General features: G+C 45.7%; 2 protein-coding genes and 1 pseudogene across 8 annotated transcripts; all 3 read left to right on the top strand.

Moving 5' to 3' along the window:
- Positions 1-7,220: 7,220 nt before the first annotated feature.
- Positions 7,221-23,185, top strand: LOC138419640 (putative killer cell immunoglobulin-like receptor like protein KIR3DP1; annotated as a pseudogene).
- An 8,836-nt stretch (positions 23,186-32,021) lies between these two features.
- LOC138419309 (putative killer cell immunoglobulin-like receptor like protein KIR3DP1) lies at positions 32,022-39,687 on the top strand. Of its 3 annotated transcripts, XM_069552030.1 has the most exons (8): positions 32,022-32,104; positions 32,245-32,280; positions 33,417-33,683; positions 34,576-34,875; positions 35,956-36,255; positions 37,224-37,274; positions 38,009-38,126; positions 39,003-39,687. In XM_069552030.1, exons 1-8 carry the CDS (start codon positions 32,071-32,073, stop codon positions 39,049-39,051), a joined length of 1,155 nt encoding a protein of 384 aa, XP_069408131.1. In that variant the 5' UTR covers positions 32,022-32,070; the 3' UTR covers positions 39,052-39,687. The 3 variants fall into 3 exon arrangements, with proteins under 3 accessions (XP_069408131.1, XP_069408130.1, XP_069408129.1); XM_069552029.2 differs by having other exon boundaries at positions 32,058-32,280; positions 39,164-39,687; XM_069552028.2 differs by having other exon boundaries at positions 32,058-32,280.
- Positions 39,688-47,755: 8,068 nt separating this feature from the next.
- Positions 47,756-55,280, top strand: LOC138419304 (putative killer cell immunoglobulin-like receptor like protein KIR3DP1). 5 transcript variants are annotated; one of them, XR_011248932.2, is made up of 9 exons: positions 47,756-47,869; positions 48,010-48,045; positions 49,191-49,457; positions 50,373-50,672; positions 51,758-52,057; positions 53,016-53,066; positions 53,804-53,926; positions 54,523-54,705; positions 54,816-55,280. XR_011248932.2 is itself a non-coding variant. In XM_069552023.2 (9 exons), the coding sequence occupies exons 1-9, from the start codon at positions 47,836-47,838 to the stop codon at positions 54,969-54,971; spliced, it is 1,320 nt and encodes a 439-aa protein (XP_069408124.1). In that variant the 5' UTR covers positions 47,788-47,835; the 3' UTR covers positions 54,972-55,280. The 5 variants fall into 5 exon arrangements, 3 of the variants coding, with proteins under 3 accessions (XP_069408123.1, XP_069408122.1, XP_069408124.1); XM_069552023.2 differs by having other exon boundaries at positions 47,788-47,869; positions 54,653-54,705; XR_011248931.2 differs by having other exon boundaries at positions 47,758-48,045.
- Positions 55,281-58,412: the final 3,132 nt, after the last annotated feature.

Below are 58,412 nucleotides of genomic sequence, written 5' to 3'. Positions count from 1 at the left end.
TCTCCAGTTCACCCTCCACTTTTCATCTTTCTAACTCACATTTCAGAATCTGCTTTCTGTCCCCAATCCTTCCATGGTGCCCACATCTTCAGGGCAAACTCCAAACTCTTCTATCTGAATTCAGTCCTGTTCATGGTCCTCCAGAGTTGACCCCTCCCCCCCCCAACCTCAGCTCTTACCTTTTCTTCCCTCCAAATGATACTGGTGCAATTACACCACACACACACACACACACACACACACAGAAAGTGGACCATTTAACACTTCTGTGCTCTCTCATATCAGCTCTTCTGAGAACACTCAGACTCAACAAGTTCCTTTTGTACTCCCAATCAAAAGTAGACACAAAGGTAGACACTACCATTTACATCACTTGTTAATGGGTTTTTGCCTTATTAAGGGGCAATTTTCATAAGAAAAATCGACATAAATCATTTAGAATGCTGGTTGACAGGCCCATATCAGAATAATTGAAGGTCAAAATTATTTATTTTTAATTAAAAAAATTAAATTTATACTCTCATTTCCCTTTTCTCTACAGCAGCTAATACAATATGACCTTCATGAAGTTTTCTTATCATACAGTCTCTTGCTTCTATATTCCATTTTTTCTTAAAAATAAAATCATCACCCTTGAACAGTGGACAGCACTGTACATGACCACCATCCACTCCCCCTGCCCCCTCAGTAAGACCCTGTGTCCAGGGTTCTGTGGAATGTTCTTTTCTCTCTAGAATGTACCCGCTCCCACCCATGGCTCTCCACCTCCTCAAGCAGCTGTTCCCTCAAGTAGAGTGTAGACATTGTTGTCGTTGTTTGGTCACTAAGTCATGTGTGACTTTTGCAACCCCATGGACTGCAGCATGCCAGGCTTCTCTGTCCTTCACTATCTCCCAGAGTTTGCCCAAAGTCAAGTCCATTGAGTCTTGATGTCACCCAACCATCTCATCCTCTGTCACCCTCTTCTCTTGCCCTCAATCTTTCCCAGCATCAGGGTCTTTTCCAATAGTCAGTTCTTTGCATCATGTGGTCAAATTATTGCAGCTTCAGCTTTAGCATCAGTCCTACCAATGAATATTCTCAGGGTTGATTTCCTTTAGGATTGATCTGGTTGATCTCCTTGCTGTCCATGAGGTTCTCAAAAGTCTTCCCCAGCATTACAGTCTAAAAATGTGTTCTTCAGTACTCAGCCTTCTTTATGTCCAACTCTCACGTCCATATATCCCCACTAGAAAAACCATAGCTTTGACTATAAGGACCTTTGTTGGCACAGCACTTTCTAATACAGAGTCTAGGTTTGTCACAGTTTTTCCTTCAAGGAGAAGGGCCTTTTAATTTCATGGCTGCTGTCCCTGTCCTCGGTAATTTTGGAGCCCAAGAAAAGAAAATCTGTCACTGTTTACATGTTGTCCCTAATATTTTTTTTTCTTTTTTTGCCATGAAATGCTTGGACCAGAGTTCAGGAGCTTCAATTTTTAAAATGTTTATAGTGTAGACATGAAACCTAGTTATTTTCTTGTTTCTTCTTTTAAAAAAATAATTTATTTTTAGCATTTGATGCCCACATTCTGCAGAATCTTAGTTCTTCAAGCACCTACAGTGGATGGGTTTACCTGGGTCATGGTGTATTTCTGCTGTGTGGCATCAATGCCTGGTACAGAGTAGGTGCTCTGCAATAACTTATGAACTGACCGAAGACGAGAAGTAAATTCCATTTATGGGGGGGGGGGGTGGGACTGGGAAAATAAAGTTCTGAGTTCTATTGGAGCCAAACTGTCCCGGACTGACTCAGGACGAGAACCTGGGCCCCACCCTCTAGAGCAGGCAGTCAGACTGGGCAGAAAGAGAAAGAGCTGACACCTCAGGTCTGGGCTGAGATGCCTCCTGAGCTCTGCCTGGAGACACCCAGGCTGGGTCCACAGAGGAGCCGCTCCCTGCTGTGAGTCCACGGCCGTGGGAACCCGGAGGGGTGGCGGCAGCCCCCCAGGGACCGCATCCTGTTTGTCCTCTAGGGCCCCGTGGGCTCCTCATCTGTACAGGGCGGGGGCGGGGGCGGCTGGGTGCTCAGAGCTGCAGACATGCCTTCCATCCTCTCTGAGCTTCTCCTCCTCGGCCAGATGTGCAGGGGAGGGAGGGGACCCCAGGAGGGCACAGGATGCCCACCCCACCACCAGTTCATGGGAACCTCAGTGCTCGGGCACCTGGAGGGGCCAGGAATTCTGATGGGGTGAGAATCAGCCCAAGCTTTCAGTGGCATATATCTCGCTTTCAGGTCAGAGTCTGGGCCAGAGAACCCCAAACCCTGCTGGTGAGTCATCCCAGGGCTCCTGGGTCCCCATGTCTCACTTCAGTCCCAGGAAATGGGTGAGGGAGGAGCTGGGGGCACTGGGATTCTAGAGTGATGCTGGTGAAACCTGGAAGGGCTCCTGAGATGAGCTGGGGAATGAGGGGTGGGGAAGTCCTAGGACTCAGCCTCTGACTTTCTTCCAGGGACCTTCCACAAACCCACCATCTGGGCTGAGACTCTTTCGGGCAGCTCAGGGTGCCATGTGAGTACACTGCATGCAGAGATGGAATGTGAGAGTGAGCACACAGACCATCAGGGAGGATGCTGCAGCTGGCCTCCACTATTTGAAGAAAGGAATGACAATGCATTCCAGTATTCTTGCCTGGAAAATCCCATGGACATTGGAGCCTGCCAGCCTACAGTCCATAGGGTTGCAAAGAGTCGGACATGACTGAGTGACTTCATTTTCTTTCACTTTCTTTTAAAATTTATTTCTTTTACTGGTTCCATTTTTTAATCTCATAATATTTATATTTTATTGAAGTGTGGTTGACTTACAATGTTTCAAGTGCACAGCAAGGTGATTTTCAGTTATACAAATATGCATACATTATTTTTCAGATTATTTTCCATTTTAGGTTATTACAAGATATTGACTATCACTCCCCATGATATACAGTAAATCTTTGTTGCTTGTTGCTTATGTATTTTAAAAATATTGGCAATCTAGCATTGTATTCACACTTCTATTTTTAAATTGATGGTATATTCCATGTCAGTGTCATGCTACACTGAGAGTGAAAGCATGATGTCGAACTCCCACCATGTGTGTTAAAAGTAAATGGAAAACAGTGGCAATGTTAATCCTGGGAAGAAATATTGAATTGCATTATGTTACTGGTGGGCATTCCTGGTGACTCAGAGGATAAAGAATCTGCCTGCAACGAAGGAAGATCTCCTGGAGAAGGAAATGGCAACCCACCCCAGCATGCTTGCCTGGAGAACCCCCATGGTCAGAGGAGCCTGGCGGGTCGCAGCCCGTGGGATCACAAAGAGTCAGACACGACTGAGGGCCTAAACTATTCTCAAGGCTCTGAACTTGAAAGGTATAACACTTTCCCATTCCTACAGAGATAAAAAGTGGCAGAACAGACAGAACCTTTTGTCTTGTCAGGTACTTAAAGGGACTTTATGATCAGACTTGCATGAACAGCTTCGAGAACAAAGGATTCCAGGATTTAAAGATTTCCCAGTGGAGGGGATGTAAGTATAGCTATGGCTGATCCACGCTGATGTATAGCAGAAACTAACAATATTATTCAGTTCAGTTCAGTCACGCAGTTGTGTCCAACACTTTTTGACCCCATGAATTGCAGCAGGCCAGGCCCCCATGTCCATCACCAAGGAATATTACTCAGCCATTAAAAAGAATACAGTTGAATCAGTTCTAATGAGATGGATGAAACTGGAGCCTAGTATACAGAGTGAAGTAAGTCAGAAAGAAAAACACCAATACACTGTACTAACACACAAATATGGAATTTAGAACGATGGTAATGATGACCCTATATGTGAGACAGCAAAAGAGACACAGATGTAAAGAACAGTCTTTTGGACTCTGTGGGAGAGGGCGAGGGTGGGATGATCTGAGAGGGTATTGAAACGTGTATTATCATACGTGCAGCAGATCACCAGTTCTGATTCGATGCATGAGACAGGGTGCTCAGGGCTGGTGCCCTGGGATGACTCTGGGGGATGGGATGGGGAGGGAGGTGAGAGGAGGGTTCTGGATGGGGAATACATGTGGGCCCATGGCTGATTCATGTCGATTTTTGGCAAAAACCACCACAATATTGTAAAGTAATTAGCCTCCAATGCAGAGTTCCTAAGAATAGCAAAGAGAGATAAGAAAGCCTTCCTCAGCAATCAGTGCAAAGAAATAGAGGAAAACAACAGAATGGGGAAGACTAGAGATCTCTCCAAGAAAATTAGAGATACCAAGGGAATATTTCATGCAAAGATGGGCTCGATAAAGGACAGAAATGGTATGGACCTAACAGAAGCAGAAGATATTAAGAAGAGGTGGCAAGAATACACAGAAGAACTGTACAAATAAAGACCTTCACGACCCAGAAAATCATGCTGGTGTGATCACTCATACTCACCTAGAGCCAGACATGCTGGAATGTGAAGTCAAGTGGCCTTAGAAAGCATCACTACGAACAAAGCTAGTGGAGGTGATGGAATTCCAGTTGAGCTATTTCAAATCCTAAAAGATGACACTGTGAAAGTGCTGCACTCAATATGCCAGCAAATCTGGAAAACTCAGCAGTGGCCACAGGACTGGAAAAGGTCAGTTTTCATTACACTCCCAAAGAAAGACAATGCCAAAGAATCCTCAAACTACCACACAATTGAACTCATCTCACACGCTGGTAAATTAGTGCTCAAAATTCTCCAAGCCAGGCTTCAGCAATGCGTGAACTGTGAACTTCCTGATGTTCAAGCTGGTTTTAGAAAAGGCAGAGGAACCAGAGATCAAATTGCCAACATCTGCTGGATCATAGAAAAAGCAAGGGACTTCCAGAAAAACATATATTTGTGCTTTATTGACTATGTCAATGCCTTTGACTGTGTGGATCACAATAAACTGTGGAAAATTCTGAAAGAGATGGGAATGTCAGACCTACCTCTTGAGAAACCTGTGTGCAGGTCAGGAAGCAATAGTTAGAACTGGACATGGAACAACAGACTGGTTCCAAATGGGAAAAGGAGTATGTCAAGGCTGTATATTGTCACCCTGCTTATTTAACTTATAGGCAGAGTACATCATGAGAAACACTGGGCTGGAGGAAGCACAAGCTGGAATCAAGATTGCTGGGAGAAATATCAATAACCTGAGATATGCAGATGACACCATCCTTATGGTAGAAAGTGAAGAGGAACTAAAAAGCCTCTTGATGAAAGTGAAAGAGGAGAGTGAAAAAGTTGGCTTAAAGTTCAACATTCAGAAAACGAAGATCATGGCATCCGGTCCCATCACTTCATGGGAAATAGATGGGGAAACAGTGGAAACAGTGTCAGACTTCATTTTGGGGGGCTCCAAAATCACTGCAGATGGTGACAGCAGCCATGTAATTAAAAGACGCGTACTCCTTGGAAGAAAAGTTATGACCAACCTAGATAGTATATTCAAAAGCAGAGACATTACTTTGCCGACTACGGTCGTCTAGTCAAGGATATGGTTTTTCCTGTGGTCATGTATGGATGTGAGAGTTGGACTGTGAAGAAAGCTGAGCGCTGAAGAATTGATGCTTTTGAACTGTGGTGTTGGAGGAGACTCTTGAGAGACCCTTGGACTGCAAGGAGATTCAACCAGTCCATTCTAAAGGAGATCAGTCCTGGGTGTTCACTGGAAGGGCTGATGCTGAAGTTGAAACTCCAATACTTTGGCCACATCATGCGAAGAGTTGACTCATTGGAAAAGACCCTGATGCTGGGAGGGATTGGGGGCAGGAGGAGAAGGGGATGACAGAGGATGAGATGGTTGGATGGCATCGCTGACTCGATGGACGTGACTTTGAGTGAACTCCAGGAGTTGGTGATGGACAGGGAGGCCTGGTGTGCTGCGATTCATGGGTTCACAAAGAGTCGGAAACCACTAAGCCACTAAACTGGACTGAACTGAACCAAAATGCACAAACTGAAACGAGAAAGAATACAGATCTATTCTGAAACATGATATTAGGAAAATAAAAGGAAATTTTAAGCAGGGTGACTGTGCTGTTACTCCATTACATACAAAATAATCAAGAGGAGACCAGATTTATTACTTACAGAGCATCACTAATGTTAATAACACACCCCCAGCAAAATGGTGTGGAATCACTGCCGTTACTGAGGTTCTTTCCTGTCTATGAACAACAGTTGAACTGGATGTATGTCTGCCCTTGGAGTCCTGAAACAGCTGGGCTATTTTGTCCCATTTTGGAGTTGATTGTTCTGGACACCCCTCTCACTCAAGCATTCTGGACTTTGGAAGTCTCTGCCTTACAGTTTTATGTAGTAAGCAAGGTTGTCCACCTTTTCTAGCAAAATAATTTCCTTTCCTCACAAAACCCCCTACAATTATCTTACACACATTATCTTTGTGTACGTCTGTGAGCCTTGGATTGGAAAAGGAGAAAGAGAGAGAGACAGAGAGAGTGTGTGTGTGCAAAGTTTCCACTCATGGTCAGGAAATAGTTTCAGATAAAGAAGAGTCAGGGAAAGACAAACATCACATGATATTGCTTATCCGTGACATCTTAAAAAATGAACTTATTTACAAAACAGACACACAGAGAATGACCTTACAGTTACCGGGAGGGGGGGCAGGGGATGGTGGCTGGGGGGAGGGATAGATTGGCAGCTTGGGTTCGACATATACACACGGCTATATTTAAAATGGATGACCAACAAGGACCTACTGTATAGCATAGGGAACTCTGCTTAATATTCTGTAACTACGTAAGTGGGAAAAGACTTTGAAAAGCAATAGATGCATATATAACTGAATCACCTTGTGGTATACCTGAAACTAACACAGTTAGTTTCTTAATCACATATACACCACTATAGAATTTTTTTTAATTTTCTAAAAGCTTTAATATGCATGTCTCCTCTTATAACAATGAAGAATCAATGTCTCTATTAATGAGTCTTTAATTGGCAACCTGCACTGAGCCTGACATACAAGGTGGGAACATGTAGTTTGTCTTCTGTGAAGAGTTAAGGTGAATGAGATTTATCATGAGCCTGGGAAAAGCATCCTGCATGCTATAACTGAATCACCTGTTCTACTTCCTAAAGGCAGCAAGACCTGCTCAAATCCTCCTATGTTTATAGTGTTTAGGAAAACAAAAAGTGATGCTCGGGTCATGAGGCATGCTCCATGATACAGCTCAGGTCAGACTTCCATCGCTGGCCTGAGAAGAGGCTGGCCATCTTCCCATGTGACATGAACCAGGCTGACTGTACCAACAGCACCACCCGCCTTCCACATCCTGTGACTCAGTCAGCTTTGCTCAGCTCTGCCTCCTGTCTCACAGAAGCAGAGCCACGTGTCCCACACTCCTCAGCCTCCTGAGTCTAGGTGAGTCTGGAAAGACACGATTGGAGAGGGTTATGGTGGAAATCGGGGGGTCCTCGCACCACTGCCCAGGCTCCCTGGATGAGGGTGCAAGGAGCATGGGGTCCATCTGAACAAGCCATCTCTGACGGGGTTTTCCTCCTAGGATTCTGTGTGAGTCTGAGGATCTGGGCAGCTGTGGGTGAGTCCTCCCCATCCCTTATTTCTCTGTTGAGCAGAGCAGTTGGGGCTGAGGCAGAGGATGCTGGGGGTTGGGGTGAGACCCCTGTCAGTACAGTGAGAGCCGCATGCCCTGTGGATCCCAGGTCCTCCTATTGGCCTTGATACTCATCTTCACTCTCTCCAGAGGTTAGCCCAGCTCTGGACTCTGGATCTGAAGGGACATTCCAAATCCTCGAGAAGGGGGCTAGGACCATTGAGTGCCATTTCTATCATGAGAGGGGAGCAGGAGGCTGCACCCCACAGACCCCTCTCCAACAAGGTGGCTTGTGGCATCTCCAACTGTGCCTTAACAACAGGATCTGCAGGAGTGCCTGCTAGACCTGACCCTACAGAAGGGGCTGGCCATCAGGCAGGGCCACCTGGACCTTGTCACAGATTAGATGCAGTTTAGCTAACAAAGGAGCCAGGTTCGAGGTTTACTTCCTTCTTTGCAGGCAAGTGGCTTTTTCACTGCTTAGTTGTGTTAGTGTTAGTCACTCGGTCATCTCCGACTCTCTGGAACCCACGGACTGTAGCTCACCAGGCTCCTCTGTCCTTGGGATTCTCCAGGCAAGAATACTATAGGTGGTTGCCATTGCCTTGCCCAGGTGATCTTGCCAGCTCAGGGATTGTACCCTGTTCTCCATTGCAGGAAGATTCTTTACCATTTTGAGCTACAAGAAATGCAACACAGAAGTCCTTTTACTTCTTTTCCAGGCATCAGTTTTTCTGTGATGTTTTCTTTTGGCTGCATCGTGCAACTTGCGGGATCTTAGTTCCCTCATCAAGGATCAACCCGGGCCCTTGGCAGAGAAAGTGCTGAGTCCTAACCACTGGACCAACAGGGAATCCCCAGTGTTTTGTGTTTTGAGAGAAAGTTTTTCAACATTTTCTCAACCCAAGGAGTGATAAGAATCACTTCTGAGAATCATATGCTTAGAATCTCCATGATGTCCATCCTGGGTTAACTATGTCTCTGTCTGTTCCCAAGTCCCAAGTGCCCTTGAGCATCAGGGTGATGCACTTTAGGGGAGGAGAGTTGGAAGAATTGAAGGGGAACTGCCCATGGGGGCAGTGGGGAGAGGAGACTGTTCCTATTTTCCTCTCAAAGCCTCTGCCTCCTTCTCTGCTAGGTGAATATGACAGGCTCTCTTTGTCAGCCTGGCCAAGACCCATGGTTAACTTAGGACAGACTTTGACTCTTTGGTGTCACTCTGGTCCTCCATTTGAATATTCAGACTGTTCAAAGGAGTTGGGACCAGTTTGCCCGAGCTCCAGGGACATGATTTCAATACCTTCACCCTTGGCCCAGTGACCAGAGAACATGCCCGGTCCTACATGTGTTCTGGATTCTACAGGTCTGTCCCTGTGCAGTCCAATGTCAGTGACCCCCTGCAGATAGTGGTCACAGGTAGAAGAGGTCCAGCCCAGCCCTGGACACCCGTGCCTGCAGGCAGTCCTATCCTAGGTCCACGTGGCAATGCACCCAAAGACGTCCTCAGGATTCCCAGCCAGGACTGAACCATGGAAAGAGAACAGACTCTGAGAGTTTAAACTCAGGATGTTGACTAGAGGGAGGTGTTCCCCCAGCACAGGAAGGAGGAGCCTCCTTAGGCATTAGTTAGACAGGATGAAGCCACTGCCTGCCAGCTGGGAGGCCAAGGCGAGACCCCGATCCAGCACCTGCCACCCATTACGGAGCTGTAATCCCATATGAAGGAGCTGGAGTCTCAGTTAAGACCAAGTCAACCCAAGAATTTCTCCAGAGGCATGAGGTGGGGGTCACAGATGGGAAATGTTCCCTTTCTTCTCCACCTCCTTCCCAATCTCATGCCAGTCATCACCCACGTTTTAGGAGATATGTGTGAAGGGAGCCAGAGTATGAATCCTCAGAACCAACCAGCCCCTGAAATGCATATTAGGGATGGGATGGAGCTGAGAGCATGGCAAACCACTGCAGTGTTCTCACCTAGGAGAATCCCATAGACAGAAGAGCATGGCAAGCTACAGTCCATGGGGCCCCACAGAGTCAGACACAACCGAAGTGATTGAGTATGTATGCATGAAGCTTAGAGCAGACCCAACAGCTAAACAGCTAAGAATAAACACAGAGGAGGCTGGAGGTCTTGAGCAAAGAGAAACAGAAAAGCATGAGCAAGAGCCCGAGAACAAGGCTAAAGAAAATGCAACAGAACAGACAGGAAGGGTAATTGGCTTTGATGGTTCATGGACATTTTTCACACCTTCAGATGTCAAGAATAGCACCGAGGTGGGGTGACTCACTGAAGCTCACAACCCCTTTGCTCCTAGATGTGTTCACAAAACCTGCTATCTCAGCAAACCCAGGCCCACATGTGCGGTCGGGAGAGAATATGACCCTCCACTATCACTCACTGCTGCAGCCTGACAAATTTATCCTGCACAAAAAAAAAAAGCAGCACAGGGCATTTCCAGAGACGCAGAGAGACACTCACTGGTGGGCATGCCCCAGCTGACTTCTCCATTGGCCCCATGACTTTGGCAAGTGTGGGCACCTACAGATGCTATGGCTCTCTAAGACACTCCCCCTATGAGTGGTCAGCCCCCAGCAACCCCATGGACATCGTGATCACAGGTGAGTGTGGCCAGACCAGTCCCTTCTGCTCTCTGTGTCACAGATGGTCTGGTGTCCAGTCCAGCATCAGTACCGGGAGAGAATGACAGGCGTGCAGAGACACTCACAAACTCGGGAGAGGGAACAAAGCAGAGAGAGAGGAGGTGTGAAAGCAGAAGGGAAAAGAGAACAGAGTCCCTGCTGTGTGCTAATGGGAAGACACAGCCGGTGACAGACCGAAGGAGCAAGAATGTGAAAGAACGACCCAAGGAGAAAACTGTACCAGAGCAGGGATGCGGGCAGTTCCCTGCTCAGGCAGCCACTGATGGCTGGTTAAGGGGTTGGTTTCCCGCTTTCATGTCAGAGCTCCCTTCCTCTGTCAGCAGCACACTGTGGTACCAGACGCTCTGCAGTCCAGCCCCTGGGTGATCAAGATGGAGGCTGACACCCTGAAGTTGCTCAGCCTCAGAGTTTAACAGGTCCTTCTGCACAAAGAGGGGGGAGTGGTCCCTCCAACCATCACCGCTAAAGAGTCTCTTCCAGCCCCTGGGGGTGGACAGGGCAGCGCTGAACACGCCCTCAAGAATGAGCTGGTCAAAGATCCTGTAAGATTCTGGCAATTTCCACTCCATAATGTCTGCTTCCGAGTCAATACCATGTTTTCTGATGGTCCCAGCAGTAGCTACTAGGTTCCGTTTTTCACGACAGCCACATATCTCATTGATTTTTAGAGTATATATTTTTCTTATTTATGTTGTTGAAGTCTAGTTGATTTTTGATGTTGCTAATTGCTGCTGTACATTAGAGTGTTTCAGTTGTTCCTATATATATATAAGCAGGGTGAAAAGACAGCCTTCAGAATTGGAGAAAATAATAGCAAATGAAGCAACTGACAAACAACTAATCTCAAAAATATACAAGCAACTCATGCAGCTCAATTCCAGAAAAATAAATGACCCAATCAAAAAATGGGCCAAAGAACTAAATAGACATTTCTCCAAAGAAGACATACGGATGGCTAACAAACACATGAAAAGATGTTCAACATCACTCATTATCAGAGAAATGCAAATCAAGACCACAATGAGGTACCATTTCACACCAGTCAGAATGGCTGTGATCCAAAAGTCTACAAGCAATAAACGCTGGAGAGGGTGTGGAGAAAAGGGAACTCTCTTACACTGTTGGTGGGAATGCAAACTAGTACAGCCACTATGGAGAACAGTGTGGAGATTCCTTAAAAAACTGGGAATAGAACTGCCTTATGACCCAGCAATCCCACTTCTGGGCATACACACCGAGGAAACCAGAATTGAAAGAGACACGTGTACCCCAATGTTCATCGCAGCACTGTTTATAATAGCCAGGACATGGAAGCAACCTAGATGTCCATCAGCAGATGAATGGATAAGAAAGCTGTGATACATACACACAATGGAGTATTACTCAACCATTAAAAAGAATACATTTGAATCAGTTCTAATGAGGTGGATGAAACTGCAGCCGATTATACAGAGTGAAGTAAGCCAGAAAGAAAAACACCAATATGGTATACTGACACATATATACAGAATTTAGAAAGATGGTAACAATAACCCTGTATGCGAGACAGCAAAAGAGACACAGATGTATAGAGCAAACTTTTGGACTTTGTGGGAGAGGGAGAGGGTGGGATGATTTGGGAGAATGGCATTGAAACATGTATAATATCATGTAAGAAACGAATCGCCAGTCTAGGTTCGATGCAGGATACAGGATGCTTGCGGCTGGTGCACTGGGATGACCCAGAGAGATGGTATGGGGAGGGAGGTGGAAGGGGTGTTCAGGATTGGGAACTCATGTACACACGTGGCACATTCATGTTGATGTATGGCAAAATCAATACAGTATTATAAAGTAAAATTTTAAAAAAAATTTTAAACAATCACTGAAATAAATCTAGTTACTGTCTATCACCAAAAAATAAATAAATAAATAAAGGATAATAAGTGACACTCCGTTATTAAAGTTATTTCTGAAGTTTTCCCTGTGCCGCGTATCCCTTGCTGTGGGGCTTTCTCTCCTGGCCGTGGGTGGGCTTCTCACTGCAGTGCCTCTCTTGTTGCCCACTTCAGGCTTAGTCCCCTGTTTAGGACTAGAGTTACTTTGTGCTCTAAGTCAAGGTCTCCTCCTTCCAGGTCTGTCCAAGAAATCCTCTCTCTCAGCGCAGGGGGACCCCATGCTGAGGTCAGGAGAGAACGTGACCTTCCTCTGCAGCTCCGAGCATGTCTTTCAGCAGTTCCATCTGCTCAGGGAGGGGCAGAACTTTCGGCGCCCGCACGCTGGAAGGCAGGGCCCCCATGGAACACTCCAGGCATGTTGGGGTCCTTTAATGGACCAGAACCCGGTGGTCCAGAGTCAACAATAAGAAAGTGAAAGAGAGAGCCAGAGGGAGGGAGAGAGAGAGAGAAAGACACGGGGACCCAAGCTCTGATGGAGCAAAGGTGCTTTAATGATCTTTCTGTGAGTATATAAAGACTGACGTACAAGAAATTTCTTTCGACAATGATAAAGATCAGAAAACCAAACGTATAGCAACCGTTACCAAGGGAACAAGGGATTAGCAATGGTCACAAGGTCTGGAGACAATCCGTATCTCAAGAAAGAGGATCGAGACTGGGCAGTTTTGTCATGGGGAGAACGTTGACTGAAGGAGACCCAGGCCTGTCTCACACAGTGACCTCAGTCCTGAGAGCTGCGTGCAGTTCTACTCGCCTCTGGCAGAAGCTGATAAGGAACAGAGGATTTATGAGAAACAGCACATAGGAGTCCTCCTGTTAAACATTCCCTGACAATTCCCTCTTACTTACTTATAATATTTGTAAAAAGAGTTCTGACCATCAGAGTTTGTTTAGTTTTAACGATCTTTGCCTTAAGGCAATGGTAGGTGACAAATACAATTGTCAAGAGAATCACCAAAATTACAGTTCCAGACCCGATGCTGTGGGGAATGCTTTGAAACCATCCTACTTGGGTCTAGCCCAGATAATTGATCAGCTAGTTGTTCAGCTAAAGTTTCCAAATTAGCGGAAGAGGGCAGACTATGAGAAAAAGTTTCAAAGATTTCTTTTTGTAATAATTGTACATTCAGAGAGGCATTGTCATGTATGTTTTGTAAATGAAATTTGACTTGTTCCCAGTTGTAGGCACTATTATTGAAATGAACAGGAGTAATGCAAAACTGAGTAGAATTCCAATCACATTTTAGCATCACCTGTTTTTGTACATCTATTAATTGATCTCCAACCCATTTGATGGCTTTTTAGTTCCTGTATTTTATCTGGAATATCCTCATCTATCTGAGCCTGAGTGGCCCACATAGTATGAGCATCTTTAGTCCAATTTTGGATAAAATTATGTTTGAATCGAGATTTGTAAAGCAACACCAGTGACAGCAGCAGTGGTGCAAACAGCTATTAATCCCCAAATGCCAAGAATCAGCCATCCAATGAATCATTTATATCACTGGAGCAGTTTAGTAAGTAACCAGGAAGCAAGTCCAGCCATGGGGCCTTCTTCCCAGGGCCACTGGAGATTTATTGGTAACCACAGATTATGTCAAGATCAAAGAATCAAAAGGGAGTCATTTCTCCAGGAAATAGAGGAGTTAAGACAAGTATCTAATTTACAATTTATGCAAGTTACAGAACATAAAGTCTTATTGAATTGTAAATTTCCTATAGCTACAACAAAAGGAAGTGGAACACAGGCTTGTATAAAATATGATTCATTATAGTGAAAGAAATAATTGCTATGGCTACGACTGGTCCCTGTGAAATGTCCAGTCCAAGTCCCAGGTTCCTCAGTCCTTGCAGCAAGTTTCCAGATGTCCCATTGTTCAGGCCCAATCTGTTTATCAAGGATGATTCGAGGACGAGGCAGGGCCATTCCACCGTCAAGCCACCCAAGAAGTCCTCTGTCATGGTAGTGCTCCACTGTGGTGTTAGTAACCTTCTATGCTACTTGAGTAACATAAGCACACAAGTGCTGTTAATACCATCTGAGCAGTTAGATAGCCATATACCAGGGGGTCCCCAATCAACAATTGTATGATTAGCCATAAACATTAATTTTCCTGATTTGGCCTGACATTTGTCCCAACGAACAAGAATATATTTCAAGTTCTTATTAGTAAACCCTCTGCATAGTGTTCTTTGTTCTTTCCTCAACTCTTTCCCTAAAGTTTCAGTAGTATAAACACAGTTCACGGACAAAGAAAGGGCAGTAAATAACCCAAGCAGCGTCCAAAAGTCCTCTTTCAGAGGCAGGACAAAAGCCCATGTTGGTCGACTAACATTAATATATAATTTTGTTGGGCCCATGCATAAAGGAAAGATTTCATAGCCTAGAGAAATGTTAATTAGTTTTCCTTCTTTCTCAGGATGAGAGGGCCCCTCCAAGTTCCAAGGAGGGGGCATATGGGTTGAGTTGTTAGTGGATACGATTGGTCCTATATCTGTCCATTTTATAACCTACAATAAAAAAGGGGGGATTAGATATATAAGCCCAATAAGTGTGATCAATCAAGTCAGCCTGAGCAGGGGCAGCAAAAGAAAGCAAAGCAAGCATAGTGAAAAAAAATATATTTTCAGGATTCCGAGGCATTCCCTGTTGAGAAATCAGATTTTCAGCTTGATTAGCAAGGATTTTTATCTGTCTCCGAGTAGGGAGATCATAAGGTCGGTGACATCGAGTGCGGCATTTTTTGGAAATTTTTGAAGCCGCCATGGCTTGTACTGGAATTTCTTCCTCCTGGGGTTTTTGTTGTTTCATCTCTACTTTGAATGCTGGGGGCCCCCTTAGGTTGAAGAGGAAGCCATGTGAGTTAGTTGGATCTATCTAGAGACATAGGAGTATACCCCTTCCCCTGTAAGATTAGTTTCTTAGATTTCCATTGATTAGTTAACCCCTCTTGATATCAAATAGGCAAAGGAAGGGAGGTGTCTTTAATGTTTCAAAATGTTTTTCTGCTCTTGTCAAAATATCTCCTTGTGGTAAGTTTTAAAATTTTAAAACAAATAAACAATTTGTTTATTTGCTATATTAACAACAGTTTGTTGCTATATTAACAAGAGTCATAGAAAGAAAGGAAAGTGATAATGATGAAAACATTCCTAGGAAATATTTCAGTTAAAGAAAAATCATCTAGAGATCTGTTTGGGGACTGCTACTTGGCTGTGGTTTTGAATTAATGGGTTGATTTCTTCCTCATTCAGTATATACATTTTGCCTGATATGAAAAGAAATGGGATCTGACTGTGTTTTAAGTGGTTTGTGTTATTTGGGGTAAAGGATTAGGAGCAAACACTCAAACATTTTTTCCTAAGTGAAATTATTGAAAAGTTGATGCAGAACAACGCGACAAATGGAACGCTGCTCGTATCCAAATATTTAACCTTGTCCCCGGAAAAGAAACGCAGCCTGGCTGCTGTTGAATCTCTCTGTTCAGTGTGTTAAGGAAGATGATTATACTTTCAAGACAGACCTGAAAAGAAGGTGAATAGTTTGCACTTTTGATACCTTACGAACAAATAACTTATTTGGCAAATGGTGTCTTTTTTATGTTGTTTTAATTTTGTATTGTGAAACAGGCATTGAATTTGATGTTATTTTGTTTTAAGAATCTTACAGACTGGAAACAGAAATAAAGCTATATTAACAGTAGCTATAGGCTTATATTGCATTAGAATCTAGTAAAGTTTGCTCTAGATAAAAGGAAGATAAAAGTGTTCCTGTGTATATCCCCTTATTTAATTTTTTACTTGTAGCTTCAGTGTGTAATGTGTTTGTTTAATTATGTTTTGTGCTTGTGGATAATAAGGAATGTCTGTAATCTGTTTAATAGAGAATGAATGTAAAAATTGTTTGAACTGCTTAGAAATATAGGCTGGCCCATTGTCTGTTTTTATAGAATTAGGTGTTCTCATTATTGCAAAGTAAGTTGATAGGTGCGTTATAACATGTCGTGTAGTTTCACCTCGGAGACGTGTGGCCCATACAAAAGAAGAAGAATTTGTATTGATTGAGAAATGTAAGAAGGAAGAGAAAGAAAGTTCAGGGTAATGAGTTAAATCTATTTGACATAAAGTTCTCTTTCATTTGTCATAAACCATTTTTATATTTTTGTATTCATTTTTTTGCCATTTCTTATACCTTTTTATTAAAAGTATATATTTTACTTTTCTTTAGCAACTGTGAAGTGTCTTGTATATTAGTATTTTATAGGTTGCTGAATATACTTATTATATCATAAGATATATTTATTATATATATAAATATATATTTATATTCATCTTAATAGTTTAAAATCTTTTTAGTTTTTCTGTAAGAGGAAGTTAATGTTCAGTAATTAATGTTTTAAAATCTTATTTTATTTGGAAATGATCTAGCTATTTAATAACCTTTTATTATTTAGTTTAGAAACTAAGTAATAACTCTAGAAATTTAATAACCTTTTATTTTTTAGTTTCTAAACTAAATAAAACTCTAGAAACTTAAGTTACCCCAATCCTAAGAGATTATTTTCAGTTCAGCTCAGTTCAGTCACTCAGACGTGTCCGATTCTTTGCAACCCCATGAATCCCAGCACGCCAGGCCTCCCTGTCCATCACCAACTCCCGGAGTTCACTCAGACTCACGTCCACCCAGTCGGTGATGCCATCCAGCCATCTCATCCTCTGTCGTCCCCTTCTCCTCCTGCCCCCAATCTCTCCCAGCATCAGAGTCTTTTCCAATGAGTCAACTCTTCGCATGAGGTGGCCAAAGTACTGGAGCTTCAGCTTTAGCATCATTCCTTCCAAAGAAATCCCAGGGCTCATCTCCTTCAGAATGGACTGGTTGGATCTCCTTGCGGTCCAAGGGACTCTCAAGAGTCTTCTCCAACACCACAGCTCAAAAGCATCAATTCTTCAGCGCTCAGCCTTCTTCACAGTCCAACTCTCACATCCATACATGACCACTGGAAAAACCATAGCCTTGACTAGGTGGACCTTTGTTGGCAAAGTAATGTCTCTGCTTTTCAATATGCTATCTAGGTTGGTCATAACTTTTCTTCCAAGGAGTAAACATCTTTTAGTTTCATGACTGCAGTCACCATCTGCAGTGATTTTGGAGCCCCAAAAAATAAAGTCTGACACTGTTTCCACTGTTTCTCCATCTATTTCCCATGAAGTGATGGGACCAGATGCCATGATCTTCATTTTCTGAATGTTGAGCTTTAAGCCAACTTTTTCACTCTCCTCTTTCACTTTCATCAAGAGACTTTTTAGTTCCTCTTCACTTTCTGCCATAAGGGTGATGTCATCTGCATATCTGAGGTTATTGATATTTCTCCTGGCAATCTGGATTCCAGCTTGTGCTTCCTCCAACCCAGTGTTTCTCACGATGTACTCCTCATATAAGTTAAATAAGCAGGGTGACAATATACAGCCTTGATTTGGAACCAGTCTGTTGTTCCCTGTCCAGTTCGAACTGTTGCTTCCTGATCAGCAAATAGGTTTCTCAAGAGGCAGATCAGGTGGTCTGGTATTCCCATCTCTTTCAGAATTTTCCACAGTTTATTTTGATCCACACAGTCAAAGGCTTTGGCATAGTCAATAAAGCAGAAATAGATGTTTTTCTGGAACTCTCTTGCTTTTTCCATGATCCAGAGGATGTTGGCCCTTTGATCTCTGGTTCTTCTGCCTTTTCTAAAACCAGCTTGAACATCAGGGAGTTCACGGATCACATATTGCTGAAGCCTGGCTTGGAGAATTTTGAGCATTAGTTTACTAGTATGTGAGATGAGTGCAATTGTACAGTAGTTTGAGCATTTTTTGGCATTGCCTTTCTTTGGGATTGGAATGAAAACTGACCTTTTCCAGTCCCGTGGCCACTGCTGAGTTTTCCAAATTTGCTGGCATATTGAGTGCAGCGCTTTCACAGCATCATCTTTCAGGATTTGAAATAGCTCTACTGGAATTCCATCACCTACACTAGCTTTGTTCATAGTGATGCTTCCTAAAGCCCACTTGACTTCACATTCCAGGATGTCTGGCTCTAGGTAAGTGTGAGTGATCATACCATTGTGATTATCTTGGTCTTGAAGATCTTTTTTGTACAGTTCTTCTGTGTATTCTTGCCATCTCTTCTTAATATCTTCTGGTTCTATTAGGTCCATACCATTTCTGTCCTTTATCGAGCCCATCTTTGCATGAAATGCTCCCTTGGTATCTCTAATTTTCTTGAAGAGATCTCTAGTCTTTCCCATTCTGTTATTTTCCTCTATTTCTTTGCATTGATCGCTGAGGAAGGCTTTCTTATCTCTTCTTGCTATTCTTTGGAACTCTGCATTCAGATGCTTATATCTTTCCTTTTGTCCTTTGCTTTTCGCTTCTCTTCTTTTCACAGCTATTTGTAAGGCCTCCCCAGACAGCCATTTCGCCTTTTTGCATTTCTTTTCCATGGGAATGGTCTTGATCCCTGTCTCCTGTACAATGTCACAAAATTATGCCAAATTTCTAAATCAAAACTGCATTTATAAGGGAACCAAGGATTACATTTAACCAGTGTTTGAAAGTAAGCCTCTATTCATTGGTGCAAAACCAAAAGTCCCTGAGCTTTAAACAAATGGTGAAGTAAAATAGAGAAATGATGGGGCTTTCTAGCCGTCTGACCCGTGTCTTAGCACTTACCGACCTCCATAGGCCCTGACCTCAATAAGCCTGGAGTCACTCTGTCCGAAATGCCACGAATACCAGTGTCTGTGTTCTGGGCACCACTTGTTGGGGTCCTTTAATGAACCAAAACCTGGTGGTCTGGAGTTGACAATAAGAAACTGAAAGAGAGAACTGGAGGGAGGGAGGGAGAGAGAGAGAGAGAGAGAGAGAATGAAAGAAAGACAGACAGACAAGGGGACCCAAGCTCTGATGGAGCAAAGGTGCTTTAATGATCTTTCTGTGAGTATATAAAGGCTGATGTACAAGAAATTTCTTTTGACAGTGGCAAAAATCAGAAAACCAAACTACAGAAACCATTACCAAGGGAACAAGGGATTAATAATGGTCACAAGATCAGGAGACAATCCGTATCTCAAGAAAGAGGATTGAGACTGGGCAGTTTTGTCATAAGGGGAATGTTTACTGAAGGAGACCCAGGCCTGTCTCACACAGTGACCTCAGTCCTGAGAGCTGCGTGCAGTTCTACTCGCCTCTGGCAGAAGCTGATAAGGAACAGAGGATTTATGAGAAACAGCAAGTAGGAGTCCTCCCATTAAACATTCCCTGACGCAGGCAGAGTTCCCTCTGGGTCCTGGGACCCCAGCCCACAGTGGGGTCTACAGGTGCCACGGCTCCTTCACTCGCTCTCCCTACTCCTGGTCACACTCCAGAGACCCACTGTTTCTGTCTGTCGCAGGTGAGGAACCTCTTCCTGGCCCATGCTTTCTTGTTGCTGTCCAGTTGCTAGGCTGTGTCCAATTCTTAGCGACCTGTGGACTGCAGCATGACAGGTTCCTCTGTCCTTCACCATCTCCCCTTCACGGATCACAGCCTTGTCCTGGTGAAGGTGCTTGCATAACTCAATGAAGCTGTAAGCCATGTTGTGCAGGGCTACCCAAGACTGATGGGTTATAATGAAGAGTTTTGACAAAAGGTAGTCCCGTAGGAGGAAATGGCAACCCACTCCACTGTTCTTGCCTGGAGAACCCATGAAGAGTCCCATGGTTCACAATGCACTAAATCACATTACATTGGCCAAGAAGTCCATTTGGCTTTTTCCATAACATCTTACTCTATCACTGGCCTCTAGCTCAGGGGCCCTGTACAGGTTTCAAGGGAACCACAGGGCTTCTGAAGAAATGGAGGCAATAAGCATCAAAGAGGAAGAAAAATGATAGATAGCATTTCAACCCTCTTCCACCTCCTGTATGGATGGTCCACATCAGAGTCCTGTCTATCCAGGCAATAAAGAAAAGGGTCAGGGTATACCCAGGAGGAGGAGAGGCTGGGCTGATTTGGGAAGATCAGAGATTGCATTGGCCCCTTGCTCTTAGTGTTTTCCCAGTAGCACCTCTGACACACAGGTGATATCCCAATTAAGGAGCACAGACACTCGTTCCTGGAGCAGAATGTCTCTTGTTTGCAGCTGTCTTTCTCAGGCATATCCTTCCCACCTCCTTCCAACATCCCTTCTCCAGGATGGAGATTCCACTCAGGGCATTCACAAGAGGGGCCCAACGCTCTACCTTCCCCCATCAGTGCTCTGAGGGATGAGAGAGTCAAGGACAGGCAGGAGGTCAAGCTTCCAGAAACAACAGTCCTCCTTCAGTGGGGCAAAGAAGGTTACTTGCTCACCCCATCTGGTTTTTTTCCCCTAGGATCCACTACAAGTACTTGCCCATCACACATGTATCCACACACCACAGAAGGTAAGCAAGATGGTCTCCTATCTCAGCAAGTTTCTGAGAAGACAGAGGGCTCCTGTGTGAGTGATGGCTGCCACCTCCCAGCTCTGTGACTTTAGGCTCCTCAACATCCCTGTTATGTTAGCATTTGAGACCACGGTCTGCAGGAGACCCACAGGGGGCATTGAGCTTCTCATGCTTGGGGAGTGGGAACTTCTAAACTGGACAAAGAGAGTGAGAGTGACCTGATCTCATGCTTAAGGGAGATGCTTACCCTCCCTCAACCAGGATCTTAAGGGGATAGATGTTGCAGGGGAAGGGGAGAATTTTAGGGAGCATCTTCAGTTCAGTTCAGTTCAGTCACTCAGTTGTGTCCGACTCTTTGCGACCCCATGAATCGCAGCACGCCAGGCCTCCCTGTCCATCACCAACTCCCGGAGTTCACTCAGACTCATGTCCATCAAGTCCATGATGCCATCCAGCCATCTCATCCTCTGTCGTCCCCTTCTCCTCCTGCCCCCAATCTCTCCCAGCATCAGAGTTTTTCCACTGAGTCAACTCTTCGCATGAGGTGGCCAAAGTACTGGAGCTTCAGCTTTAGCATCATTCCTTCCAAAGAAATCCCAGGGCAGATCTCCTTCAGAATGGACTGGTTGGATATCCTTGCAGTCCAAGGGATCCTCAAGAGTCTTCTCCAACACCACAGTTCAAAACGCATCAATTATTTGGCGCTCAGCCTTCTTCACAGTCCAACTCTCACATCCATACATGACCACAGGAAAAACCATAGCCCTGACTAGGTAGACCTTAGTTGGCAAAGTAATGTCTCTGCTCTTGAATATACTATCTAGGCTGGTCATAACTTTTCTTCCAAGGAGTAAGCGTCTTTTAATTTCATGGCTGCAGTCACCATCTGCAGTGATTCTGGAGCACCTTAAATATGAGTTATTCCTCTGTTAGTGTTTTATGAAGAAAACATTCCAGAGTTCAGATATACAAGTGTCGTGTCTTCTTGAGGATTCCACTCCAGGTCTATGTGGATGGAGGGGAAATGTATTATGGATTAATGCGGTCTGCATTCACACAAAAGTACCATGCCTTGTCATATGGGGCAGCAGAGAAAAACGCCATCAGTGCCCAGGGGACCTTGTTTCAGACCTCAGCTGGTCTTGCACTGCCTCCTTGCTTTATCCACAGCTAGTATCTCTCCTGGATGCGTTGGTACCTCCTAGGAAGTAGAGACCATAACTGATCAGGTTGAGAGATGCTAACACAGTTTGACACAAGGATACAATAAATCCAGTCTGTTGGGGCACAGCGTGCGCAGTGAATATCCAGACCTTCACCGTTTGCTTGTTGGCAGAAACAAGGCTTCCTCAAGGCCACTCCAGCACGTGGTACATTGTCCTTGGGCTCTCCATAGCCTTCACCTCTACCAGCATCATCCTCGCTGCTCTTGTCTGTCACTGGTGTTCCACCCAAACTCGTAAGTCTGAAGGTGGTGAGCTCAGCATCATCTGACCCAAGGGAAGGTGGGCTCATAGCAGAGAATGGCGTTTTCACTTCCTGTAGGTTAAAAACTGATGTCCAGTGTTGTAATCCCTGAGGGAACATCTTCCAGAGATCCATGGAACCTTGTTCTTTTTTGAAAATATCTGTTCATTCATTCTTGGCTGAACCAGCTCTTGGCTGCACCACGGGGGATCCTCTTTGCAGTGCTGGGGTGTGGTTCAAGGCTCCAGAGCCTGAAGCTCAACAGTTGCAGCTTGTGAGACTTAGTTGCTTCAAGGCATAAGGGATCATAGATCTCCCACCGGGGACAGAACCTGTGCCCCCTGCACTGGAAGGTGGGCTTGTAATCCCTGGGCCACCAGGGACATGACAAGCCCTGTTCTTCCCTTCAACTGCAACCATCTGTTCTTCTCCCCTACTTGATCTTAGGAATCTGCTGATATGCAGAAAAGGATGGGCAGTAACAGAAGATGTAGGATGGGTCCATGGGTTTGCATAGGTTCCTGGGACAGTCCTGAATGGCTGGGCTTGTATATGGGTCTTTTTTTTTTTCCTTTTGGCTGTTGTTTTGCTTTGTTTTATGATTTGTGGTGTAGACAGGCTCAGCAACTTGGGGCACACCCCTGCCTTATTCTGGCTTTGATGTAACTATCAAAGATACAGAGGTCTGGAATAATTGCCTCCACCCCAAAAAGCCTTGACTCTCTTCCATTCGCAGATGTTGCCATCATGGAAGGAGAACCCCAGGAAGACCAAGCAGTGAAGACCAAGCTGGTGAGTCCTCCCAGCCCAACCACTTGGCATAGTCTGAGCCCCTCCAATGCCCAGTGGCCGAGCCTTGGAAGGTCACGTCTCAGTCCATCATTCTCACCTCTCTCCTCTCAGGACTCTGCAGCAGTAGACGTGATATATGCCCACTTGAACCATGGGACCCTCTCCAAGAGACAAATCACTCCCACTCCTATGAGCCCCATGCACGCCTACACCGAGCCCCGTATCTACGAGGAATTCAACGTGAACCAAGACTGTGCTGAGCCCTGACCTGGCCCCATGCTCTGAACACAGAGTGTTACAAATCGAGGACCTTGATTTCTTTCTAAAGGAGTTCCTGCATGGAAACTCCTTCTCCTCCTCCAAAGCAGCCCGGCAGCTCTGAGACAAACAGTGGAGTCCAAGAATTATAGGATCATCTTGAAAAATCCTACCACCTCTTAGTAATCTCCTGGCTATTCTAGGACTCTATTTTATCTATCTCATGATTTGGGGAGAAGTTATAATCAATCACAAATACTGTGTAGGTGACTATGATCATCCTACTTTTTCTAAAATTCCAATAAAGCATAAAAAAATTTGCGAGTTGATTCATCAAATTATTCAGTTTAAAAAAATAAAAATAAAAAATAAAACGTCTATTCGGTAACATTTTACAAGGATGAGGTTATTTACAAGACAGGAACAGACTTGTAGACTTAGAGAACAATCTTAGAGTTACAGAGGGGAAGGGTGGCAGGAGAGATAGATTGAAAGCTTAAGATTGCCACGTGCACACTGCTATATTTAAAATAAAATGCTTTCCATGAAAAACAATAAAGCCAATGCTAGTTGGCAAAATAAAAAGATGAAGTATATCCTGTTTGAGATAGCCAATATGGTGCCACTAGCCATACGAGGCTGCGTGTGCTCGTGCTACATTGATGCAGTCACGTCTGACTCTTTGTGACCCCTTGGACACTGTGTAAATTGCTAGGCTCCTCTGTGCATGGGATTCTCCAGGTAAGAATCCTGGAGTGGGTTGCCATTCCCTTCTCGAGGGGATCTTCTTGACCCAGTGATCGAACCCACGTCTCTCATGTCTCTTGCATTGGCAGGTGGATTCTTTACCACTGAGCCACCGGGGAAGCCCCCTCAGCCTTTTCCCAGCCATGTGTGTGAGGGTGCTTGGGTTCCAGGGGTAGACACAGGACAACAAGATCCCCCTAGTCTGGATCCGCACTGGCCAATAAAGTACTCACCCAGCCACATGATACAGACAATGACTCTACACGTATATGAAGTAAACCATTCAGTTTTTCAGTCACACCCACCACATTTCACGTGCTCAGTAGCATCATGTGGCCAGGTGCCATGGTGCTAGACAGAGCCAATGTTTGAAAAGTCCCATCATCACAGAAAATTCTACTGGACATTTCACTCTGGATCACTGAAGGGCTGCAGAGGGAACACTTGCCCTGGGGAGGCTTTGCATGTGTTGTGTTAATCCATCAATAATTGAGCATTTTGTCTTTTTCACTTCTTTTCACCAAAGCAGAGTTTGAGAATCTCGTGCCTTTTAAACTATCAAATGGTGGTACAATGTGGCTTGGCACAACCAAGCAGATGGCTGAAGAGGATAACACCATGAGGACCCCAGTGTGAACTAAGCTGGCAAATGGGGTGAAGGTCAAGCTATATGGAGCCTTAGCTGCTCATTGAGCTCTGTGTGTGTGTGTGTACTTTCTCCTGCCTTAGGACTAAATAACTCAAGAACGGTTTTAGTAAGAGAAATATCAGGATCACTAGAAATGAAGACATGCTGCAGCTCCAATTCTTGTTGCTGTTGTGAGTGAGCATATACCACACTGCTGTGTGATATATCTGCACATGCAATCATTTCATAACATATGTTCAGTTCAGTTCAGTTCAGTCACTCAGTCTTGTCTGACTCTTTGCAACACCATGAACCTCAGCATGCCTGGCCTCCCTATCCATCACCAACTCCTGGAGTCCACCCAAACCCATGTCCATTGAGTCAGTGATGCCATCCCACCATCTCATCCTCCATCGTCCCCTTCTCCTCCTGCATCAGGGTCTTTTCAAATGAGTCAGCTCTTCACATCAGGTAGCCTAAGTATAGGAGTTTCAGCTTCAACACCAGTCCTACCAATGAACAGCCAGGACTGATCTCCTTTAGTATGGACTGGTTGGATCTCCTTGCAGTCCAAGGGACTCTCAAGAGTCCTCTCCAACACCACAGTTCAAAAGCATCAATTCTTTGGTGCTCAGCTTTCTTTACAGTCCAACTCTCACATCCATACATGACCACAGGAAAAACCATATCCTTGACTAGACGGACCTTTGTTGGCAAAGTACTGTCTCTGCTTTTCAATATGCTGTCTAGGTTGGTCATAAGTTTCCCTCAAAGGAGTAAGTCTTTTAATTTCAAGGATGCAGTCACTATCTGCAGTGATTTTGGAGCCCAGAAACCTAAAGTCAGCCACCATTTCCACTGTTTCTCCATCTATTTGCCATGAAGTGATGGGACCACTAAGCAGGCAGCTGTGAGTCAGCGCACTAAGCACGGGTGGCTGCGAGCCGGTGCACTAAGCGAGGCCGAGAGGAATTACCCCACGTCCGAGGTCAGGGGCAGTGGCCAAGAGTGCCAGGCTGCGATGGCGCAGGAACAGCTGAGAGGAGCTACCCAATTCGAGGTCGGGGCGGCAGCTGGGAGGAGCTACTCCGCGTCCGAGGTCAGCGGCAGCCGGGAGGAGACACTCCGCGTCCGAGGTTTCCTTTAGGATTGATAGGTTTGATCTCCTTGCTGTCCAAAGGACTCTCGAGAGTCTTGCCCAGCACCACAGTCTAAAAACATGTTCTTCAGTGCTCAGCCTTCTTTATGTCCGACTCTCACATCTGTATATGCCTACTAGAAAACCACAGCTTTGACTATACGGACCTCTGTTGGCACACTGCTTTCTAATACACTGTATAGGTTTGTCACAGCTTTTCATCCAAGGAGAAAGGTCTTTTATTTTATGGCTGCAGTTACTATCTGCAGTAATTTTGGAGCCCAAGAAAAGAAAATCTGTCACTGTTTTCACTTTTTCCCAAATTTTTTTTTTTTTTTTTTTTTTTTTTTGCTTTGAAGTGCTTGGACCAGAGTTCAGGAGCTTCTTTTTTTTTTTTAATGTGTACAGTGTAGACATGGAGCCCAGTTATTCTCATATTTCTTCTTTTAAAAAAATAATTGATTATCAGCATTGATGCTCGCATTCTGCAGAATCTTAGTTCTTCAAGCACCTACAGAGGATGGGTTTACCTGGGTCATGGGTATATTTCTTCTGGATAGCATCAATGTCTGGTACAGAGTAGGTGCTCTGCAATAATTATGAACTGACCCAAGACGAGAAGTAAATTCCATTTCTGGATGAGACTGGGAAAATAAAATTCTGAGTCCTATTTGGAACCAGACTGTCCAGGGCTGACTCAGGACGAGAACCCAGGTCCCACCCTCTAGAGCAGGCGGTCAGACCAGGCAGAAAGAGAAAGAGGTGAGACCTCAGGTCGGGACTAGATGCCTCCTGAGCCCTGCCTGGAGACATCAGAGCCAGGTCCACAGAGGGGCTGCCCCCTTGCAGTGGGCCCACGGCCGTGGGAACCCCGAAAGGCTGCGACACCCTCCAGGGACCACACCCTGTTTGACCTCTAGGGCCCCGTGGTCTCCTCATCTGTTCAGGGCGGGGGTGGGGCGCCTGGGCGCTCAGAGCTGCAGACATGCCTTCCATCCCCTCTGTACTTCTCTGCCTTGGCCAGATGTGCAGGACAGGGAGGGGACCGCAAAAGGGCACAGTATGCCCACCCCGCCCCCAGTTCACAGGAACCTCAGGGCTTGGGCAGCTGTAGGGGCCAGGGATCCTGACGGGGAGACAAACAACCCATGGTTTCAGTGGCAAATCTCTCACTTCCAGGGCTGATTCTGGGCCAGAGGACCCCAAACCCTGCAGGTGAATCCTCGCAGGGCTCCAGGGACCCATGTCTCACTTGAGCCCTGGGAACTTGTTGGGGGGTGAGGTGGGGGCACTGGATTCTAGAGTCATGCTGGTGAAACCTGGAAGGGTTCCTGAGCTGAGCTGTGCAGTGAGTGGTGGGGAGGTCCTGGGACTCAGCCTCTGACTTCCTTCCAGGGACCTTCCACAAACTCACCATCTGGGCTGAGACTCTTTTGGGCAGCTCAGGGTGCCCATGTGAATACACTGTATGCAGAGTTGGAATGTGAGAGTGAGCACACAGACCATCAGGGAGTATGCTGCAGTTGGCCTGCACTATTTGGAGAAGGAAATGGTGATGCATTCCAGTATTCTTGTGTGGAAAATCCCATGAACATTGGAGCCTGCCAGCCTACACTGCATAGGGTTGCAAAGAGTCGGACACGACTGAGTGACTTCATTTTCTTTCACTTCATTTTAAAATTTATTTATTTCACTGGTTCCATTTTTAATCTCATAATATACATATTTTATTGAGTGTAGTTGACTTACAATGTTTCAGGTGCACAGGAAGGTGATTTTCAGTTATACAAACATGTGTACATTATTTTTAAGATTATTCTCCATTTTAGGTTATTACAAGATATTGACTATAGTTCCCTGTGCTATACAGTAAATCTTTGTTGCTTGTTGCATACCTGTTTTTTATTTTTTTTTTTTGAAAAAATTTTATTTTATTTTTTTTTTTTGTTTTTGTTTTTTTTTTTTTTTTTTAAATTTTAAAATCTTTAATTCTTACATGCATTCCCAAACATGAACCCCCCTCCCACCTCCCTCCCCATAACATCTTTCTGGCATACCTGTTTTTTAATTAGAAATCTAGCATTGTATTCATACCTCTATTTTTAAATTTATGGTGTATTTCACCTCAGTGTTATGCTGCACTGAGAGTGAAAGCATGATGCCAAAATCCCACCATGTCCGTGATAAAAGTAAATGGAAAACAATGGCAATGTTAATTGTGGGAGGAAATATTGAACTGCATTATGTTGCTGGTGGGCTTTCCTGGTGATTCAGACGATAAAGAATCTGCCTGCAATGCAGGAGACCTGAGACAAACCCTTGGTTGGGAAGATCTCCTGGAGAAGGAAATGGCAACACACCCCAGCATTCTTGCCTGGAGAACCCCCATGGACAGAGGAATCTGGTGGGTTGCAGCCCATGGGATCACAAAGACTCAAACACGACTGTGGGACTAATACTATTATCAAGGCTCTGGACCTGAAAGGTATAGTACTTGCCATTCATAAAGTGATAAAAAGTGGCAGACAGACAGAAGCTTTTGTCTTGTCAGGGACTTAAAGGGACATTATGACCAGACCTGCACGGACAGCTTCAAGAACAAAGGATTCCTGGATTAAAAGATTTCCACAGTGGAGGGGACATAAGTATAGCTATGGCTGATCCATGTTGATGTATGGCAGAAGCCATCACAGTATTGTAATTGTCCTCAAATTAAAAATAAATAAATTAAGTGGAAAAAAAGGGTGATCCAGTGGTTGGGAATCTGCCTGCCCATGTGGGGGACACGGGCCCGATCCCAAGATCGGGAAGATTCTGCATGTCTCAGTGCACTTAAACCCGTCAGCCACAAGCCCATGTGCCTAGAGCGGGTGCTCCACAACAAGAGAAGCCACGGCGATGAGAGACCCTGCATCACAGCAAAGAGCAGCCCCCTTCCCACAATTAGAGAAAAGCTGTGCACAGCGACAAAGAGCCAGCACAGCCATTAATTTGTTAATTAAAACACTGCAACAACCAGCCACACTTCCTCCCCTTTTAGTGTGTGTGTGTGTGTGTGTGTAAGTGTGAAAGTGTGAGTTCACAGGTGGGTATTTAATCAATATTGTTCTCCCTTCTTCTTGGAATTTTCCTCCCCAAGGGCTAGGGCTATTTTACGTTCAGTAAACACTGTTCGACCATCCCGCTAACTTTGCAAAAAGCCCATCTAACTCAGGTAAGATGATTCTGTGGGGCACAAGTTCGCCATCTCGTTAGTCTGCTGGCTTTCCAAATAAAGTCACTGTTCCTTTCCTGAAGACCTCAGCACTCTGTCCCTTGACAAGCAAAGTGAGGTTGGACTCAAAGCACATTCATGAGACATTAGCAGACATGTTGTTGATTTTAGATGAAATCCATAGACGTCACTCTCACAATTGATATCTGTGGTTTAAAAGAAAATACGCAGATGGCCAGCAGGCATATGAATCTGCTCAGCATTGCTAATTAGTAGAGAAAGGTAAATTGACACAGCAAGGAGGTACCACCTCATACCGGTCAGAATGGCCATCATTAGACAGTAGATGAATAATAGATGCTGGAGAGGGTGTGGAGAAGAGGGAAACCCTCTTACACTGTTGGGGGAATGGAAACCAGTGCAGCCACTGTGGAAAACAGTATGGCAGTTCCTCCAAAAGAGTAATAACAGAGTTTCCATATGATCCAACAATTCCAGTCCTGAGCACATATCTGGAAAAAAAACTATACCTTGAAAAGATTCATGCACCCCTATGTTCATAGCAGCAAGACATCAGAACAGCCTAATTGTCCATTGAGAGATGAATGGATAAAAAAGATGTATATGTTTATACACACAGAGAATGGAACACCACTCAAACACTTATACACACCGAGAATGGAATATCACCCAGACGTTTAAAAAATGAAATCATGCCATTTGCAGCAGCATGGATGGACCTGGAGTTTAACATATTAATGGAAGCAGACAGAAAGAGAAAGACCATTTTCATGTGATATCACCCATATGTGGATCTAAAAGGAACATATCAATGAAACAGGAACAGACTCACAGACATAGAGAACAGGCTTGTAGTTGCCAAGGAGGGAAGGACTGGGAGCTTGGGATGAGCAGATGCAACTATTTATACATAGAATGGATAAAGAATGAGGTCCTACAGTATGGCACAGGGAATTCTATTTAGTATATTGCCATAAATCATAATGGAAAAGAATATATATGTTGAGCTGAATCAATTTGTTGTATGGCAGAAATGAACTATACTTCAATAATTTTTCTTAATTTTTTAAAATTTGTGGTTTTAATATCTGCAATGCAACACTATATGGCAGTAAAAATGCACAAACTGAAATGACAAGAATACAGATCAATTCTGAAACATGATAGTAAGTAAAAGATTTTAAGAAAGGTGACTGTACTGTTACTTCATTATATACATATGATCAAGAAGAGCCCAGATTTATTACTTAGGGAGCATCACTAATGTTAACAACCCCCACCCCCAGCACAATGGTGTGGAATCGCTGCCCTTACTGAGGTTCTTTCCTGTCTATGAACAACAGCGGAACTGGGTGTATGTCTGCCCTTGGCCTTCTGAAAGAGCTAGGCCATTTTGTCCCAGTTTGGAATTGACTGTCGTGGACATGCCCCTCACTCAAACATTCTGGAGCTTGGAAGTCTCTACTTCACTTATTTTGAGTTCGTGTGAGTATCTAGGAAGCAAGGTTGTCCACCTGTTGAGGCACAACAAATCCCCCTCCCAAAAAACACTGCAGTCACCTTTACACACATTATCTTTGTGTACATGCATGGTTCTTAGATTGGAAAGGGAGGAAGAGAGAGAGACAGAGAGAGTGTTGTGTATGCAAAGTCTCCACTCACAGTCACGAAATGATTTCAGAAGAGTCAGAGAAAGACAAATATCACATGATGTCGCTTATTTGTGACATCTAAAAAAATGAACTTATTTACAAAACAGACTCGAAGAGAATGAATTTATGGTTACCAGGAGCGATAGTGTCAGGGGGAGGTTATATTGTAAGTTTGGTATTGAAGTATACACATGGTTACATTAAAAATGGATGACCAACAAGGACCTACTGTATGAAACAGAGAATTCTACTTAATATTCTGTAACTACCTAAGTGGGAAAAGAATTTGCAAAGCAACAGATACATGTATCTGTATAACTGAATCACTTTGCTGTACACCTGAAACTAACACATTTAGTTCCTTAATCACATATATTACAAGGCAGAATTTTTTCATATTTTCAAAAAGGCATAATATGCATGTCTGTTCCTCTCATAAGCATGCAGAATAAAAGTCTCTGTTCAGTTCAGTTCAGTTCAGTTGATCAGTCGTGTCCGACTCTTTGCGACCCCATGAATTGCAGCACGCCAGGCCGCCCTGTCCATCACCAGCTCCCGGAGTTCACTCAGACTCACGTCCATCGAGTCCGTGATGCCACCCAGCCATCTCATCCTCGGTCGTCCCCTTCTCCTCCTGCCCCTAATCCCTCCCAGCATCAGAGTCTTTTCCAATGAGTCAACTCTTCGCATGAGGTGGCCAAAGGACTGGAGTTTCAGCTTTAGCATCATTCCTTCCAAAGAAATCCCAGGGCTGATCTCCTTCAGAATGGACTGGTTGGATCTCCTTGCAGTCCAAGGAACCCTCAAGAGTCTTCTCCAACACCACAGTTCAAAAGCATCAATTCTTCAGTGCCCAGCTTTCTTCACAGTCCAACTCTCACATCCATACATGACCACTGGAAAAACCATAGCCTTGACTAGACGGACCTTTGTTGGCAAGGTAATGTCTTTGCTTTCGAATATGCTATCTAGGTTGGTCATAACTTTCTTTCAAAAGATTAAGTGTCTTTTAATTTCATGGCGGCAGTCAGCATCTGCAGTGACTTTGGAGCCCAGAAAAATAAAGTCTGACACTGTTTCCACTATGAATGAGTCCTTAATTGGCAACCTGCACTGAGCCTGACATACCAGGTGGGAACATGTGGTTTCTCTTCTGTGAAGAGTTAAGGTTAATGAGATTTATCATGAACTTGGGAAAAGCTTCCTGCATGCTATACACTGAAGCACAGTTACTACTTCCTAAAGGCAGCAAGATCTGTTTGAATACTCTTACGTTGATAGCGTTTAGAGAAACAAAAAGTGACGATCGGGTCATGAGGCATGCCCAGTGCTGTGGCTCAGGTCAGACTTTCACCCCTGGCATGAGAAGAGGCTCGCCATCCTCCCATGTGACATGAACCAGGCTGACTGTACCAACAGCACCGCCCGCCTTCCGCATCCTGTGACTCAGTCAGCTTTGCTCAGTTCTGCCTTCTGTCTCACAGAAGCAGAGCCATGTGCCCCACACTCCTCAGCTTCCTGAGTCTCAGTGAGTCCAGAAGACATGGTCATAGAATTTATGGTGGAAATTAGGAGGTCTTCACACCACTGACCAGGTTCCCTGGATGAGGGTGCAAGGAGCATGGGGTCCGTCAGGACAAGCCATCTCTGACATGCTTTTCCTTCTAGGATTGTGTGTGAGTCTGAGGACCTGGGCAGCTGTGGGTGAGTCCTCCCCATCCCTTATTTCTCTGTTGAGCAGAGCAGTTGTGGCTGATGCAGATGACACTGGGGGTTGGGGTGAGACCCCTGTGAGTACAGTGAGAGCCTCGTGTCCTGTGGATCCCAGGTCCTCCTATTGGCCTTGATACTCATCTTCACTCTCTCCAGAGGTTAGCCCAGCTCTGGACTCTGGACCTGAAGGCACAGTGTGAAGTCTGGGAGCTGGGAGCTGAGCACACTGAGTGCCATTTCTATCAAGAGAGGGGAGCAAGAGGCTGCAGCCCACAGACCCTCCCCTACAAGGTGGCTCGTGGCATTTCCAACCGGCTCTTAACAACAGGATCTGCAGGACCGCCCGCTAGACCTGACCCCAGGGAAGGGTCTGGCTATCAGGCAGGGCCACCTGGACCTTCTCACACATTTGATGTAGTTTGGCTAACAAAGGAGCCAGGGTCAAGGTTTACTTCCTTCTTTGCAGGCAAGTGGCTTTCTCACTGCTTAGTTGTCTTAGTGTTAGTTGCTCGTGTCCGACTCCTTTCGACCCCACAGACTGTAGCTCACCAGGCTCCTCTGTCCATGGGATTCTCCAGGCAGGAATATGGAGGGGGTTGCCATTTCCTTGTCCAGGGGATCTTGCCAACTCAGGGACTGAACCCTGGTCTCCTGCCTTACAGGAAGATTCTTTACCATTTTGAGCTACAACAAATGCAACAGGGAAGTCCTTTCGCTTCTTGTCCAGGCATCAGTTTTTCTGTGGTGTTTTATTTTGCCTTCATTGTACAACTTGCGGGATCTCAGTTCCCTGATCAGAGATTCAACTTGGGCCCTTGGCAGAGAAAGTGCCAAGTCCTAACCACTGGACCACCCAGGAATCCCCAGGTTTTTTGTGTTTTGAGGCAAAGTTATTCACATTTTGTCAACCCAAAGAGTGATTCATATCCTGAGAATCTCTGTGATGCCCATCCTGGGTTGACTGTGTTTCTATCTGTCCTCAGGCCTAAGGAGTCCTTGAGCATTAGGGTGATACACTTTAGGGGAGGAAAATTCGAAGAATTATAGGGGAAGCCCACCCACGAGGGCAGTGGGGAGAGCTGACCGTTCCTATTTTCTTCTCAAAGCCTGTGCCTCTTCTCTCCTAGGTAAATATGAGAAGCTGTCTTTGTCCGCCTGGCCAAGCCCCGTGGTTCCCTTAGGACAGAATGTGACTCTTCGGTGTCACTCCCGTTCTCCACTTAAGAGATTCACACTGTTCAAAACAGATGGGAAACAGCGTCTGCCTGAGCTCCAGGGACATTATTTCAACAACTTCACCCTTGGCCCAGTGACCAGAGAACATGCCGGGTCCTACACGTGTTCTGAAGCCGACTGGTCCGCACTCAGTGACCCCCTGCAGATTGTGGTCACAGGTAGGAGGGGTCCAGCCCAGCCCGGGACACCCGTGCCTGCAGGCAATGCTACCCTAGGTACACGTGCCCGTGCAGCCCAAGACTTCCTCAGGATCCCCAGCCAGGACCGGACCAGGGACAGAGAACCCACTCTGAGAGTTTAAACTCAGGGTGTTGAATAGAGGGATGGGGTGACCCAGTGCAGGAAGGAGGAGCCTCCCTAGGCATTAGTTAGACAGGATGCTGCCACTGCCTGCCAGCAGGGAGGATGGGGAAAGACCCTGATCCAGCACCTGCCACCCAGTAGGGAGCTGTAATCCCATATGAAGGAGCTGGAGCCCCAGGGAGGAGTCCCAGGAAAGTCTCCAGAGGCATGAGGTGGGGTCACAGGTGGGGAAATGTTCCCCTTTTTCTCCATCTCCATCCCAACGTCCTGCAGTCACCGCCCACATTCTAGATGAGTGTGAAGGGAGCCAGGGTATGCATCCTCAGGCCCACCCCAGCCCCCACCACACATATTAGGGATGGGATGAAGCTGAGAGCATGGCAACCCACTCCAGTATTCTCAACTGGAGAATCCCGTGGGCAGAGGAGCCGGCTGGCTACAGTCCATGGAGCTGCACAGAGTCAGACTCAAATGAAGCGACTGAGTATACATGCATGAACCTGAGAGCAGACCCAGCAGCTGAAGAGCTTAGAATGAGAACAGAGGAGGCTGAGTTCTGGAGAAAGAGAAGCATGAGCCAGAAAGAAGAGCATGAGCCAGAGCCCGAGAACAGGCTAAAGAGAATGCAACAGGACACACGGGAAGGGTGATTGACTCTGCTGGTAAATGGGGAGGAGTTTTACACCTTCAGATGTCAGGGGAAGCACTGAGGTGACTCACTGAAGCTCACAACCTCTTTGCTCCTAGGTGTGTCCACAAAATCCACCATCTCAGCCCACCCAGGGCCCCTCGTGCAGGTGGGACAGAATGTGACCCTCCGCTGTCATTCACTGGTGTGGTTTGACAACTTTATCCTGCACCAAGAAAACAGCACAGGTCTATTTCAGAGATGTGGACAGATGCTCACTGGTGGGTATGCCGCAGCTGACTTCATCACTGGCCCCATGACTTTGGCGAATGTGGGCACCTACAGATGCTACGGCTCTCTCAGACACTCCCCCTATAAGTGGTCAGCCCCCAGCGACCCTGTGGACATCATCATCACAGGTGAGTGTGGCCAGCCAGTCCCTTCTGCTCTCTGTGTCACAGAAGGTCTGGTGTCCAGTCCAGCATCAGTACCGGGAAAGAATGACAGGCGTGCAGAGACACTCACAAACTCGGGAGAGGGAACAAACCAGAGAGAGGAGGTGTGAAAGCAGAAGGGAAAAGAGAACAGAGTCCCTGCCGTGTGCTAAGGGGAAGACACAGCCGGTGACAGAGCGAAGGAGCGAGAACGTGAAAGAACGACCAACGGAGAAAAATGCACCAGAGCAGGGACGCGGGCAGTTCCCCGCTCAGGCAGCCAATGATGGGTGGTTAAGGGGTTGGTTCCCGCTTTCAGAGCTCCCTTCCTCTGTCAGCAGCACATTGTGGTACCAGACGCCCTGCAGTCCCGCCCCTGGGTGATTGAGATGGAGGTCGACACCCTGAAGTTGCTCAGCCTCTCAGTTTAACCTGCCCCTCTGCACAAAGAGAGCAGGAGTGGTCCCTCCAACCCTCCCTGCTAAGGAGTTCCTTCCAGCCCCTGTGGGTGGGCAGGGCAGCACTGACACTCCCTTAAGAAAGAGGTGGTCAAAGATCCTGTGAGATTCTGGCAATTTTCACTCCCTAATCTCTTCTTCTGGGTCAATGCCATGTTTTCTTTTGGTCCCCAGCAGTAGTTAGTAGTCTGTTTATTTAGTAGTAGTTTGTCTATTTCAAGATAATGGCACATCTGGTTGATTTTTAAAATTTATTTTATCTTATTACGTTTGTTGAAGTCTAGTTGAATTGAGATGTTAATTTCTGTTGTATAACAGAGTGATTCAGTTTTTCATATACATATATTCTTTCTTTAAAAAAGAACATTAAATGACAATCCATTTTAAAAATTATTTACTATTTTAAAAGGATTTTAAACAACACCCCATATTTAAAGTTATTCTGAATTTTTCCCTGTGCTGAGTATCCGTTACTGTGGGGCTTTCTCTCCTGGTGGTGGGCGGCCTTCTCACTGCAGCGCTTCTCTTGTCGCACACTTCCGGCTTTAGTCCTATACTTAGGACTAGACTTACTTTGTGCTCTAAGATCAAGGTCTCCTCCTTCCAGGTCTCTCCAGGAAACCTTCTCTCTCAGCCCAGGGGGGCCCCGTGGTGAGGTCAGGAGAGAACGTGACGTTGGTCTGCAGCTCCGAGAGCACCTTTGACCAGTTCCATCTGCTCAGGGAGGGGGAGGACCTTGGGCGCCTGCTCGCTGCTGGGCGGGTCCCCCGCGGAGCACTCCAGGCAGAGTTCCCTCTGGGTCCTGGGACCCCAGCTCACAGCGGAGTCTACAGGTGCTACGGCTCCTTCACTCACTCTCCCTACTCGTGGTCAGACTCCAGCGACCCACTGTTCCTGTCTGTCACAGGTGAGGAACTTCTTCCTGGCCCATGCTTTGTTGTTCCTGTTCAGTCGCTATGTTGTCTCCAACTCTTTGCCTCCCTGTGAACTGCAGCACGACAGACTCCTCTGTCCTTCACTATCTCCTCCTCGTGGATCACAGCCTTGTAGTGGTGAAGGGGCCTTCATACATCAGGGAAGCTATGAGCCAATCGTGCAGGGCCACCCAAGCCTGAAGGGTCATAGTGAAGAGTCCTGACTAAAGGTGGTCCCCTGGAGGAGGAAATGGCAACTCATTCCAGTATTCTTGCCTGGATAACTCATGAAGCGTCCCATGTTTACAATACACTAAATTTCACTGCGGTGTCAAGAAGGCTGTTTGGCTTTTCCCATAATATCTTACTGTATCAATGAGCTCCTTCTCAAGGTCTCCATGCTGGCGTCAGAGGACCTTAGGGCTTCTGGAGAAATGGAGGCAATGAGAACCAGAGAGGAAGAGAGATGGTAGACGGCATCTCAGCCCTCTTCCACCTCCTATATGGATGCTTCACACCAGAGTCCTATCTATCCAGGCAAATAAAGAAAAGGGTCAGGGTAGACCCAGGAGGAGGAGAGGCTGGGCTCATTCGGGAGGATCCGAGATGCATTGGCCCCTTGCTCTTAGTGTTTTCCCAGTAGCACCTCTGACATACAGGTGATTTCCCAATTAAGGAGCATAGACACTCATTCCAGAAGCAGAGAGGATGTCTCTTGCTTACAGCTGTCTTTCATCACCAGGCATATCCTTCCCACCTCTTTCCATCATTTCTTCTCCAGGATGGAGGGTCTACTCAATGCATTCACAGGAAGGAGCCAGAAGCTCTCCCCTCCCCCATCAGTGCTCTGAGGGATGACAGAGTCAAGGACAGGCAGGAGGTCAACCTTCCAGAAACAACAGTCCTCCTTTGGTGGGATGAGGAAGGTTCCTGTTCACCCCTTCTGTCTTTTCTCCCCTAGGGTCCACTACAAGTACTTGCCCATCAACCATGGATCCACACACCACAGAAGGTAAGCAAGACAGTCTCCTATCTCAGCAAATTTCTGAGAAGACAGAGGGCTCTGATTTGAGCATTGGTTCTACCACCTCCCAGCTCTGTGACTTTGGGCTCTTCAATGTTCCTGTCATGTCAGCATTTGAGATCATGGTCTGTACTAGAACCAGAGGGGGCATTGAATTTCTCATTCTCTGCTACTGGGAATTTCTACATTGAACAAAGCAAGACAGAGTGACTTGACCCCATGCTTAAGGGAGCTGCTCACCTTCCCTCCACCAGCATCTTTGGGGAAGGATGGGGGGCAAGGGGAGGATTTTATGGAGCACCTTCAGTATGTGCTATTCCTCTGCTAGTGTTTTATGAACTAAACATTCCACAGTTCAGAAGTGTCGTGTCTTCCTGGAGATTCCATTCCAGGCATCTGTGGATGGAGCAGGAAATATATGGAGGATTAAAGCAGATCCATTCATGCAAAAGCACCATGCCTTGTAATACAGGCAGCAGAGAAAAACGGCATGGGAGCCTGAGGGACCTGGTTTCAGACCACTGCTGGTTGCATGGCCTACTTACTTCATCCCCTGCTAGCATCTCTCCTGGATGCTTTGGTGCCTCCTGGAAAGTGCAGACCATAACTGATCAGGTTGAGAGTGGCTGACACAATTTGACACAGGATACAATAACTCCTGTGTGTAGGGGCAGGCTGTATGCAATGAATAACCAGACCTTCTTCCATTGGCTTGTTGGCAGAAGCACGGCTTCCTCAAGGCCACTCCAGCCAGCTGCACCTTCTCCTTAGGCTCTCCATAGCCTTCATCTATACCAGCATCTTCCTCGCTGTTCTTGTCTGTCACTGGTTACCCATAAAGTAAGTATGAAGAGCCAAACTGTCACTGGTGTTCTACCCACAATCGTAAGTCTGAAGGAGGGAAGCACAGCGTCATCTGACCCAGGGCGAGATGGGCTCATAGCAGAGAATGGCGTTTTCACTTCCTGTAGGTTAAAAACTGATTTCCATTGTTGTAATCCCTGAGGGAATATCTTCCAGAGGACGATGGAACCATGTTCTTTTTAGGAAAATATGTGTTAATTTATTTATTTTTTTTTTACTTTACAATATTGTATTTGTTTTGCCATACATAAACATGAATCCGCCACAGGTATACACGTGTTCCCCATCCTGAACCCCCCTCCCACCTCCCTCCCTGTACCAGCTGCATCAGGTCTCAGCTGCAGCATGGGGGGTCCTCATTGCAGTGCTCAGGTGCAGTTCAAGGCTCCAGAGCTCGCAGGCTCAGCAGTTGAGGATAGTTGCAGCATTGAGGATAGTTGCTTCAAGGCATGTGGGATCTCAGTTCTCCCACCAGGGTTAGAACCCACGCTCCCTGAACTGGAAGGTTGACTTTAAATCCCTGGGCCACCAGGGACATTCCAAGCCCTGTTCTTCCATTCAACCACATCTGTTCTTCTCCCCTTGATGATCTTGGGAATCTGCTGATACACATTAGAGGATGGTCTATAACAGAAGATGTAGGATGGGCTCTGTGGGTTTGTACAGATTCCTGAGAGAGTCCATCAGTGGCAGGGCTTATATATGGGATTTTTTTTTTTAATTTAGTGGAGTAGACAGACTCAGCAACCTGGGGCACACCCTTGCTTTTTGGCTTTGATGTCCCCACCAAAGATATGGAGTTCTAGAAGAATCCCCCCCACCCCAAGAGCCTTGAGTCTCTTCCATTTGCAGATGTTGCCATCACGGAAGGAGAGCCCAAGGAAGACAGAACAGTGGATGACGAGGTGGATCCTCCCAGCCCAAACCCTCGCCATAGCCCGAGCCCCTCCAATGCCCAATGCTCCAGCCTTCGAAGATTGCATTTCATTCTATCATTCACATCTTCCGCTCAGGACCCATCAGCAGAGGATGTGATATTCGTCCACTTGAACCACAGGACCCTCTCTGAGAGACTGTTCACTCCCACTCCCCTGAACCCCATGCACCTCTTCACCGAGACCAGTATCTATGAGGAATTCGATGTAAACCAAGACCATGCTGACCCTGACCTAGCCCCATCCTTTGAGCACACAGAGTGTTATAAATTGAAGAGCTACATCTCTTTCTAAAGGGGTTCCTCCGTGGGCACTCCTTCTCCCCCTCCAAAGCAGCCCAGCAGCTCTGAAGTTGAGTGGAGTCCAAGAATTATAGGATCGTCTTCAAGAATCCCACCACCTTTGGCTATTCAAACACTCTATTTTAACTATCTAACCTTTTGGGAGAAGTTATTCTAATCAATTGCACATACAGGGTAGGTTACCATGATCATCCTACTTTTTTGAAAATTCCAGTAAAGCATAAAAATTTGCAAGTTGAGACTTCACATTATTCAGTTTGAAATAAAAGAAAGCCATTTTTTTATTAAAAAAAAAAAAAACCTCTGTTCAGTAATAGTTTACAAGGGTGAACTTGTTTACAAGACAGAAACAGACTTGTACACTTGGAAAACTGCCAGGGTCCAGCCCCGGTGGATCCAAGGTAATTCGAAGAGGAGATGGAGTAGGCCTCCTAGGAAAAAACTTACTTAATTACAGATATAGGGAGAGATTAGAAATGGATAGTGTAGTAGGAAATACTAGTGGAGAAAAAGAGGCTGAATAACTTGGTTTACATGGAATACCAGTCACCACCTACGTAGGCCACAAGCGTCTTTCCGTTTTCCCAAAGGAAAGGAGGCACTGAGGCCTCCCTGGTCTGATCTTAGAAGCTCAGGCAAAGTTAGCAGGCTTGGTGAGTACCCACGTACCAGATGGGAATTCAGCCAGAAGGGGAAAGAACGACCCGGGGGAATCAGTCTTTCCAGAAACTGATCCGATTTCTTTATTTTTCAGGTTTGCTTATATACTTTTTGTTATACACAGGGATGAATACAGAGTCACGTGGGGGTCAGCATACCTGACCCTTGTCACAATCAGGTGCCTCATATAAAATTATACAAAAGTCTTATGGGTTTTACACCCATCTTCTGGCCATGAGGCCTGCTGACATTTTATGACCCTTTCTGATAACAGTCAGTCAACCAGAAAACTTATTTTTTCCAGGGGTGATTTTTTTCTTAAGCCAAGTGCCACCCTCCAAATAAAGTTGCATTCCTATAGGGTGAGGGTGTAATGGGTTATAATCAAGAAAGGAATTTACTTAGCCTAAAGTTTAACATGATTAATCTTAAAGATTCATACTTATTTCTCCTATATGCTAGTTATATTCATTATAAGGGCAAGGAATGTGGAGATTTAGCAGCAAACATCAGCCCAACAAATGAAAACCCTTCACCAATGTTCCCCTTAAGATCTATTTAGTCTTAAGATAGTGATAAAGTTACATTTTTACATAACAAGGACACAGTGATTTATAACAAAATACAGTGACCTATAACAAAGGAGAAAATTCATTAACTCAAAAAGTCTAGTACTGCTAACATCAAAAACTACTATATTTGCTTTTCTATATTCCAAATATATTGATTAATATATTCCCAGGTGCCTAAGGATATGGAGGCCTGGTGGCAATCATTGACTCAACAATGACAAAAGCTCTATGCTAATTAAGACTTTCAAAATACTCCAAACTCTCTGTGCTGTTTATGGTTGAGAGGTTGTCACACAAGCTAGTCTGTCAGCGGAGAGGTTTGACCTGAGACACCCTTGTCACACCCAGGGCAGCGAATTAGCAGGAATTATTGGCACAACAAATGAAAAACCCTTCACCAATATAATTCTTAATCAACTCACTATACTATACTAATAATTTTGTAACTTCTCAAAAGAGTCTGCATTTAGAAAGTTTTAAAGGATCTCGTGCCTCTCACGGTTGGGAGGCTGTAAACAATCACATGGGGCCGGACGAACCCGCTCAGGCAGGCTAGAGAACCTTCAGAGGAGTTTGTAAGTTGAAACACTCTTGCCACACCCAGGAATTTTTATTAACTGGAGCTGCAAGGTAACTCCTTCTCCAAGAGAAATGGTGATGGGGGAGAGCCCCCGTAAAGTCAGAGGTGTAGGTGACAGCATAAGTAAAAGTAGGCAGACTCTGGTTTTGGGGGGTAAATGCTCAGGAACAGGGGGTTTCCTGAGGCTCAATCCCACCTTTGCGTATGCCAAAGTCTCCTTCCTCATGACCTTTGCCATGGGCGGAGTTCCTCACGCTGGCTCCGGGAAGAAAACAAACTTAGAGTTACAGAGGGGAAGGATGTGGGGAGAGAAAGACTGGAAGTTTAAGATTGACATGTGCACACTGCTATATTTAAAACAAAAGGCTTTCCATGAAACAGTAATAAAAGCAATGCAAGTTGGCCAAATAGAAAGATGTATTCTGTTTGAGATACCTACCGTGGTGCCACTTGCCACATGAGGCTGCATGTGTGCGTGCTAAGGCGATTCAGTCATGTTCAACTCTTTGTGACCCCATGGATGATGTGTAGCTCGCTAGGCTCCTCTGTGCATGGGATTCTCCACTCAAGGTCCTGAAGTGGGTTGCCATTCCCTTCTCGAGGGGATCTTCTAGACCCAGGGACCGAACCCTCATCTCTCATGTCTTTTGCATTGGCAGGTGGATTCTTTACCATCAGGGAAGGCCTCTCAGCATTTTCCCAGCCGTGTGCCCTGAGGGTGCTGGGGTTCAAGGGGTAGAAACAGGACAACAAGATCCCCCTCAGTCTGGATCTGCACTGGCAGATAAAGTAGTCACCCAGCCACGAGGTACAGACAATGACTCTACACGTATATGAAGTAGAGCATTCACTTCTTCAGTCACACCCACCACATTTCAAGTGCTCAGTAGCATCATTTGGCCAGGTGCCATGGTGCTGGACAGAGCAGATGTTAAAAAGTGCCATCCCCACAGAGAATTCTACGGGGCATTCCACTCCAGATCACTGAGGGCTGCAGAGAGAACACTTGCCCCACTGAGGCTTTGCATGTGTTGTGTTAATCCATCGATATTTGCAAGTTTTGTCTTTTTTGCTTCTTTTCACCAAAGCAAAGATTTGAGAAGCTGTGCTTTTTAAGTTATCAGCTTTGGCACAATGCGGTTTGGCTCAACCAAGCGGAGGGCTGAACAGGATAACACCATGAGGACCCTAGTGTGAACTGAGCTGGCAAATGAGGTGAAAATCAAGCTCCTCAGAGCCTTAGTTGCTCATTGAGCTCTCTGGCTGATGTCTCTCCTGGCTTAGAACTAAACTGCCCAAGAACTCTTTTACCAAGAAATGTCAGGATCGCTTAAAGTGAAGACATTCTGGGGCTCCCGCGTTGCTACTGTCACTGTTTCCATTTTTCCCCTAATTATCCTTTTTTTTTTTTTTTTGGCCTCTAGGTGCAGGGAGCAGATGTCATAATCTTCATTTTTCTGAATGTTCACAGTGTAGACATGAACCCCAGTTATTGTCATATATCTTCTTCTAAAAAAATATTTGAATGTTAGCATTTGATGCCCTCATTCTGCAGAATCTCAGTTCTTCAAGCACCTACAGAAGATGGGTTTACCTGGGTCATGGGTGTATTTCTGCAGTGTGGCACCAATGCCTGGTACAGACTAGGTGCTCTGCAATAATTTATGAACTGACCCAAGATGAAAAGTAAATTCCATTTCTGGAAGGGACTGGGAAAATAAAGTTTTGAGCCCTCTTTGGAGCCAGATTCTCCAAGGCTGATTCAGGATGAGAACCTGGGTCCCACCCTCTAGAGCAGGCGATCAGACTGGGCAGAGAGAAAAAGAGCTGAGACCTCAGGTCTGGGCTGAGATGCCTCCTGAGCCCTGCCTGGAGACATCGGCGCCAGGTCAACAGAGGGGCCGCCCCCTGCTGTGGTTCCACGGCCGTGGGAACCCCGAGGGGCAGTGCAGCCCCCCAGGGACCGCATCCTGTTTGTCCTCTGGGGCCCCGTGGTCTCCTCATCTGTACAGGGCAGGGGTGGGGGCAGCTGGGCGCTCAGAGCTGCAGACATGCTTCCATCCTCTCTGAGCTTCTCCTCCGCGGCCAGATGTGCAGGGCAGGGAGGGGACTGCAAGAGGGCAAAGGATGCCCACCCTGCCCCCAGCTCATGGGAACCTCAGGGCTCAGGCAGCTGTAGGGGCCAGGGATCCTGATGGGGAGAGAATCAGCCCAAGCTTTCAGTGGCAAATCTCTCAATTCCAGGGCTGAGTCTGGGCCAGAGGACCACGAACCCTGCAGGTGGGTCCTCACAGGGCTCCCGGGACCCATGTCTCACTTGAGCCCTGGGAACTTCTGGGTGGCGAGGTGTGGGCACTGGGATTCTAGAGTGATGCTGGTGAAACCTGGAAGGGTTCCTGAGCTGAGCTGGGGAGTGAGGGGTGGGGAGGTCCTGGGACTCAGCCTCTGACTTCCTTCCAGGGACCTTCCACAAACTCACCATCTGGGCTGAGACTCTGGAGCAGCTCAGGGTGCCCATGTGAATACACCGTATGCAGAGTTGGAATGTGAAAGTGAGCACACAGACCATCAGGGAGTATGCTGCAGTTGGCCTGCACTATTTAGAGATGGAAATGGTGATGCATTCCAGCATTCTTGCGTGGAAAACCCCATGAACATTGGAGCCTGCCAGCCTACAGTGCATAGGGTTGCAAAGGGTCAGACATGACTGAGTGACTTTGTTTTCTTTCATTTCATTTTAAAATTTATTTATTTCACTGGTTCCATTTTTAATCTCATAATATACATATTTTATTGAGTGTAGTTGACTTACAATGTTTCAGGTGCACAGGAAGGTGATTTTCAGTTATACAAACACGGGTACATTATTTTTCAAATTATTCTGCATTTTAGGTTATTACAAGATATTGACTATAGTTCCCCGTGCAATACAGTAAATCCTTGTTGCTTATTGCATACCTGTTTTTTTAATTAGAAATCTAGTATTGTATTCATACTTCTATTTTTAAATTTATGGTGTATTCCACGTCAGTGTTATGCTACACTGAGAGTGAAAGCATGATGCCAAAATCCCACCATGTCCATGATAAAAGTAAATGGAAAACAATGGCAATGTTAATTGTGGGAGGAAATATTGAATTGCATTATGTTACTGGTGGGCTTTCTTGGTGATTCAGATGATAAAGAATCTGCCTGCAATGCTAGAGACCTGAGACAAACCCTCGGTTGGGTAGATCTCCTGGAGAAGGAAATGGCAACCCACCCCAGCATTCTTGCCTGGAGAACCACCATGGACAGAGGAATCTGGTGGGTTGCAGCCCATGGGATCACAAAGACTCAGACATGACTGTGGGACTAAAGCTATTATCAAGGCTCTGAACTTGAAAGGTATAGTACTTACCGTTTGTAAAGTGATAAAAAGTGGCAGAATAGACAGGTTGTTGGGGGCTTAGAGCGACATTATGACCAGACCAGCATGGACAGCTTCAAGAACAAAGGATTCCAGGATTTAAAGATTTCCACAGTGTAGGGGAAATAAGTATACCTATGGCTGACCCATGTTGATGTATGGCAGAAGCTATCACAGTATTGTAATTGTCCTTAAACAAAAATAAATAAGGGGAAAAAAAGTTTGCAACAGGACTTTGGTGGTCCACTGGTTGGGAATCTGCTTGCCCATGTTGGGGACATGGGCCCGATCCCGAGACCCGGAGAATTCCACGTGCCTCAGTGCAGTCAAACCCGTGGGCCACAAGCCCATGTGCCTAGAGCGGGTGCTCCACAACAAGAGAAGCCACGGCGATGAGAGACCCTGCTCGACAGCAAAGAGCAGCCCCCTTCCCACACCTAGAGAAAGCCTGTGCACAGAGACGAGGACCCAACACAAAGCAGCAATTAGTTAATTAAAAATTGCAACAACCAGCCACACTTCCTCCCCTTTTAGTGTATGTGTGTGTGTAAGCGTGAAAGTGTGAGTTCACATGTGGGTATTTAATCTATATTGTTCTCCCTTCTGCTTGGAATTTTCTTCCCCATAGGCTAGGGTTATTTTACATTCAATAAACACTGTTGGACCATCCCTCTCACTCCCCAAAAAGCCCCTCTAACTCAGGTAAGATGATTCTATGGGGCACAAGTTCGCCATCTCGTTGGTCTGCTGGCTTTCCTTTCCTGAAGACCTCATCACTCTGTCCCTTGACAAGCAACGTGAGGTTGGAATCAGAGCGCATTCATGAGACATTAGCAGAGGTGTTGTTCATTCTAAACAAAATCCATAAACGTCACTCTCACAATTGATATCTGTGGTTTAAAAGAAGATACGCAGATGGCCAACAGGCATATGAAAAGATGCTCAGCATTGCTAATTAGCAGAGAAAGGCAAATCGACACTGCAAGGAGGTACCACCTCATACCGATCAGAATGGCCATCATTAGACACTTGATGCATAATAGATGCTGGAGAGGGTGTGGAGAAGAGGGAAACCCTCTTACACTGTTGGGGGAGTGTAAACTGGTACAGCCACTGTGGAAAACAGTATGGCAGTGCCTCAAAAAAGTAAAAACAGAGTTTCCATATGATCCAACAATTCCAGTCCTGAGCATATATCTGGAAAAACCTATACCTTGAAAAGATTGATGCACCCCTATGTTCATAGCAGCAAAACTTACAATAGCCAAAACATGGGAACAGCCTAATTGTCCATCGACAGATGAATGGATAAAGAAGATGTATCTGCTTATACACACAGAGAATGGAACACCACTCAGACATTTAGAGAATGAAATCATGCCGTTTGCAGCAGCATGGATGGACCTGGAGATTAACATATTAAGTGAAGTAGACAGAAAGAGAAAGACAATTTTCCTGTGATATCACCCGTATGTGGAATCTAAAAGGAACATATCAATGAAACAGGAACAGACTGACAGACATAGAGAACAGGCTTGTGGCTGCCAAGGAGGGAAGCACTGGGAGCTTGGGATGAGCAGATGCAATCTATTTATACAGAGAATGGATAAAGAATGAGGTCCTACAGTATGGCACAGGGAATTCTATTCAGTATCTTGCCATAAATCATAATGGAAAAGAATATATATGTTGAGCTGAATCAATTCATTGTATGGCAGAAATTAACTATGCTTCAATACATTTTTTTAATTTTTGAAAATTTGTGGTTTATATCTCTGCAATGCAACACTACATGGCAGTAAAAATGCACAAACTGAAATGACAAAGAATACAGATCAATTCTGAAACATGATAGTAAGTAAATAAAAGGACATTTTAAGAAGGGTGACTGTATTGTTACTCCATTACATACATAATAATCAAGAGGAGACCAGATTTATTATTTCCGGAGCATCACTAATGTTAACAATCCACACCTGCAGCAAAATGGTGTGGAATTACAGCCCTTACTGAGGTTCTTTCCTGTCTATGAACAACAGCTGAACTGGGTGTATGTCTGCCCTTGGCCTTCTGAAAGAGCTAGGCCATTTTGTCCCAGTTTGGAGTTGATTATTTGTGGACACGCCCTTCATTCAAGCATTCTGGAGCTTGGAAGTCTCTACTCCACATATTTTGCGTTCATCTGAGTGTCTAGGAAGCAAGGTTGTCCACCTGTTTAGGCAGAACAAATCCCCCTCCCAAAAAACACCACAGTCACCTTTACACATGTTGTCTTTGTGTACATGTGTGGTCCTTGGATTGGAAAGGGAGGAACAGAGAGAGACAGAGAGAGTGTTGTCTGTTCAAAGTCTCCACTCACAGTCACAAAATAATTTCAGATGAAGAAGAGTCAGAGAAAGACAAATATCACATGATATCGCTTATTGGTGACATCTGAGAAAATGAACTTATTTACAAAACAAACTCACAGAGAATGAACTTACAGTTACCAGGTGTGATAGTGTCAGGGTGAGGTTATATTGTAAGTTTGGGATTGACGTATACACACTGTTATATTAAAAATGAATGACCAAGAAGGACCTACTGGATAAAACAGAGAATTCTACTTAATATTCTGTAACTACCTAAGTGGGAAAAGAATTTGAAAAGCAAGAGATGCATGTATATGTGTAACTGAATCACACTGCTGTACACCTGAAACTAACACAGTTAGTTCCTTAATCACATATATTACAGTGCAGAATCTTTTCATATTTTCAAAGAGCCATAATATGCATGTCTGGTCCTCTCATAAGAATGCAGGATAAAAGTCTCTATTAATAAAAGTCTTTAATTGGCAATCTGCACTGAGCCTGACATACCAGGTGGGAACATGTGATTTCTCTTCTGTGAAGCGTTAAGGTTAATGAGATTTATCGTGAGCTTGGGAAAAGCTTCCTGCATGCTATACACTGAAGCACAGTTACTACTTCCTAAAGGCAGCAAGATCTGTTTGAATACTCTTACGTTGATAGCGTTTAGAGAAACAAAAAGTGACGATCGGGTCATGAGGCGTGCCCAGTGCTATGGCTCAGGTCAGACTTTCATCCCTGGAGTGAGAAGAGGCTGGCCATCTTCCCATGTGACATGAGCCAGACTGACTGTACCAACAGCACCGCCCGCCTTCCGCATCCTGTGACTCAGTCAGCTTTGCTCAGTTCTGCCTTCTGTCTCACAGAAGCAGAGCAATGTGCCCCACACTCCTCAGCTTCCTGGGTCTCGGTGAGTCCAGAAGACATGGTCATAGAATTTATGGTGGAAATTAGGAGGTCTTCACACCACTGACCAGGTTCCCTGGATGAGGGTGCAAGGAGCATGGGGTCCATCAGGACAAGCCATCTCTGACATGCTTTTCCTTCTAGGATTGTGTGTGAGTCTGAGGACCTGGGCAGCTGTGGGTGAGTCCTCCCCATCCCTTATTTCTCTGTTGAGCAAAGCAGTTGTGGCTGATGCAGATGACACTGGGGGTTGGGGTGAGACCCCTGTGAGTACAGTGAGAGCCGTGTGTCCTGTGGATCCCAGGTCCTCCTATTGGCCTTGATACTCATCTTCACTCTCTCCAGAGGTTAGCCCAGCTCTGGACTCTGGACCTGAAGGCACAGTGTGAAGTCTGGGAGCTGGGAGCTAGGCTCACTAAATGCCATTTCTATCAAGAGAGGGGAGCAAGAGGCTGCATCCCATAGACCCTCCCCTACAAGGTGGCTCATGGCATGTCCAACCGGCCTTTAACAACAGGAACTGCAGGAAGCCCGCTGGACCTGACCCCAGGGAAGGGTCTGGCTATCAGGCAGGGCCACCTGGACCTTCTCACACATTTGATGTAGTTTGGCTAACAAAGGAGCCAGGGTCAAGGTTTACTTCCTTCTTTGCAGGCAAGTGGCTTTCTCACTGCTTAGTTGTCTTAGTGTTAGTTGCTCGTGTCCGACTCCTTTCGACCCCACAGACTGTAGCTCACCAGGCTCCTCTGTCCATGGGATTCTCCAGGCAGGAATATGGAGGGGGTTGCCATTTCCTTGTCCAGGGGATCTTGCCTACTTAGGGACTGAACCCTGCTCTCCTGCCTTGCAGGGAGATTCTTTACCGTTTTGAGCTACAACAAATGCAACGGGGAAATCCTTTCGCTTCTTGTCCATGCATCAGTTTTTCTGTGGTGTTTTATTTTGCCTTCATTGTGCAACTTGCGGGATCTCAGTTCCCTGATCAGGGTTTCAACTTGGGCCCTTGGCAGAGAAAGTGCCAATTCCTAACCACTGGAATCCATAACCACTGCCCAGTGATCCCCAGGTTTTTTGTGTTTTGAGGGAAAGTTATTCAACATTTTGTCAACCCAAGAGTTACTCACGTTCTGAGAATTTCCATGATGCCCGTCCTGGGTTAAGTGAATCTCTGTCTGTCCCCAGGTCCAGGTGTCCTTGAGCATTAGGGTGATCCACTTTAGGGGAGGAGAGTTCGTAGAATTAAAGAGGAAGCCCACCCACGAGGGCAGTGGGGAGAGCTGACCGTTCCTATTTTCTTCTCAAAGCCTGTGCCTCTTCTCTCCTAGGTAAATATGAGAAGCTGTCTTTGTCCGCCTGGCCAAGCCCCATGGTTCCCTTAGGACAGAATGTGACTCTTCAGTGTCACTCCCGTTCTCCACTTAAGAGATTCACACTGTTCAAAACAGATGGGAAACGGCGTCTGCCTGAGCTCCAGGGACATTATTTCAACAACTTCACCCTTGGCCCAGTGACCAGAGAACATGCCGGGTCCTACATGTGTTCTGGAGCCAACTGGTCCGCACTCAGTGACCCCCTGCAGATTGTTGTCACAGGTAAGAGGGGTCCAGCCCAGCCCAGGACACCCGTGCCTGCAGGCAATGCTACACTAGGTACACGTGACCATGCAGCCCAAGACTTCCTCAGGATCCCCAGCCAGGACCTGACCAGGGACAGAGAACCCACTCTGAGAGTTTAAACTCAGGGTGTTGAATAGAGGGATGGGGTGACCCAGTGCAGGAAGGAGGAGCCTCCCTAGGCATTAGTTAGACAGGATGCTGCCACTGCCTGCCAGCAGGGAGGATGGGGAAAGACCCTGATCCAGCACCTGCCACCCAGTAGGGAGCTGTAATCCCATATGAAGGAGCTGGAGCCCCAGGGAGGAGCCCCAGGAAAGTCTCCAGAGGCATGAGATGCGGTCACAGGTGGGGAAATGTTCCCTTTTTTCTCCATCTCCATCCCAACGTCCTGCAGTCACCACCCACATTCTAGATGAGTGTGAAGGGAGCCAGGGTATGCATCCTCAGACCCACCCCAGCCCCCACCACGCATATTAGGGATGGGATGAAGCTGAGAGCATGGCAACCCACTCTGGTATTCTCAACTGGAGAATCCCGTGGGCAGAGGAGCCGGGCTGGCTACAGTCCATGGAGTTGCACAGAGTCGGACTCAACTGAAGGGACAGAGTGTGCATGCATGAGGCTGAGAACAGACCCAGCAGCTGAACAGCTTAGAATAAACAGAGGGGGCTGAGGTCTGGAGGAAGAGAAGCATGAGCCAGAAAGAAAAGCATGAGCCAGAAAGAAAAGCATGAACCAGAGCCCGAGAACAGGCTAAAGAGAACCCAACAGGACACACAGGAAGGGTAATTGGCTCCGCTTGTAAACGGGGAGGAGATTTACACCTTCAGATGTCAGGGGAAGCGCCACGTCTGGGTGACTCACTGAAGCTCACAACCTCTTTGCTCCTAGATGTGTCCACAAAACCCACCATCTCAGCCCACCCAGGGCCCCTCGTGCAGGTGGGAGAGAATATGACCCTCCGCTGTCACTCACTGGTGTGGTTTGACAACTTTACCCTGCACCAAGAAAACAGCACAGGGCTATCTCAGAGACCTGGACAGATGCTCACTGGCGGGTATGCCGCAGCTGACTTCTTCATTGGCCCCATGACTCTGGCGAGTGCGGGCACCTACAGATGCTATGGCTCTCTCAGACGCTCCCCCTATGAGTGGTCAGCCCCCAGCGACCCTGTGGACATCATCATCACAGGTGAGTGTGGCCAGCCAGTCCCTTCTGCTCTCTGTGTCACAGAAGGCCTGGTGTCCAGTCCAGCATCAGTACCGGGAGAGAATGACAGGCGTGCAGAGACACTCACGAACTCGGGAGAGGGAGCAAACCAGAGAGAGGAGGTGTGAAAGCAGAAGGGAAAAGAGAACAGAGTCCCTGCCGTGTGCTAAGGGGAAGACACAGCCGGTGACAGAGCGAAGCAGCGAGAACGTGAAAGAACGACCAACGGAGACAAATGTGCCAGAGCAGGGACGTGGGCAGTTCCCTGTTCAGGCAGCCACTGATGGCTGGTTAACGGGTTGGTTTCCCGCTTTCAGAGCTCCCTTCCTCTGTCAGCAGCACACTGTGGTACCAGATGCCCTGCAGTCCCGCCCCTGGGTGATCGAGATGGAGGTCGACACCCTGACGTTGCTCAGTCTCTCAGTAAATGCGTCCTTCTGCACAAAGAGGAGGGGAGTGGTCCCTCTAACCATCACTGCAAAAGAGTCCCTTCCAGCCCCTGGGGGTGGGCAGGGCAGCGCTGAACACGCCCTCAAGAAAGAGGTGGTCAAAGATCCAATGAGATTCTGGCAATTTGCACTCCATAACCTCTGCTTCTGGCTCAATGCCACGTTTTCTGATGGTCCCAGCAGTAGTTAGTAGTCTGTTTACTTAGTTAGTAGTCTGTTTATTTCAAGAGAACGGCACTTCTGGTTGATTTTTAAATTTTATTTTATCTTATTATGTTTGTTGAAGTCTAGTTGAATTCAGATGTTGTTAATTCCTGTTGTATAACAGAGTGATTCAGTTATTCATATACATATATTCTTTCTTTAAAAAAGGACATTAAATGACAATCCATTTTAAAAATTATTAATTTGTTCAAGAGGATTTTAAATGGCACCTCATATTTAAAGTTATTTCTGAAGTTTTCCCTGTGCCAGGTGTCCCTTGCTGTGGGGCTTTCTCTCCTGGCGGTGGGCGGCCTTCTCACTGCAGCGCCTCTCTTGTTGCACACATAGGGCTTTAGTCCTATACTTAGGACTAGAGTTACTTTGTGCTCTGAGATCAAGGTCTCCTCCTTCCAGGTCGGTCCAAGAAACCCTCTCTCTCAGCCCAGGGGGGGCCCGTGGTGAGGTCAGGAGAGAATGTGACCTTGGTCTGCAGCTCCGAGAGTGCCTTTGACCAGTTCCATCTGCTCAGGGAGGGGGAGGACCTTGGGCACCTGCTTGCTGCCGGGCGGGTCCCCCGGGGAGCACTCCAGGCAGAGTTCCCTCTGGGTCCTGGGACCCCAGCCCACAGCGGGGTCTACAGGTGCTACGGCTCCTTCACTCACAGTCCCTACTCGTGGTCAGACTCCAGCAACCCACTGTTCCTGTCTGTCACAGGTGAGGAATCTCTCCCTGGCCCATGCTCTGTTCTTCCTGTTCAGTCACTATGCTGTGTCCAACTCTTTGCCACCCTGTGGACTGCAGCACGACAGACTCCTCTGTCCTTCACTATCTCCTCCTCATGGATCACAGCCTTGTAGTGGTGAAGGGGCTCAGGGAAGCTATGAGCCAGTCGTGCAGGGCCACCCAAGCCTGACAGGTCATAGTGAAGGGTACTGACAAACGGTGGTCCCCTGGAGGAGGAAATGGCAACCCATTCCAGTATTCTTGCCTGGAGAACCCATGAAGAGTCCCATGCTTTACAATATAGAAAATGAGATTGCACTGGGCCAAAAGTCCATTTGGGTTTTTGCATAATATCTTACTGTATCATGAGCTCTATATCAAGGACTCCATGCTGGCGTCAGGGGAAACCTAGGGCTTCTGGAGAAATGGAGGCAATGAGAACCAGAGAGGAAGAGAGATGGTAGATGGCATCTCAGCCCTCTTCCACCTCCTGTATGGATGCTCCACACCAGAGTCCTGTCTATCCAGACAAATACAGAAAAGGGTCAGGGTAGACCCAGGAGGAGGAGAGGCTGGGCTCATTCGGGAGGATCTGAGATGCATCAGCCCCTTGCTCTTAATGCTTTCCCAGTAGCACCTCTGACATACAGGTGATTTTCCAATTAAGGAGCACAGACATTCCCAGAGCAGAGAGGATGTCTCTAGCTTACAGCTGTCTTTCACCACCAGGCATATCCTTCCCGCCTCCTTCCACCATCATGTCTCCAGGATGGAGGGTCTACTCAGTGCATTCATGGGGAGGGACCAGAAGCTCTCCCCTCCCCCATCAGTGCTCTGAGGGATGACAGAGTCAAGGACAAGCAGGAGGTCAACCTTCCAGAAAGAATAGCCCTCATTCAGTGGGTATGAGGAAGGTTCCTGTTCACCCCTACTGGCTTTTCTCCCCTAGGATCCACTACAAGTACTTGCCCGTCAACCATGGATCCACACACCACAGAAGGTAAGCCAGACGGTCTCCTGTCTCAGCAAACTTCTGACAAAACAGAGGCCTCCTGTGTGAGTGTTGGTTCTACCACCTCCCAGCTCTGTGACCCTGGGCTCCTCAACATCCCTGTCATGTCAGCATTTGAGACTGTGGTCTGCCTAGAACCAGACTGGGCATTGAGCTTCTCATGCTCTGTGACTGGGAATTTCTAAATTGAACAAAGCGGGTCAGAGTGACCTAACCCCATGCTTAAGGGAGATGCTCACCCTCGCTCCCCCAGGATCTTTGGGGAAGGATGGTGGGGCAGGCGGAGAATTTTAGGGAGCACCTTCAATATGTGTTATTCCTGTTAGTGTTTTGTGAACTAAGCATCCACAGGGCAGAAATAGAAGCGTCATATCTTCTTGAGGATTCCATTCCAGGTCTATGTGGATGGAGGGGAAATGTATTGTGGATTAAAGGGTCACATTCAACCAAAATCACCATGCCTTGTCATACGGGGCAGCAGAGAAAAACTGCATCAGTTCCCGGGGGACCTTGGTTCAGATGTCTGCTAGTTTTGCATGGCCCATTTACTTCATCCACTGCTAGCATCTCTCCTGGATGCTTTGGTACCTCCTGGGAAGTGGAGACCATAACTGATCAGGTTGAGAGATGCTGACATTTTGACTCAAGTATACAATAAATCCAGTGTGTAGGGGCACAGCCTGTGCAATGAATAACCAAACCTTCTACTGTTTGCTTGTTGGCAGAAGCACCCCTTCCTCAAGAACACTCCAGCATGTGGCACATTGTCCTTGGGCTCTCCATAGCTTTTACCTCTATCAGCATCATCCTCTCTGCTCTTGTCTGTCACTGGTGTTCTACCCAAAATCGTAAGTCTGAAGGCGGTGAGCTCAGCGTAATCTGACACAGGGGGAAGTGGGCTTATAGCAAAGAATGGCGTTTTCACTTCTTGTAGGTTAAAAACTTTCCATTGTTGTAATCCCTGATGGGACATCTTCAGAGACCCATGGAACCCTGTTCTTTTTATGAAAATATGTGTTGATTTATTCTTGGCTGCATCAGGTCTTGGCTGCAGCATGGGGGATCCTCATTGTGGAGCTGGGGTGCAGTTCAAGGCTCCAGAGCTCACAGGCTCAGCAGTTGCATCATTGAGGATAGTTGCGTCAAGGCATTTGGGATCTCAATTCTCCCACCAGGGATAGAACCCACGCTCCCTGAACTGGAAGGTTGACTCTTAATCCCTGGGCCACCAGGGACATTTCAAGCCCTGTTCTTCCCTTCAACTACAGCCATCCATTTTTCTCCCCTGCATGATCTTGGGACCCTGCTGATATATAGAAGAGCGTGGTCCACAACAGAAGATGTAGAATGGGTCTGTGGGTTTGCACAGGTTCCTGAGACAGTCGGTGAATGGCTGGGCTTGCATATGGAATGTTTTGCTTTGTTTTGTTTTGTTTTCATTTAGTGGAGTAGACAGGCTCAGCAACCTGGGGCACACCCCTGCCTTTTTCTGGCTTTGATGTAACTATCAGTGTTACGGAGGTCTGGAATAACTGCCTCCACCCTGAAGAGCCTTGACTCTCTTCCATTCTCAGATGTTGCCATCATGGAAGGAGAGCCCATGGAAGACAGAACAGTGAATGGCGAGGTGAGTCCTCCACCCCAAACCTTTGCCATAGTCTGAGCCCCTCCAATGCCCAGTGGCCCAGCCTTCGAAGATCATGTGTCAGTCCATCATTCTCACCTCTCTCCTCTCAGGACTCTGCAGCAGAAGACATGATATATGCTCACTTGGACCTCGGGACCCTCTCCAAGAGACAGTCCACTCCCACTTCCCTGAGGCCCATGCACCCCTCCACCGAGCCCATTATCTATGAGGAATTCAACATAAACCAAGACCATGCTGAGCCCTGACTTGGCCCCATCCTCTGAGCACACAGAGTGTTAGAAATCAAGGACCTAGATCTCTTGTTAAAGGGGTTCCTCGTGGACACTCCTTCTCCTCCAAAGCAGCCCAGCAGCTCTGAGGTGAGGAGTGGAGTCCAAGAATTATAGTATCATCTTAAAAAATCCCACCACTTCTTAATAATCTCCTAGCTATTCCAGGACTCTATTGTAACTATGTCACTGCTTGGGGAGATGCTCTAATCAATTGCTCATACTAGGTAGCTTATCATGATCACCCTACTTTTTCTAAAATTCCAATAAAGCATAAAAAACTTGCCAGTTGATTCTTCAAATTATTCAGTTTAAAATAAAACAAAATGAATAAAAGCAAACCCCTCTATTCAGTAATATTTTACAAGGGTAGACTTATTTACAAGACTGAAACAGACTTGTAGACTTAGAGAAACAAACTTAGAGTTACCAGAGGGGAGGAGTGGGGGGACAGATAGAGGGGAGTTTGGGATTGACATGTGCACACTGCTATATTTAAAATAAAATGCTTTCCATGAAAAAAATAATAATGCTAGTTGGCAAAATAAAAAGATGAAGTATACACTGAGAGAGCCAGTATGGTGCCACTAACCATATTAGGCTGAATACATGCATGCTAAGTCAATTCAGTCATTTTTGCGACTCATGGACTATAGTTGCCTAGGCTCCTGTGTGCATAGGATTGTCAATGTATGGCAAAACCATTACAGTATTGCAAAGCAAAATAAAGTAAAAATAAAATTTTTTTAAATAAACAAAGTAACTTACTTTACTCATTAAAATATTTAATATTAATTAACAAAAAAAAAAATACTGGAATTGACCTGAAGTATTCCATTGTATATGTATATAGCCCATCTTCTTAATCCAATCATCAGTTGATGGGCACTGGGATTGCTTCTATGTCCTGGTTGTTATAAGTAGTGCAGCTATGAACATTGGGAGGCATGTATCATTTTGTTTCTTTTGCATTTATTTCTGCCCTAATTTTTAAGATTTCTTTCCTTCTACTAACCCTGGGGTTCATCATTTCTTCCTTTTCTAGTTGCTTTAGGTGGAGAGTTAGGTTATTTATTTGACTTTTTTCTTGTTTCTTGGGGTAAGCCTGTATTGCTATGAACCTTCCCCTTAGCATTGCTTTTACAGTGTCCCATAGGTTTTGGGTTACTGTGTTTTCATTCATTTCTATGCATATTTAGATTTCTTCTGTGATTTGTTGGTTACTCAGAAGCATGTTGTATAGCCTCCATATGCTGGAATTTTTAATAGGTTTTTTTTTCCTGTAATTGACATCTAATCTAATCTTGACATGTAATCTGACCACAGCATTGTAGTCAGAAAAGATGTTTGGGATGATTTCAAAATTTTTTTAATTTACCAAGGCTGGATTTATGACCCAGGATGTGATCTATCCTGGAGAAGCTTCCATGTGCACTTGAGAAAAAGGTGAAATTCATTGTTTTGGGGTGAAATGTCCTATAGATATCAATTAGGTCTAACTGGTCCATTGTATCATTTAAAGTTTGTGTTTCCTTGTTAATTTTCTGTTTAGTTGCTCTATCCATAGGTGTGAGTGAGGTATTAAAGTCTCCCACTATTATTGAGTTATTGTGAATTTCCCCTTGCATACTTGTTAGCATTTGTCTTACATATTGCGTTGCTCCTATATTGGGTGCATATATATTTATAATTGTTATATCTTCTTCTTGGACTGATCCTTTGATCATTATATAGTGTTCTTCTTTGTCTCTTTTCACAGCCTTTATTTTAAAGTCTATTTTACTGTATTGGTGTTTTTCTTTCTGGCTTACTTCACTCTGTATAATCGGCTCCAGTTTCATCCATCTCATCAGAACTGATTCAAATGAATTCTTCTTAATGGCTGAGTAATACTCCATTGTGTATATGTACCACAGCTTTCTTATCCATTCATCTGCTGATGGACATCTAGGTTGTTTCCATGTCCTGGCTATTATAAACAGTGCTGCGATGAACATTGGGGTACATGTGTCTCTTTCAATTCTGGTTTCCTCGGTGTGTATGCCCAGCAGTGGGATTGCTGGGTCATAAGGTAGTTCTATTTGCAATTTTTTAAGGAATCTCCACACTGTTCTCCATAGTGGCTGTCATGCTTGGGGCTGGTGCATGGGGATGACCCAGAGAGATGTTATGGGGAGGGAGGTGGGAGGGGGGTTCATGTTTGGGAACGCATGTAAGAATTAAAGATTTTAAAATTTAAAAAATAAAAAACTAAAAAAAATTAATAATAAAGTCTATTTTATCTGATATGAGTATTGCTACTCCTGCTTTCTTTTGGTCTCCATTTGCATGAAATATCTTTTCACAGCCCTTCACTTTCAGTCTGTATGTGTCCCTTGTTTTGAGGTGGGTCTCTTGTAGACAACATATATAGGGGACTTGTTTTTTTATCCATTCAGACAGTCTTTGTCTTTTGGTTGGGGCATACAACCCATTTACATTTAAGGTAATTATTGATGAGTGTGATCCCGTTGCCATTTACTTTGTTGTTTTGGGTTCAAGTTTATACACCCTTTCTGTGTTTCCTGTCTAGAGAAGATCCTTTAGCATTTGTTGAAGAGCTGGTTTGGTGGTGCTGAATTCTCTCAGCTTTTGCTTGTCTGTAAAGCTTTTGATTTCTCCTTCATATTTGAATGAGCTCCTTGCGGGTACAGTCGTCTGGGTTGTAGGTTTTTCTCTTTCATCACTTTAAGTACGTCCTGCCATTCCCTTCTGGCCTGAAGAGTTTCTATCGAAAGATCAGCTGTTATCCTTATGGGAATCCCCTTGTGTGTTATTTGTTGTTTTTCCCTTGCTGCTTTTAATATTTGTTCTTTGTGTTTGATCTCTGTTAATTTTATTAATATGTGTCTTGGGGTGTTTTGCCTTGGGTTTATCCTGTTTGGGACTCTCTGGGTTTCTTGGACTTGGGTGACTATTTCCTTCTCCATTTTAGGGAAGTTTTCAACTATTATCTCCTCAAGTATTTTCTCATGGCCTTTCTTTTTGTCTTCTTCTTCCGGGACTCCTATGATTCAAATGCTGGAGCATTTAACATTGTCCAGGAGGTCTCTGAGGTTGTCTTCATTTCTTTTAATTCTTTTTTCTTTTTTCCTCTCTGCTTCATTTATTTCTATCTTCTACCTCACTATCCTATCTTCTTCCTCCTTTATTCTACTGTTGGTTCCCTCCAGAGTGTTTTTTATCTCATTTATTGCATTATTCATTATATATTGACTCTTTTTTATTTCTTCTAGGTCCTTGTTAAACATTTCTTGCATCTTTTCAGTCCTTGTCTCCAGGCTATTTATCTGTGACTCCATTTTGTTTTCAAGATTTTGGATCATTTTTACTATCATTATTCAGAATTCTTTTTCAGCTAGACTCCCTATCTCCTCC

Source organism: Ovis canadensis, chromosome 14 (genome assembly GCF_042477335.2).
Source record: "Ovis canadensis isolate MfBH-ARS-UI-01 breed Bighorn chromosome 14, ARS-UI_OviCan_v2, whole genome shotgun sequence".
Classification (NCBI taxonomy): Eukaryota; Metazoa; Chordata; class Mammalia; order Artiodactyla; family Bovidae; genus Ovis; species Ovis canadensis.
Note: the sequence above shows the minus strand (reverse complement) of the source record. Positions and strands in the feature narration are given on the sequence as shown.

Coding starts and splice junctions, on each gene's coding strand:
- LOC138419309 (XM_069552028.2), top strand. CDS start 32,181: ATGAGGGTGCAAGGAGCATGGGGTCCGTCAGGACAAGCCATCTCTGAC. Junction 37,275..38,008: donor GGATCCACACACCACAGAAG/GTAAGCAAGACA, acceptor GCTTGTTGGCAG/AAGCACGGCTTCCTCAAGGC. Junction 38,127..39,002: donor TGTCACTGGTTACCCATAAA/GTAAGTATGAAG, acceptor TTCCATTTGCAG/ATGTTGCCATCACGGAAGGA.
- LOC138419304 (XM_069552021.2), top strand. CDS start 47,946: ATGAGGGTGCAAGGAGCATGGGGTCCATCAGGACAAGCCATCTCTGAC. Junction 48,046..49,190: donor GAGGACCTGGGCAGCTGTGG/GTGAGTCCTCCC, acceptor CTTCTCTCCTAG/GTAAATATGAGAAGCTGTCT. Junction 53,067..53,803: donor GGATCCACACACCACAGAAG/GTAAGCCAGACG, acceptor GCTTGTTGGCAG/AAGCACCCCTTCCTCAAGAA.